The sequence below is a fragment of the Macrosteles quadrilineatus genome, unplaced genomic scaffold (assembly GCF_028750875.1).
Source record: "Macrosteles quadrilineatus isolate MER2022 unplaced genomic scaffold, UCM_ALF_1.0 Scaffold_6__1_contigs__length_79288215, whole genome shotgun sequence".
Lineage (NCBI taxonomy): Eukaryota > Metazoa > Arthropoda > Insecta > Hemiptera > Cicadellidae > Macrosteles > Macrosteles quadrilineatus.
In genome coordinates this window covers 13031623-13103711 of record NW_026542599.1, presented here as the reverse complement: position 1 = coordinate 13103711, position 72089 = coordinate 13031623, and the positions used below count along the sequence as shown (strand labels likewise).

At 31.1% G+C, this 72089-nt stretch overlaps 4 protein-coding genes across 9 annotated transcripts; all 4 read right to left on the bottom strand.

Annotated features, from left to right (window-relative positions):
• Positions 1 to 22797: 22797 nt before the first annotated feature.
• Positions 22798 to 27789, bottom strand: LOC128996868 (uncharacterized). Of its 2 annotated transcripts, XM_054422386.1 has the most exons (7): positions 27690 to 27734; positions 26634 to 26678; positions 26290 to 26460; positions 25759 to 25913; positions 24418 to 24506; positions 23432 to 23563; positions 22798 to 23025 (listed from the first exon to the last, which is right to left on the bottom strand). In XM_054422386.1, exons 3-7 carry the CDS (start codon positions 26437 to 26439, stop codon positions 22880 to 22882), a joined length of 672 nt encoding a protein of 223 aa, XP_054278361.1. In that variant the 5' UTR covers positions 26440 to 26460; positions 26634 to 26678; positions 27690 to 27734; the 3' UTR covers positions 22798 to 22879. The 2 variants fall into 2 exon arrangements, with proteins under 2 accessions (XP_054278361.1, XP_054278362.1); XM_054422387.1 differs by lacking the exon at positions 26634 to 26678 and having other exon boundaries at positions 27690 to 27789.
• Positions 27790 to 33068: 5279 nt separating this feature from the next.
• On the bottom strand, positions 33069 to 38084 carry LOC128996870 (uncharacterized). Its single transcript, XM_054422389.1, has 6 exons — positions 37996 to 38084; positions 36624 to 36776; positions 35459 to 35595; positions 34880 to 34974; positions 33689 to 33820; positions 33069 to 33289 (listed from the first exon to the last, which is right to left on the bottom strand). The coding sequence occupies exons 2-6, from the start codon at positions 36753 to 36755 to the stop codon at positions 33144 to 33146; spliced, it is 642 nt and encodes a 213-aa protein (XP_054278364.1). The 5' UTR covers positions 36756 to 36776; positions 37996 to 38084; the 3' UTR covers positions 33069 to 33143.
• A 3017-nt stretch (positions 38085 to 41101) lies between these two features.
• Positions 41102 to 45998, bottom strand: LOC128996869 (uncharacterized). The gene is made up of 6 exons (XM_054422388.1): positions 45926 to 45998; positions 44656 to 44808; positions 43467 to 43603; positions 42883 to 42986; positions 41729 to 41860; positions 41102 to 41322 (listed from the first exon to the last, which is right to left on the bottom strand). The coding sequence occupies exons 2-6, from the start codon at positions 44785 to 44787 to the stop codon at positions 41177 to 41179; spliced, it is 651 nt and encodes a 216-aa protein (XP_054278363.1). The 5' UTR covers positions 44788 to 44808; positions 45926 to 45998; the 3' UTR covers positions 41102 to 41176.
• A 3088-nt stretch (positions 45999 to 49086) lies between these two features.
• Positions 49087 to 66263, bottom strand: LOC128996867 (uncharacterized). 5 transcript variants are annotated; one of them, XM_054422380.1, is made up of 7 exons: positions 54952 to 55030; positions 53901 to 54053; positions 52924 to 53076; positions 51754 to 51890; positions 51176 to 51270; positions 50310 to 50423; positions 49087 to 49307 (listed from the first exon to the last, which is right to left on the bottom strand). In XM_054422380.1, the coding sequence occupies exons 2-7, from the start codon at positions 54030 to 54032 to the stop codon at positions 49162 to 49164; spliced, it is 777 nt and encodes a 258-aa protein (XP_054278355.1). In that variant the 5' UTR covers positions 54033 to 54053; positions 54952 to 55030; the 3' UTR covers positions 49087 to 49161. The 5 variants fall into 5 exon arrangements, with proteins under 5 accessions (XP_054278355.1, XP_054278359.1, XP_054278357.1 ...); XM_054422384.1 differs by lacking the exons at positions 53901 to 54053; positions 54952 to 55030 and adding an exon at positions 66187 to 66263; XM_054422382.1 differs by lacking the exon at positions 50310 to 50423.
• Between the last annotated feature and the right edge of the window lie 5826 nt (positions 66264 to 72089).

Below are 72089 nucleotides of genomic sequence, written 5' to 3'. Positions count from 1 at the left end.
GAGTAATAAATACATTTTATTTTGTATTTCATACTATACAGAGTGGAAAAAAAGTTCCAATTATTGCGTATAAACACTATACCATACTTTATTCGTGTTTTGCCTCATGGATTGATAAAGATTACTTACTATTAATACGTTAAATTTAAAGTTTCGATGGATAGGAGTTTTGTTCAACCTGTATTAGAGGATGATAAGCTCAATTTGCTTTTGTAAATAAATGGTAAGCTAAATTTGTATATATTATTTTGTAAGTGTAACCTAAGATGAGTTGTACTTTTTTTCTGACTTAGCTAATGCAATTGTTTTGTTAATTTTTAGCTGAATAAACTAATTTGAATTTGAATTTTGTACCGGTCCACACGATGTAAGTAATTTATTTAGGCTGGCCAAAAGTATAAAATGTTAAATTGTTTCGTGTAAATGTAAATGTTTCGTGTGACAGTAATGCTTTTAACAGTAATTAACAAGACAGAAGATTTGAGAATGAGACAGACTGCCCCGAAACTATACTCATGATAAAAATACGACTATGATTGAAGACGCAAAAAGATTTAACCTCTTATTAGTCCGTACATACAGTTAATAGATTTTGTTAGTAAAAAGTCAATCTTCATTAAAATTGCTAAAACACATCCCTCTCATGCTGTTCTTTAGACACATGTTTTTTACAGTTATTTGCATTGACTATGCGGCAAAGTAATAATATTACAACTGTCAAATTCAACGATGAAAAATACAACGTCAAATAAATAAGTAAAACGTATAGAATCGTAAAATAAATGGAAGACATGTATCAAGTGTGCAATAATAACAGTGAAGACTGAAGTACTGCATTGTTATAGAATATATTGCCTCATTTTGTGCGTGTATTCTCTTTTGAAATTTATGTTAAAGCATTATAAGGAATTTATAACATTCCTTTATATGCTTACGTAAAATTTACATTACACTGTAAATATGTAGCAGACGGTAAAAAGACTATGGAATTAAAAGATAAATATTATTCGTACTTTGTATAGTTTATGGTTTATTTGTTTGTGTGTTTACAATATATTATTTTACAGAATATATTTGTCAAGTAAGTTTAATGTTATAAAAAAAAAAAACTATTGACTGTTGAACTATTTGATAACACATATAGTTCATGTGACAGGCAGACAAAATAATTGTAGTGATTTTTGATGGATTACGTCTTTTAACAAATGTTTTAATTATGCTTTGTTTACCTAAATAAGATATGTGCCTGTATTATGTTAAATAGCTTCTTAAACAGCATCGTATGTGTCATTAAATACTTAAAAGAAAAAAAATACGCCAAGTAACGCTTTTAATATATTTACACTTATACTGTTTACTCACAAGACAGTAAATACATATAAAAGATGGTAGCTGATCATTGATTTTGATTGGACACTACAATCATAATCACACCCAATAGACGAAAGACAAGAATCTCAAAATGGCGTCCCTTATATACTATTGGCTACCCAATAATATGTACTATGGTAGCCAATAATATACAAGAGAAGCCATATTGATATTTTTGCCATTTACCTATTGGGTCTGATGATGACTGAAGTGTCCAATCAAAATCGATCACTACTTACCATCTTTTATATGTATTTACCATTTTGTAAGTAAACAATAAGTGTTATTTGACGTATTTTGTACTTTTATGTAAATGTTAGTCATTTGCCCAATATAATTTTTTAAATATCTTTTTGCAATAAATAAAAATTAAGTTTCGTAATAAATTACAACGATTATTTTTGTAATATATCTAAACCTGCCAACTCTAGCTTTAGCAAAACCTTATAAATATTTGCTCTTTGATATATTTAGACCATCAGAAAGAAATGGACGTTGCCTTTTTGATGAGCTTCTATGTTATTACAGCCTACTCTTCCCCAAGTTCTGGGGTTTAAATGATTGAGATATATCATTTCAAGATTCCCCATCCTTTCATCTCTCCCTCTAAGGATGTCCTTTGAGAAGTTCAACCGCAAGTTCAAATATTCAAAATATTGGCAACACGCTACATAAATTAGTCAGTGCAAATGTACAACTGAACCAACCCGACTTGACCTTATTTTTTCTGCCAATCACTTATGAAAAAAAAATTTTCATAGTATTGCAAACATAACCATCAGTTACTTAAACGTGAAAATGTATTCTAAATTGTTTAAACCAATGAGGGACTGTTTATAAACTATGTACCCATGCCACTTCAAATTACCATAATTAAATGTAACTGATTCTTTATGTACAAACTAAAGTCATAAGTTCTTTATTCTATAATTACAAAATTACATTGTATTGGAATAGTCAAATTACAATGAAACTACCTCATGACAATGTCATAAAAAACGCAGAAGAAGAAAAGAAAGTATGCCATTTACCATTTACCATTTACCACGTAGTCCTCGCCGCAATCTTCGGATCGGGGAATCGTCAGATTTCTTCCCTCTTGGAGGGGTCTTGAAGAAGTTGCTAATTTGAGGTGTTGGTATGTGTGCTATTCTATGTAGTCTGTGGTTTTGTAATATGGCCTGTTTATTAAGTATTCTTTGAGCTTTTTAGCGAAGCTGTTGATTGTGGTTATTGATTTTAAATGTTCTGGTAATAAATTATAATAATATGTACCTGAGTTGATGGGTGTATTGCTGGTTTTTTTTAGTCGATGTTGCTTTGTGTTAATGTTGTGTTTGTTTCGGGTGTTGTAGGTGTGTATGTCTGTTCTTGGGGTGAGGGATGATTTTTTGGCTAGGAGTATTGTGTCAAATATATACTGGGAGGTTATTGTTAGGATTTTGAGTTTGATGAAGAGGGGTTTGCAGTGTTCAAGGTAGTGAAGTCTCAAGATTGCACGGATTGTACTCTTTTGTATGGTTAAGATCTTTTCAATGTTACCAGTGCTTGCTGATCCCCAGGCGGTGATACCATATTTTATGTGGGAATGAAAAAGCGAATGGTAGGCCATTATAGCTACGTCTTCATTCGTGAGTGTGCGGATTCTTTTTATCACATGCCTTGCAGTTGACAGTTTTTTTGATAGGTAATTTATGTGATCTTCCCAGTTTAGGTGTTTATCGACAATTATGCCAAGGAATTTTGTGGAGTTGGTCGTTGGAATGTCTAGGTTGGTCCAGTCCTCTTCTAATCTGTTGTTGTTGTTGAGTGTGAATTTTATGTGGGTCGTCTTGTTTTTATTTATACTCAGGTTTATTGTGTTGCAGTATGCGGTGGCCTTATTAAGAGTTTCATTGATGAAATCGGTGTTATCTGTTGTTCGGTCAGTGGGAAGTATGATTGTCGTGTCATCTGCGAAGAGTATGTATCTGAGTTGTTGTCCAATTTGTTGTCCAATTTCTTCCGGGAGGTTATTTATATATACTGTAAAAAATAGTGGTCCTAAGATTGATCCTTGAGGCACGCCTCTGGTGGTTGTTCTTAATGAAGATTTTGTTTTGATTAAGTTGTTATTAATCTGTTGTTCCAATTCTACATATTGTTGTCTATTGCTGAGATAACTTTTTATCAAATCAAGCGCTTTGTCATTGATATTGTATTGTTGAAGTTTTAGTAGCAGTGTATTCCAGTTGATTGTGTCAAATGCTTTTTGTAAGTCTAAAAAGATGCCTGATGCACACTCTTTTCCCTCCCAGATGTTGGTTATATCCTCGCAGAGTTGTGATATAGCTGTTGTTGTGTTACGCCCCTTTCTGAATCCGTGTTGAAATGGTGTTAGTATATTGTTTTTTTCAAAATGTTCAATGAGTTGATTGTAGATTGCACGTTCAAGTAGCTTGGAGATGGTGGGGAGATTGGAGATGGGTCTGTAGTTAGATGGATCTTGTTTGCTGCCTTTTTTGTGTTTAGGGAAGATTTTGGCTATTTTTAGTTTACTGGGTATAATTGATTGTCGCAGTGATGAGTTAATGATGTGTTGAATGGGTTCTATTAGTTCTTCTTGGCAGTGAGTAACCATTTTTCCTGTAATTTCATCGAATCCCGATGAGTTTTTTGGGTTTAGACGTTTAAACAAATCTTCGAGTTCTCGCCTGGTTATGGGTTTAAATGCTGTAAAGGTTGGAATATGGTGTTTCTTGCAGTTGCTTTCCTCCATAAGTTCTATTACGGGTAGGTCTGAGTGTAGGAATATTTTGTTGAATATGTTGCTGATATGATACGTGTTAGTTATTGAATTTTCGTTATGCAAGAGGCTTATGTTATCATACTGATTGCTATGTTTGTTTCTCTCATCATTGATTACCTTCCAGATTTCTTTATTTTTGTCGCTGGCTTCCTTTATTCTGTCTGCTGTGTGTTTTGAGCGTTTTGTTTTTATGTCCCTGTCATAAGTTTGTTTTATTTCCAAGTAGGTTTTTTTATCTTCATCTTTTCCGGTTAGGTTGTATTTCTGTTGCGCCGCTTGAAGATTTGCTCTTAGGCTTAGTGTTTCATCGTCCCAGAATATCCTTTTACTTGAGATTGTGTGTCGTTTCTGAACTTTTGGCATTGTTTCATTCATTTTTGTAGTTATAATGTCAATAAAATTTGCATATTTTGCTTCTACTGAGGTTGGTTTATATACATTGGTCCAATCAGTTGTTCTTAGTTGCATTTTGAGATGATCAAGGTTTTCCTTTGAGAAGTTTCTTGCATTTTTGTAGATAAATTTTTGGTGGATAGGTTTATTGTTGATTTTACATAACAGATAGTGGTGGTCGGAGATGGTATTTTCAAGTGCTTGTACTTCCAGATCATTTGTTTTTATATTAGTGTAGCACCCATCTATGCTTGTGACTGTGGTGGGGGTTTTGCGAGTAACCGGTATTTGTCTGATATGGCATCCATGTTGGGTTAGTAGGTTCTCTAGGTTTATTATGCTACGGTCTTCTGGTTTTAGGATGTTGAAATTTGCATCGCCAAGGATAATTATTTTATTTGATGCTGTGTTTTGACGTTCGAGTAGATGGCCTAATTTGTCAAGAAATGTGCCTTCTATATTGGGGGTTGGTGATCTGTAGGTTCCAATTAGTATTATATTTTGTTTTTTAATTTTTATTTTAACTGCAATAGTTTCAAAATCAAGTTCTGTAGGATGATATGGTTCATGTAGTGTTAGTTCTTCTATTACAGTTTTTAGGCTCGCTTTCTTGTATAGAGCTATACCTCCCCACATATGAACCGTTCTACAGAAGTTAGTTTGAAGTGTATATCCTTGTATGTTGGTGTTTAATAAGTCTTCATGCTTAAGGCCATGCTCTGAGAGTATTAGTAAGTCGGGGTTAAGTTTATCTATTTCAACGTGAAGTCTGTCTATCTTGTTCTGTAGTCCTCGTTGAATGTTTAAGTGGAAAATTTGGAGTGATTTATTTGTTTTTGCTGTATGTTTATCTTTGCTGTTAGGCCTATTTGTTTTGTTGGAACTACCTTGTTGTTTCTGTTCTGGTTGGTTGGTTATGCTATTTGCGGTTGTGAGGCTAGGTTGCAGTTTGGGTTGTTTCGGTTCTCTTCGCTAGGTTTGGGTTGATTGTCGATGATTTGGATTTTTAACGCAGTAGCGATTTGAGAGGCGAGTATTTTTGTTCCTTCTTGGCTGAGATGTACCCCATCCCAACATAGATGGTTATGGTTTAGTATTTGAGTGTTATCTATGTATTTTATTTTGAGCTGAGTGCACATAAATTCAAGTGCTTTGTTGGTTTCATCAATGAAGCGCCTACTGCAGTCTTCCCTGTATGGGATTGAAGTTACATGCCAATTTGTGCCTGGAAATGTTTTTTTGTTCGCCTCAATAGTCAGCCATAGGGGTCTCATGACATGGTTGGGTGTTTTGGACGTTGAGACATTATTTGAGCCTATGTTAAGAATGACGTCTTTGGGCCATCTTGTGAACGCCAGAATGTCTCTTTCACTCCCCTGATAACATCAGTTTGCGGAATCTTAGGCTTCGAATTTCAAGCACTGATATGATCACTGGCTGAGAGATTGCCAAACAAAACAAGCATTACAGTCTAGTTGTAAATTGAATTAGAGTGAGATTGAATTGCTAAATTTTAAGGGCGACGAGCATGTTCTTAAGGAGGCCAAGAAAAAATTGAGATCTGCTGAAGAATTTGAAGTTGGAGCAGGCATTCAAAATATATTTTGAAAGAATCCTAATTTTAAGTGACATTTTTAAATCTAGATTTTGTAATCTTGTCATTATTAATTAAAATAAAACATCTTTCCTTAAAAAAAATTAAATTCCAATACGTAAGAAATATTTGTTGCACGTTTGCGTAAAAGAAATATTGACAAAATCTTATGCACTGAGTTAAGTATTATGATATTTATTTCTAGTAATAATTAAATCTACAACTATACCGACTTCTCATAAGAACGCTGCTGTTTACTCCATTACATGTCTCATAAGCTTTGTAGTCTAAAGCCATTAGTTTAATTAACTACGCTCAGTGAGGGTTCGTACTAATATACATTAGGTTCGTCACTCATTAGAGGTATACATTTCCAATACATTGTTGGCTCAGCTCAATATGACTTGGCTGAACCTCTTCTGAATACTGCAAAAAATACTTACTATATAAAATAGTACAAGCACTTTTTGTTTATTGTAACAGTACATCTTACTGCGTATAAGAAATATATTTCCACGAAAAAAAATGTTTTAGTTTTTTTTAAAGCCAAGCATACTTCCCAACTACTTAGCACAACTACTCTAGAGCTTGTTACTTCTAGAAGAAATTTGATATGCTGCATAGCGTAAGATATTGGCAAAATAAACTTTGATACTCGCCAAGAATACAAGTTTGTATTTGTAGAAGATATTAGGAAACTTAATTTCGCACGTTTTGGTCTACTTATAAACTATAGTTAAATACATTTTGAAGTAACTTCTTACTTTTAAAAATCTATACAACTGGTTTTGCAATCGTATATGATTTCTAGAGAATTCTGAGTTCAGAGTTTCTAGATTTTAGTACAACAACTTTTTATCAAAAGAAAAAAAAACTACTTATCTCTAGACCTAAATTTAAAACCCCTTTAAAAAACTTTTGCAAATAATATTAATTCTGTGCATCAATAATGTATAATCAAATATTTTGTTGTCACAAATTACTAAATATGATTTGAAAACGTTATAAATTTATAAGTGCATACAATTTAAAAACTAATTAATTTAACTCAATAACGACGCTTTGTAAATTTTGCGTCCTGATCAAAAGTGCAAAATTTCAAGGAAATGCTAGAAATTCTATTTCAATACATTAATCTTGAAAAAAAAGAAAAAACTGTTTACATATTTGGATCACAAAACCAAAGCTGTTTGAATATTTAGTATTGTATTCAGTTAATTGATTTCGTTCATGTTTTACATACAGTGGAATATTATTCCAAGCTCACTAATTATTCTATCACCAAACATCGGCTGAGGCCCAAAGTAGCTGACTACAAGTTCTATACATGGCTTGCAAGGTTTGCCAAATTGTAAGATCGACACAAGATGATAAACCACATAGAGTAGCGGCTGGGCATTTAAAAGTAAAATTGTACCAAAAAACATTAGACATTTCTTATTGGGCACTAGCACATCGGTTAACATTTGCCCAATGAAAATAAACGTTTGTGTATGTTAAATATGCAATAAATAACTAGCTTCGGAATCAAACAGAGTTATAGTCAAATTTCAATTCAAGACCGTAGTTAACAAAAAAACAAAAACGTGTAAACCTTTAGTTTTCATTCGAGTTTGGGAACTAGCATCATCAGACTAAGATAATAGGCTTTTAAGGTGTACCAGTATATTGGGGTTTCCTGAACCAAAATACTCTAAAAACCTAAAAATTACAGTTTCCTACGATTAGGGCTTAAAACCAGTAATTAATTTTATACTAAATTGATGTGTTGAGTATCACAACAAAAAACCTCGAGAAAAAACCTAAAAGATTATAAAAAATGTTAATTGAACTGTTAAATGTTAATTAATACTATAGTGAGGATATCTAAATACTTAACTTTGTATCAATATCTAAACAAAAATATTACCTTGTATTTCACGAAACTGTGAAATATATGAACAAATATCTACAAATAATTAATTTACACGACCATTCCGAGTGTAATCATATGCTTCAAAAGATATTCAATCATAGGGTTCGGTGGCATAATGAATTAAATGTATGATTTATTAAAACACCAATGATTACCTCTAAACTCATGACAGTGTTCGGCAATCTTGTAATACTTATTGATTGCCAGCATTGGGCTGAAAACAAACCACATGTGTGTACCAATAAATATTTATTTCTATTTTTTTTTACAAGTGAAGTATTTTTTTGTGTTCATATAACTAATTTGGTAATTACATTTCGAGAAAAAAATAAACTAATATTAAAACAATCAATTATTACTCTAAGATTTTAGAAAATGGTGGATTAAAGCTGATATAAATCCAATAAATCTGTTTAGTTGTATATTATCAAAGTATTTTAAAATAAAAATAAATATACTTTTATCTAATTGTTTAAGATGGTAATAATGGTAATTATACGATTTAGTTAATTGGTTTCTATTGTGGTTAGGATGTGAAAGGTATTCCATTGATATACTCGACGCAATTATAAGGCTTCTAGCTTACCAAATATCGATAATAATAGGAAATAAAAGTAAACATGTCTTTTAAATTTCTTCTGCATACAAAATTTTTCCTCTGGGAACGTAGGCTGTGGAATGTAGCCTAACACATAGAAACAACATTACACACTATGAACATAATCACAAACCAACAAAACACCTTCGAAATAAATAAAATAAAATAAACCAAAACAACGCACAGTGACCTTTTAAAGCTGGTTTGTTAAAGTGACAGCTTCCTCCTTACCTGAAAATTAAAAAAAATTATAAAAAAAGAACAGAGGTGTATATACAATATTTAGTTTTATGTTTACTTGTGATATATTTAGAATTCAATATATTTCTGTTAGTGGAATGTTACAATAAACTAATTATACACCTACTGCATGTGAATTAATACTATTGTATTTGATCCATACAAGTTATTTTACGAAATTATTACTGTGAATTATTAAGGTCTAATATGTTAAGTTCACATCAATTCTAGTTTTCTTAACACATACGAACTATTAATTGTATTCATACAATTTACGGGCTCGATTCCTATGCCCAAACTAATATGTGGAAAGACAAATCGGTTTAATATGGTTAAGTATTAATTTTAATATTAATTAATTAAGTATTAAGTATACAATATTTTTTGAATGACTGGGACGGGTGGCGTCGTCCTGTAATCCAGCTACTAGTAGGTCACGAATTGTGGATATTTATAGGCATGCACTGTGGATGCGATACTCCCTGGTGTGGATTAACGTCCGCACGAGTGAGTACTACGACTATCCGCAGTACTATCCTGATAATTAGACCGATTCGTATATACCAAGGAAAAATGTGGTTCGGATTCCACTATAAACTGTAGGTCCCTTAGTTTCCATTAGCTGTGTGGGCTATTAATTAACAGCTGTGTCTAAGGAATGTGTCGGCCTTAGTCACTAACAAGACTACAAGATCGCGCCACTCATCCTACACTTATCTCCATTCATATTTGGCTTAAAATACCTACTATGTATGGTCGCCATTTCATTGAACAGCATCTAAGTAAACGATATATCCCAGGTTTAATACTGGCCACAATATAACTTGAAAATATATTAACATATTTAATATTTAAAATGCAGAAAGTGTTCTATCGACGACTTTCGAAAAGTTTTGCAACTAAACGCTCTTAAAGCTTCGTTCTAACTCCTTAAGTCCTGGAATCAACAAAGTGAACTTTAGGAAAGTCAAAAAATAGTAATTTTGCACTTGTATCAATGCTGTTGAATCTAGATATATTATAGCTAACTTTATTTAGCAATACACATTCTAAAGGACAAGACAAAAGAGGATGTGTGTTGTTGACCAGTAAAAAGAACATTCATTCTTATCTTTTTTAACAGTAAAATATTTTCAATACATGATTATCATTGTTTTAGACTTATGTGTCTTTTTTACCAATGGTAAAAAAGTTAGTATAAAAATTTACATTATTTTTAAATGGTCTTTGTAAGTTGATCTTTTAAAATCTTTTTCCTCCTGTCGTGTATTTTGTAAGGTTTGAATAGGTTTTAGACCTCGAAATACTGGTACTGTACATGTAAAACATGGTCTTGATATTAACTGAAAACCGATAAGAGTTAAAAATGGAGATCACTCATGTAGTACAGTTGTTTTGATATAATACATTTCTTTATGGTTTTATATTTCATTTCTCCCAATAGCTTTTCAACAACCCTTGAATGGATGGTTGGTGGAGATACCACAAAACATCAATAAATCTATAATAGTTTTTTACGGAAACCGGAAATAACAACTGAAGATAACATTGATTAGTAGTTAAATACCAAATTTCATGAAATTCGGACCATAATGAGAAGCATGTAGCCTGCAGAAGATCTTTTAACTTGGATCGAATGAAAAACTTTTTTTAACAATCGAGTTTTACAACCACGTGCTTTAACTGCTTAATCAACAACAATAAGTTACTGTTTACATCTTGTTTAGACATTAACGCCAATTGTCATTTTGAGTACCTTATCTGCCAGAGATAGCTTTTACGTTCCAACAAATTTGACCAAACTTTACAGTCTGCACATAGATGGGATTTTTACGGACCGTATTAAAACCACAAGGTTTATTTTTGCGAACATATTTTGTTGAAATGGACTTTCAATGGGTGGATTATTAAGGAAAATCAGATGGGATTTCATTAAGTACTAATTACGTTAAAAAGTTTTTTTTCCAAGCACCAGCTAAATTAATTATATTTAAGGTATTAAAACCCTCAATTATTTCGCTGTTTAACTAATGATTTACCTGACAAAATGTATGCTAAGAAACAAAATTCTACTTATAAGAATTTAAACATTTAAAATTTTACTTAGTAATCAAATAATACGATGGCGGTAAGTGGTTCTAAACAAAATCATAGTCTCTCAGAAAGGTTATAATTAGTAGGCCTATTTGTCAAGTCCTTAAGATTTTGAAATCGTTGTTACTATTAGGGATGTTTAGGTTAGTACATGTTTAATGAAAAAAATCACACCTCTTTCGTCCAAACCTTTTTACTGTACTCCTATGGTAATCCTGTACAATAAAAAAAACTACTTTGTCTGGCACGAGAACAAATATAGTTGTCTGGCAAACAGCTATTTTCCAGACTAGGATGGTAATAAAGCTTACCATATTTGTACTACTTAATACAGTTTAGCTTAAAACATTCATTTTTTTAAATTATACTTCTGCATAATATAATAAAAAACTATGTTGGTAGCGTTATGTTATAAATATCCCTAAGAGCTTACTAACTGTTATACCTAAACTATGCAATAAATTGAAAGTAGAAAGGTTATACCCTGGAGATATTAATAACCTTTTTAGTTGAAATAAGACGTTCCTCGCAAAGTCTCCTTAATGAACATTTGTTATCACAACAAACTTACTTAATGCCCTGAGTGAATTATGGTATCTTAGAGAGTAGGATCTAGTCATTATAATGTTACACATTTTGAACATTCCAAATTTAATTCGCAATACTCATTTAATTATTTGTATCAATAGTACTTTCATAGTACTATAATATTTCCTGGGCTCAGTCTTAGAAGCAATTTAGTTCTTGTTTTTTTTTTATTTATTAAATTGTAATTTCCTTACAGTATCATTTTGGTATGAAAGTGTAGTTATAATAAGAAAAGAATCCTGTAGAGAGCAGTTCAGTTTTATTAATCGATTAATATTATAATCATTACTAAATAATAAACCTGTAATAAAATACCATTAATTAAAAACACGTGTTGTTGTGTATATCACTTTTGGAAAATTCCTCGTTTCTTTCTTTGGTAGTTAAATCATTTTGATAATAATAAAGTATCACTTCCATTACTTACGTTTTGATTTCCATTATTCTTTTTCCCAACCTCTGCATCTTTATACAAAGTTTCGTGAAACATTTGATAATCTCAGTAATCATTGATTGTGTCTCGAGGACTACAATTTAAAATAGTTTGTTGTATGTTAGGGGATCTATTTTACAAGGGACAGCTTTATCCTACGTGTAAAATCATTATACATGTCAAACTAAACTTGCTTTCAACAATGTTTTAAGCTCAAAATTCAAAATACCATATATTTATTCATTGTGTGTTATGAATCCAATATACAAGGTAAAAAAAGCTAAAATATCGAAATATATCTAATATATCCAAAGCTGATTCAACATTTAGCTTAGAGCACACATTACATATAATAAACCTACCATCCATTACAGCTAGGCTACATTATAGTGTATCTGTGTCATGTTAATAGTTAACGCAAACTACTGCAATATAGAGGTTATTTGGTATGCAATTAATGTACATTCCTGCTGTATTGATACACAATGTAGCTGTGTGTTTGCCATTTTCATCGTAAGGTTTGAAAGTTAGAAAGCCCGTTCAGGTGTCGGTTAAATTGCTTGAAATGGTGATACCATGTGAGAAAATAAATTAGCTTATTTGTAAAAATATATGATTGAAAAACATTTGTAAATGTTCTAAGAACGTGGATCTAAGTCCATAATAAAATGCAATAGGAGTATGAAGTTTCCCAGTAATATCCCATGAAACATAATCATTTACTAGTAAACAATAACAATTAATTGATTTCAACACCTAAAATAAATACGATACACCTCCTTACCAGTGTTTAGGCGTGTTATGCCACCTCTATTTACTCAACTTTATACCTAAAGTGAAGTAAAAATTATCATGAAAAATGTGTATAAATAAGTAAATGGTGATATTAATTACTTCAATACCTCGCCTATTTGTATATTTATGCATTGTGTGGTCGTTTATACTGATTTATTTGTAAACGAGTATAAACTACTTACGTTGTAGCATATGTTTTTCAGCTATTCTTTTTATAAATCGAATAGTATATTTGCACAAGGAAAATCCGACGAAATCATTCATTGAAAACCAGATAACCGTTTAATTTGATTATAGCAGACAGCGGGAAAATACGAGAGCCCGTGACAAAAACTGACTCTTGAACCAGCTCGAGAGGCTGTCTTTCACAGTTTTAATTAAAATATTATCAATAAAATCTTTTTATTGTAATCACATTGACGAAAGGTTTTCGGTTATAGAAAATATTAGATTTACTCCGGAGATTCTGTATACATACTCGTAATTATTAAATTAATAAGGGTTAACAAAACATTAAATTGATTAAACTAGACATACACTTCAGTATTATACATCGAAAAAAGTCATAAAAATCATATTTAATACTTTACCACATTAATAATAAAATTATGTAAACACTTTTAATTAAACTATAATTCTGTTTGTATACCATCGATCCTTTAACTAAGAAGTGCTACGAGTATGAAAAACATATTATTTGGATCATAACATTTAAAAATTGAATTAAAAAAAAAATACGTAAAATAGTATCATTAATTGTTTTAAATCAGTATTGCTTGATAATAAAACATAACCCTTCCACCATTACAAATTAACTAAACCATACCTCAACTACATCAAACCATCAAGCATCTACCTCTATTCTGAAGTCTCTCAAGAGTCTCTCAAGTTTAACAAGCCTTGTCACGTGACAAGTAGGTCACGTGACTATCATGGCGGGAAACTTATCTCATTAAACTTGGTTGAACAATCAATTCCGTCTTGTTGTGAGATCAGCTGTGGCAATAGTCACGCAATAAGTAAAAGTCTAAAATTGTGTGGTAAGACGGATTAAATAAACTTGTGTAAATATGTGTTAAAAAGTTGTTGTAGACCTAATATTTCAATTGTTTTATTTTTGAAATGCATTTTAAAAGACCTTTTTTTAGCAATAGAAACCCACAATTCGGTTTTTGTGATAGATTTTTTTATAAATTCATTTAAATAGTAAGTAATAAATATATGAATGTGTGAAGAGTTTAGATATTCGTAGGGCCTAAATGGGTCCACATATTTTATATTTGTATAATTGTAAATTTGGACACATTTGAATTAAAGTTAGGCAACAAAAAAATTATGAAACACCAACTATCGTGTTGAACTTATTATAAATTACTAGCTGACCCGGCGAACTTCGTATCGCCTAAGTTATAGGTTTCCCCTAAGACAGACCGATGGAAAGAAAGTACCGTTACGTTTAATTTTCAAGATGATCTCGTTCGCATCGCTCAATCACGTCCTGGTTGAAGTTCGTTCGCTACGCTCACTCACCTTTGGGTTGGAGCTCGTTCGCTACACTCACTCACCTTTAGGTTGGAGCTCGTTCGCTGCGCTCACTTGCCTTCAGGTTAGCTCGTTCGCTACGCTCACTCGCCTCCAGGTTGAAGTTCGTTCGCTACGCTCACTCACCTTTTGGTTGCAAATTAGCTGTTGTCATAAATGTAAAAGAAATAATAGTGCTGCACCCTGTTGGTAATCCTTGTAACTTTAATGCTATTGAACATCATAGAACAGAACCAACTTGTTTAATTGAAACAGCTGTTAAGATTCATTAATTCCATTTCTCATAAGGTTAACATGGGAAACTCCAGAGCCACTGGGGCGGAGCCCTTTTAAGAATTTCGAAACGGGAAATAGTTTACGTCCGATTCGCATACCTACAGAATTTACACACCAAATTTCATAACGATCGGTGAAGTCGTTCCGGAGGAGTTTGCAGACAAACACTGTGACACGAGAATTTTATATATTAGATATTTTCCTCATAAGGATTTATTTTCATGTATTAGTGTGGTTCATAGAATAATAAAATATTTTATGTATAATCACGTTTATCCTTTTATTAACAAGTACGTTATAATTCTACCCTACAACCGTTATACTGGAAATTCTTTCACGACGGCTCATCTAATAAATTTATTAATTACAATTCGTAACCGTGCTAGCTTCGTAATATTGCCATAATCCAAAAATTCGTAGTCAAAATTTTAGAGTCCAAAATCTAAGTAAACATCTATCATTCCTTGGTCTAAAGAAACGGTTTTATGGATTTCCATTCACAAGAAATAAACTGCAATCCTAGAAAGTGAATCATTGAAACTAGTTTGATTAAGCATATCTATACAATGTTTAAAGACTTGGTAAATTAATACATCGACTAAGATGCATTGATTATTTCTTGATGGCCGTGTGTAACCATTAGGTCTAACGATGAAGGCCTAGGGTGCGCGTTAGTTTTAGCATATACTTTTAGAATTGGAAATATTTAAGATATTTATGCTACTTAAACAACTAGATTAAAACATATCTGTCTAATAATAATGTTTGTATAATGTGCGGATTACGTCCTATTTTCATACCTCGAGGAGTTATCTACTGTTACTTTAGAGTAAACTAGCTGTTACCCACGGGCTTCACCCCGTTTGACATCACAGGTATGTAATAACATACTACAACATGCATACAACATGATATAAACAAAATACAGTAAAGTAAACAAATAATCACACCTGATTTTAATAAGGTAATAAATTGAAAGAATAACAAACAAATAAGTACAGCTGAGGTATTTTTAACATTAGGTATATGAAAAGTTCCCTTTAGAAAGGAATTACAACCTTAAAGGGCAATTTATGAAATAATGGATAGTTTGCACAAGGTTTATCGTCATGACGAACATTTTAAGTATATGGTTTATGGGGGTAGTTTTCTCAAAAGTTCATGGGTACTTTTGGCTTTATATATAGATTATGTTTTCAGGTATAATACTAAAAATAATTAACCTAAAGACAAAAAGTTTCTAAATTTAAATTTCAGTGATTGTTAATAAAATATAATATTACGTAACTTTATATAATTCCTTTTAAATAGCAAAATCAAATACAAGTGGAATAGATAGTATAAAAGTATATTGAATTGCATGCTTATGATGATCTGGGATAATAAAGTTTTAAATGCAAGCACACAAATCTCAGCGAAATGATAAAAGCATGTTGGCCTTTCTAACTGAGTTAGAAGACATCACACAACTGCATTCCACTTGTTAGAAACACCTTCTGTTCAAACTTTTGTGTTTCGACTAAGTAACGAACAGTTGTTGTGTAGAAGTTTCGTAACTATCCATGACTCTGTTTCTATTTCTCTTTGTGCAATTGCTTCAAACGAACTAGGTTGGCTTAAATTATGAGTATATGCACCATCAATGTAGACATTCCTTTTGTGTCTTCTTTGTTTGATATAAATAGTTTTCGATGAAAAATACAAAAATATATACGTCTAATAACTATTGCAATAATATATTTACACTTATACTGTTCACGTATAAGACGGTAAATACATAAAAAAGTTGGTAAGTGGTGATCGATTTCGATTGGATACTCCAACCATCATCAGACCCAATAGGCGAATGAATAGTTTTAGGAAAAATGCTATAAAACCATTATATATTAACTATAAATAACTTTAAGATTTTATCAGATCAGTAATGTCCCTTAGTAGCCTGCTATGGAACTCCCGTATAGCTAAACATTGTATGCAATAAAGAGTGAAGTTAGATATCATACAATATATGTATATTTAATTTATCATATATATATTTAATTTTGTGGTTAATACTGTGAATTAACAGACTGACAGGACAATGAAAACAGTGAAAGTACACATGTTCAACTAAACACCGATAACCAAAAAAGAGTATGTATTACTTTTTTGTCTCTTTAGGTTATCAATGTTTAGTTAAGCATCTCCTCTCGTCATCTATTAGAGGGAGGATTTGGTAAAAAGTCTGAGACTATAACCCAGGTCTTAGTAACTAATAGTCTTAGTAACCTTAAACATCAGCATCCGTTTCTAAATTTGGTTTCTATGCTTAATTGTCAGTACAGTAAAGACAATCGTGCTGATAGATCTTTCCACAAGACCAACTGATAACTAAACTAAGTTTAACGAGATAAGTTACCCAGCAAGAGGCACTTGATTGCTGAGTGATTCACTTACGATGTTAATTTAGCCTCGGTTCAGCTGATGGGTAAATTAAAACGTTAAACTTGGTTTGTCAAGTGCAAATTGATTAAAAGTATTTTAACATGCTGTCTGAAAAGCAGCCACTTTAGTTCTATAAATCGTCTACAAAATAATAGTTTTCGAGTAGCTTCAAATAGGGAACTAAAAAAAAATATATGTTAAATTTGTTTTACCTCAAAAGTTGTTTGAAAACGCTGCTAATTACAATATATTCTAGGTTATGTTTGTTAACAGCAGAATGAAAACATCGAAGGGGACTTTGTGATTTAATTTTGTAGTGATTAGAAGGTTTTTTTCCACAGTATGATGAAAATAGTTGTTCATTAGACGGAGCGAAAGTGTCTTTTTGGTACTTCGCCTCGCTTGTAAAACACGATTGCGTACTAAAATGAGCTACTTTTGCCTGTAGTGATGAAAACTACTACACCGATATTGAATGAGTTAAAGCGAGTGAACAAATAGAGTGGATGGGTAGGATTATTTAAAAAAATATTATTAAATGTGGTACATGTACCAAATTTAGAAATAAATTGTCTACACATCACCCTTGTAGTGTGTATTTCCTATATAAAACCTACAGCTGGTCCCCTTAATAGTCACTTGTTTATTTAAGTTTTTTGTAAACTAATTCAAGTGATGGTATATAGTCAATGAGCCAACGCTTCACTTCCAGTGCAATATAATTTTTGTTATTGCTATTGCCCGTTTTTATGAATTTGTAAATTGCTTGGGTCACACTTGGTGTATATATTTTTAAATCAATCCCACATTGTAAATGTTCATGATATTAGTATAATTCGACAATTATTGTTCTAAAACCTGGTATGTAGAATAATATTAAAATAATATTAATATAGAATTATTTTTAAAGTTGCTATGTTTAACTATGAATAAAATTCAGGTCAGAATGTATTTCAGGTGTAGATTATTTTTATCTATCGAATACTAAGCACACTGATCAGTAATGGAACATTCCAAATACTTTATCGGATGAGCGTTATGTAGTATATTGATTGGGTGGAATATATTGGAAATACCTTCGATAGTGATCTCGGTATTATAGTATCAATTATCAATTATTTAACATGGGGACGCCACTATGAGCGTATTTTAACCCAAAAACAATTTTAGAGGTAACTAAGGCTGATATATTCCATATCATTTTCTTGTATTTACCATGACAATTTTAATAATTATTACAAATAATCTATTTAATTCCCGTTATAAATAAAATTAGTCTCCGGATAAGGAGTGTAAAGTAATATAAGATCGCCTGTTTAAATTTTCATTTATAAAGTAAATACACACTAATTTACGTGTCTTATTACACTTTTAAATAAAAATCCGACTACAATTATTGTATTCCGAAATTGTATGATTCAATTACTTTTTGGCGTGGTGAACATTTTATGCTAGTAAAATTTGGTTTCCGTTATTTTCTTCCAATACGTGTTCAAGCTAGAAAATAAATATATTGCTAAGTTTAGCTTTCTTGTGCAATACCATTCATAATCGAAAACATTAACTTTAACCCACCTTTCAAAAATTTGGGATATTTTACTTACGCTTATAAAGCTCTAACCCTACAACATCTTGTTTCATAGTGTTGTTGTACTTGTTAGACTTAATTGCTGCCTAATTAAATGTAAACAGGCTACTTCGTTGAAGGGAAAACACAATGTTGATCCTTGTTGCTAACTTTTATAAGTAGTTAATTGACTTTTATATTAGACAAAAGTTAACAATTAGGACAATTATTAGGTTAATTTGGACAAAAATAAACAATTCAGATAAGGCAAAATAATGAATACGCCCTCTCAACGTTCAAGGAGTTACTGCAGGTGAAATACTAGTGAACTTATCAAATGGCATGAAAGTGAACATTTTGGTTGTTAAAATTTCACTCGGGGTCCAAAAATGGGCTATTTCAGGAAAAGCTTACAATTTTCGAAAAAACACAATCGCGTGACAGCTAATTTCAAAAAAGGTCCTTACAAAAAAAGATGGGCAAAAAATTGTTATCTCAATCCATTGGTGGCGAGTATAGCTAAATGTATCAAAAATACATCTACATGGCTTCTTTTGCACTGAAGTATAATGTAAAAGGTGTGCATTCTCTCTCTTAACATTTTAATGGGGTGCGCCAGATAAACTAAACTCACTAAACAGTTTTATATTTTTACATAATACAACGCAGCTTGTATTTAGCTTCAAAATCATTTGGTGGGACCCCAACATGGGCAGCTAAGGTATTCTAAAAGTAAAACCCCATCAAGTGGCCCCTCATTTCAAGGTATTTATTAAAGAAGAATGGAAGTGAAAACAGTATAAACTCAACGTAATAAAAATGGTACTTATTTGGAATTTTTTATCAGCCTTTCTTAGAAAAGCCTTTTAATCATTTCTCAGCCTTTTAATCCACAAAACTCTCCTCTCTGAAATTTCCCAACAATCTTCTATTGAAACGGTCGTTGAAATCATGTGTAATTTTACGGGGACTTACATCTCAAAACACTTTATTTCAGGGTACCGGGAACAATTTCCACAAGTTCAAATATGTATAGTTATATATGTATAGTTTCATGCCATAGAAAGGAGTGCATAGTTATGTTTTCACAGTAATAAGATATTAAATGGATACTAATTTTATTCTTGTTTAGGTATTCCTTTATTAACTTTCGTATATTTGTTGTTTCACCCAAACAAATATGTTTTTTGCATAAAATCATAATAATTTTTATAAATAATATCATGTCAGTTTTAGGTTTGGCTTCAAAACAAGTGAAGTAATTAAATTATTTTAGCTCTTTTTAGTAATTACATTAAAGTAAAACTAATTAATTATTTCAGGCGAATACATCATGTATATAAATACTATTTATTTATTGTTTTACCTTGGAAAATTCAGTTAGACGATTCAGCATAAAACATAAGTAAGTGTAGAAATATTGTGCATCAATTTACTAGCAACAGGTAAAACAACTATCTGTTTATACCATGTAAACTCTAGCACCAACTTTGGATATCTTATCACATGAATAAGAGATATAATGCTTTATCTCGCAATATCGTTATAGCTTTAAGGACCACAACTAGTTTATATGCATATCTAGGGAGGGATCTTAAATGGAAATGTCTCCTTTGAGATCCTTAATTTACAGATTGTTGTAATATTATTTTGGAAATAAAGGGAATAATTTGATCATTTCAAATTTTTGCTTCCTATTATAAAATGTACAGACAGTGGTAAAATGGATTTGTATACTTTAATTATTTTCTTTCAATCAAAAAATATTTATCACCAAAATATTATTAATGCCTTCTCGATATGCTTCTTTAATACTTGAATAATCGAAACAAAATATAAATTTTGTTAATTGATATAAAACGCTAAAAGTTTATACACCTAATGAAAATAATTGTCCTTAAAATAAACCTATACAACCTGAGAAAACTTTAGTAAATTTGTCACCTGACCAGCATTGATGATAAACTGTATGTCAGTTGAAATAGCATATAGCGTAAAAAAATAAAGATCAATGTAGTAAATTCATGAGTTATACACTTAAGCACTATTTTTTACTTTTGTAGCTAATGATAATGATAGGTCTTTTTAGTATGGATGAAATGGAATTATATTTGTGGTAGAACTAAAAACGTACTGCACGGATCACACCCTAAATATACGACGTATTGATTACATTTCATTTAGAAGTGTGGTTTACAATATTTAATGTATTGTAGGTCATTATAATATTTCTTTGTGGATGTTTCTAATAATATATACAATATGAGTCTACACTATACTATATGTTGCAAGCAGTGGCCGAGAGATCCAACTAAAATCCTATTAAACATTTTAAAATTAAAACTACTAATTTAAAAACCATTTTGAATGTCTGCTTGCAACATTATTTTACAGACAAGTTGAAATTACCCTAATGCAAACATGAAGGGTGCATATTAAATGTAAATTGATAAAGCATGTGCAATTACGCCAGATAAAAACACAAATGTGAGCCTGTCAGTTTATCAAAGTCTGATGCATTACATACAACGCGGTGTATTTCAATTTAGGTCTCTGAGGCCCGCAGGTCTCTATCATGAATTGCAAATTTCAATCACGTGAGGTATTCCCTGAATCCTCACTTGTATAAACTACCAAAAGTATATTAGTTTTAGAGACAAACATAATCGATGAAATGCTAGATTTCCCCTGAAAGTAGTAACCTGAGCTGTATGGCATATTTTAATTCTGGTAATTTATATTTTCATAACATTAAATTCAAGCAAGTTTGAATAATCTAGTCTAACAAATCTGATGTTTCATTGATGACATCTAGAAAACATTCTACAACAATCAAAATCAAACGTAAATAAACTTTAATCTCTAGGCTAAGGGTTTCCAATTAACAAGACATGTACCTTGCTATTGCTAAAATAAAATATAAATGTAAGCTCAAATATAGTTACAAAGAATTTGTAGTTTTAAAAATGGCATTTAGCATGTAACCTATAAAACTACATGGGCTGGAAGCATGTGAGTAGGCTCAATCACTACTAGTGACTTACTAAATAATTAATGTATATGATAAAAAACAAAAATTTATAAAAATGTTTCAGTAAAACAAAAGAAAATTAATGAAAATATTTATGAAATGATGATTCTGAAGCTAAACTGGTCAATCGCCAATTACAGGGAATGAAGCGAAACGGAGAACATGACCAATACACTTTTTTACATAAAAATCCGTTTAAAATTCGGTTTAAATTGAACTGTCCTAAAGACGATAAAAAGAATTTTGCCATTTAAACTTTCGTGGATGAATTTACATATGTATAGAGCTTCGTTGTGTTAAATTTGCAAGTAAAGCAAATAAAAGGAAGATTGTGGTTCTTACATATGGACGTCATGGGGCAAAACTTGAAGAGTGATGTCTCCTTAGGGAGACCTTATTTGCACTATGTTGTGCTGTGGTTTATTTGTACTCCTTAAACCCTTGGAAAATAAAAATTAATAAAACCCAACTTAAATTTTCTAATTTCTTTTTCACATATGTTTTTTTATGTATACCGTACCTATGTCACTATTGTAAAAAAAATAAAAACATATAGCTAAAAGAAAAAAAATCAAGGTCATAATTTACAAAAATAAAATAAAAACTATTAAAGATATTTAATTACATGATTAGGAAATAAATATTTTATGAAGCTCATAAAAATGTTTTAATAAGGCGTATATTATGTTTCATTAGGCTACGTGAAAAACGTGCTATTATATAACACAAGTATGAGCAAAACAGTGGATAACCTTAAGAGATGTTTTAAAAATGTTTTCTTATATTTACTAAAAAACAAGTGTTCATATGTTTACTATATAACACAGAAAATACTTTTACAAGCTGAAAAAAATAATGTTTGGTTGTGTTTTAAACCAAAAAAAGATTTAATTGTATGCCAAATCTTTCTAAAACGCATTGCTATAGTAAAAAAAAGAAAAAAATTCTATAACAATAATATTTAAAATACTTAACCGGTAAAGTTTCAATAATAAAACAATCGTTATAAGAATTTCAATAGAATGTGTTTTGGAAAAAAACAAGTGTAAATAACCATCACTTTATGATTTAGTTCGTGAAAGATACCGTAAATGGAAGAAATTTGTTATTGAAAACAAAGAAAATTATGTATAACAATTACCACCATATTTCAAACAATTATTTATTTTTCAACAAAATTTTTACACAAAATATGAGTCATTTACGTTGGGGTATGTACAATGTACAAGCTTATATTACAAACACCAATTTGTTGGAGAATCCAAATGTTTGCATTAATTCTTCATCCAGTTTGGCCACGTCTTTAACCTCTTCTGTATTTAGATCGCCTTCGCTAAAGATGACATATCGAGCGTCGATGTTAGGTTTTGCAACACCTTAAAATTAAACAGCTTTTAGCAATACATCAGAAACGTGGGTAAAATATTTATCCTAACCTTAAAAAGTGTTGTACAGTGTGTAAAATATTAATTATTTATATGATTTATAGTATCTTTAGGAAAAATATAACGTGTAACACGAGTGCAAACTGCCATTGCTGCACTCGAGAAACATTCCACACTCGTCTACGGTTCGTGCGTAAACATTTCTCTCGTGTACTGCAAAGTGCCACTTCGCATACTAGTTACACAAATAACTATTTGAGTTGGGTGAAGACACTTCAATTATACATTAAATTATCTTTTGTGTAAGAAATAAAACATATGGCGTTGATATGTGTAGTAGGAAGCGACATGTCTGGCATTCAAACAACTCTTTTTGAAAATCTTTTCATAGACTTACGATCATCATTGGTGCATTTGTAGATGTATATGTATTCGTATTTCTTTGGGCTTCCATGTCTCTGGAGAGTAAGTGTATCCTTTTTCAGAAAATAATACTTCATCTCGATTTTGGCATCTTTACCATTTGGGTCTAAAAATAAAATGTACGGGTAAGGTATAATAATTCAATTCGAGAATTCTTAAAAAGACTTTAAAATTTTATAGTATTTTCAGCTTGTTGCTAACTTCGAGTTTCATAGTACATAAATATTTATTTGTGTAGATTGTTCAGCACCTTTTGTCAGTTAAATGCATAGATATTTCCCATTCAGAAATTAAAACACCAGACAACATTCATTCACTCAGCAGTATTAGCAATCAATTCACCATGTTCAGTTCTTAGTGTTTGAAATGATATATTTAGGAAGTTAGTTAAATTAGTATAAACCAAAGCTGGCTAGGCAAGTGTGTGATCTGGGCAAAAGATCTCCGTAGGCTTACCTCTGGTCCCCAGCAATCTTCCTATAATTATTGGCAGCAGATTCAGCACGCTTAACTTAAGTTTGGTCCAGATATAGCGATTCCCAACTTATCAGCATTACCCCATTATTCCCTCAACAATTCCCGAATTCCCTCCAATATCCCCTCCATAAATCCCGAATTCCCACCAATATCCCCCCAAGTATTAATGTCTCCATTTCCTTCTCCCCCCCGCTACAAACTGGGTCCAAAATTTACGAAATGATTAAGTCGAACGAAATTAATGACAAACTAAGGCATAACTGTAATACTCGTTATATAACCTCAAACACAATGTTGAAAATATAATTGGACAGTTATAGACACATTTTATGTTTGTTAATAAGTCTTTGCGCACATATGTAGACTGTTACGATGGTATTCGATTTGATAACCATTTGAATTATAATAAAAATCCTCTAACACAAAAGTAAAATAGGTTGACCCAAGTTTGGCCTTTCTACATATTTTATAATCTTAGTTTACCTGCGTAAGGTAAGGCTGATTTCAAAAAATCTTGTGAAAATGCTGTCACTTTCTCTTGTTGGGACTTTTCACCACTTTTACCACCTAATCTAAAATAATAAAAGTAAAATTATTAATGCTATTAATAAATTGTAACCAATTTACCTCTAACTAACTCTAAAAATAACAATGTTTACTTGGCTATAAAAAAAATATAAATTTGAATTAGTGTTGAAAAAGGAAAGAACCCTCTTATTTAAGATTTTTTTTATTAAACAAGTTTTTCTTTAGAACATTTAAAAATATACCCAAAAGCTTGTGTTGTAGGTAAGCACTGAATGATGTTGAAAATTGTATAGTAAATGTTCTCATACATTAAATTTTTTTAAATAAGTCTTATAAAGTCATTTGTATAAAGTCTTACGAATTTTACTTTGTGTTTTCCACAGCAATGGGATTTTTAAGTTTAAAATACGGTCCATTCCCTATATTGTTACTATCTACCATCAACCTTTTTGCTAGAGAGCATCATTAGTTCATAGGCCAATGACAATGAATCTGGATCTGGAAAAGATTTCGCTTGGAATTGAACCAGAAATCTTCAGATTTTAAGGCAAGCACTATATAACCAGACAATAATCATTTGCATTTCCATGTATTACAGATGATTATTCTCTTATCGCGGTCTTATTAAAAACAAATTAACACTATTATGTAACACAAAATGTACTTTCTAGGCGAAGTTCTTTGACATACAAATTAAAAATCAACTAAGACATTTTAACATCTGCTTTTGAAATGTGGTTGTTGAATACTAACAATAATTTATCAAGACTGGCAATAAAAAACAAAAATCAGTGGCAATATTCAAATTAGAATTCCCAAATCCTTAAATATACTAACGAATGTTACTTGTGTTTAATACATACAAAAGTGCAAAACTGTTTTATTTAAGTCATTTGGGTTCCTGGTAAGACATATATTGACATAACAACAAAAATAATACAACAGGTGCATATGCTCAACAGGAGGCTAAAAAATACCTATGAGTAAAAAAAAGCTAAATAGATAATTTACCTTTTTCGTTAATTTACTACTACTAGATTATAGAACAATATATAATTAATAATAATATACAGTATAATTAATTAATAATATAATTAATAATATAAGTGGTAGTGAATTTAACTTTGGTAAGGTTAGGTAAGTATAGAGTTGGAAAAACCTAACCTAACCACATTTCACTAGTGTTAGTGAATTAACGGAAAAGGTCCAAAATAAAGTAGTGTACATGCTATTTGACAACAATAGGGATTTACATAGTCATTTATATTTTCATTACGTAAATTCCACATTACTTACAACTGCCATGCGAATTTTAGGTGAGTTATTTTCTGAATAAATCCAGCAGTCTTCTTTTCAACTTCAACATTGAACACCATTGAATTGAGACGCATTCTGCTTTCTTCGGTAATAGCAGCAAACTTGACTGCCCACGTACTTGGTTCAGCAATTAGCTAAACAGGTAAAATTGTTAATTTCTAAATAGCTACAGAACATAGGTAGAGTGATTTAACATGTTTCTACAACGACTTAAGTGCTTTGAACCATAGCTGGACAATATATTGTAACAGTCATTTAACTGCATGCAATCTCGTCAGATGCTGGAAAGATATAAATATTGTTTCCTTGTATAACTACTTCAGTAAAAAATATGCAACAAATTATACAAAAATTTATAAACAATGTAGATTTAATATAACTAAACTCCTGAAAAACCCAAAACCTATTTCAAGTTTTAGCATTGGCATTTAGAATACAGGGTGAATATCCGTGAAGTATTAAACCTTATGGTGTGACTAACGGCTTAGTAAAATTGTTATGAAACATTACCTTAGCAATCATATTAACTTCATTGTCCTTCAGCTGTTGGTAATCGATATATTTACATTTTCCTACATCCATGATTTGTTGTTGTTGTTTATCTTCATCATCAGCCAAGACTGCTGTGATTCCAGCAAAGAATAACGCAAGTAATAACATTCTTTTTGTAGCTCGGTGTATCTGTTAAACACACATTACTATCTATGATAATTATATTTATTAATTTTTTACAAACCTAATAGTTCATCGTTTAATAGTCAGTTGTCAAGGCTCAAAACTCATTATGACTTTATTGTTCAGTCAAAGCTAAGGGAGAATGCTTAATCTATGGTTGAAGGTTCTCGTTAGCTTACCTCAGTAATTCGTGAATTTTATTCCATGTTCAGCCACCACGAAATCTATATAATTCAATCCAGGTTTTAAAAACACCACATAATTGAATGAATCCATTGTCTACTTTAAAACATTGTTTTGATTACGTCTATTACACACGTTTTCTACTTTATAGTGAGTGATTTCTCAAATGTTTTTGTAATAGACTCAGTGCTGAATGAAGCTAAATGTAAGTAATTAAGCAGAAGTTAAAATGTAACATATTAAAATGCTTGATTGAAATGTGGATTTGTTTTACCACCATTAATGGCATTTAAAATTATTTTATGCCCACTAAAAAAAAAATATCTTTATATAATTTAGAGATGTTTTATGGTATTCCTACCGTTTCTTTTCCATTGCTTATTCCAATTGTAGGATTATAGCCTTGCAAATGTAGTAAATAGTCTGCAGAGGAAGACTTAAACGGGTTCTCACTCACCTCTCTTATTATATAGCGCTATAAAATAGTTTTCATGAAAATAAAAGAATAGTGTAAAATCTCATTATCTTATTATTATCAGCTTTGATATGTTATAAAATTGCTATGTAACAAACAGATTTCAAGTGCTTGAACTCCTGGCTGTAATAATAAACCTGAAAAATACAGAAAATATATACGTCTAATAACACTTGCAATAATATATTTACACTTATACTGTTGACTTACAAGACGGTAAATACATGTAAAAGTTGGTAAGTGGTGATCGATTTCGATTGGACACTCCAATCATCATCAGACCCAATAGGCAAATCAACAGTCTAACGTCTTGCAAGCGTCTAGCGTCTTATAAGTCAACAGTATAAGTGTAAATATATTATTGCAAGTGTTATTAGACGTATATATTTTCTGTATTTTTCAGGTAATTTAATGACACGTACGATGCTAATCAAGAAGTTATTCATTGTAATAATAAACAAACTTTTAAACGCACAATCGTACAGCTACAAGGTCTAGCAGTTAAATAAATTTTATAAAAGGTTTTTGAGAATTTATATGAAATAGATTTTTTAAACTAGAGAAATATATTATTTACCTGTGTTAGTTGCTTCGTTAGCTAAAATGATCAAACTGACTAACACTGTACGATATCGTTACCATAGATAATATGGCACATGTGGAGTTGCACAAGTTTGTTGACACAGGTGATATAATTATGGGTATTATGGGTATTGACGTTATTAAAAGTCTCGAACTCCAACAAAATAATATTTTCGAAACCAACATCACGTATAATATGTAAAATATCACAACTATACAAGAAATAGTCCTAATTACTATAAGAACACGAATAACTAATAAGACCTAATAACATACAAATTTCACATAAGTAATTTTTACAATTTAATCTCATAAATATAACTTGATATTAACAAACTTCCCATAAAGGGAATGTGCTATTACAATAGATCTCATGTGGTATCTAGACCCAGGATTGAAATACTTTTTCGTTTTGTTGTCCAAAGAGGCCAAAAACATAATCAGTTTGAAATCTTAGCATGTAAGTAAAAATCTGCAGAATAATTGGACTATAACTCAAATATATCAGTAGCCTAAAATAAATAATTGAAATAAAAAAATCTACTTTTCCTTTAAACTCTTCAGTCATAATTGCGTAAAATAATGAGCCAAGATGGAATTTATATTAAGAAATTATCAGCTAAATTTTGTTTTAGTAATATAACAAAATGTAATAGCTGGACTCTCTGAATGTTAAATAAGACATAAAAACCGTAATTTTTTATTTCGATTTGCTTCGAGTTTTATAACATAAGTCCATAATCTAAGGTCAGTTTGCAAATATCCAAACCAAGGTGCTTGTTTTAATGCATAATAGTTGCTTGTAACTCTTAAGCCATATTTAGAACAAACTGTCCAGGGATCGTATTTAGCATATAGATTACGGTGTTTTAAAAAACCCATGAAACTAATACTTGTGAACCACAATTCATAATGATTATAGTAGATTGAAATAATTAAAACTCACAGAATTGCAATGGTTATGGCATAGATAAAACATGCTCTTAGTCTATGGTTATGGCTATTTCATATTATATTAAGTAACCCTATATTACACACGAAATGTGGATATTTATAGGAATGACTAATTCGTTAATTTCAAGGCAAAGTGTGGTTCGGATTCCACTATAAACTGTAGGTCCCTTAGTTGTCATTGGCTGTATGGGCTATTAATTAACAGCTGTGTCTAAGGAACGTGTCAGCCTTAGTCACTAACAAGACTACAAGATCGTGCCACTCATCCTACACTAATCCCCATTCAGACTTGGTTAAAATACCTACCTTCGTATGGTTGCCATTTCAAAGTAAAGTTTTATAGTATTACTACTTTTATAACAGTAACATGCTATGGTTATTTATTGGCCCATCAACATTTACTACAACCTAAGACGCCCAATAAGGTTAATCCTATTTGGGTAAAATGGATTGCTGCTTCTACCTAAAACACTATGAAATCAATATAATATAGTTAATTTAATGCTTATCGTTAATAATCACTGTGTTAACTTTTCATAAAAAATGTTCTAAGTCATATTTTTAAAAATTATAACAACATTTTCTCCATAATTTCTCATACACATAATACTATATATATATTCTACCCGAATTGGAATTTCATCACTACAACTATAGAAATCATTTTCATCGACCAACTCATTTTATATTGCACACGTTCTATTTCGTAACTTGCAAAACAATTTTCAAAGCATTAACATCTCTTTGACTCCCCCACTTTAAACATATTAAAACGCCGTGTCAATGAGTGGTTACTTGGGTCTAGGCATGGACGAGGCTGAGCTTATCATCACAGCTGATTACAGACACAGACGCTCCTAAGGCCCCGTTTATGCACCAAGTGCGGTAGCGGTAGCGACAGCGGGAGCGATTTCTAACACCATTGAGTTAAATGGGGCTGTTTATGCACCAAGAGCGATAGCGATAGCGGTTGACCTCCCGCTGCGATTTCTAATTCGCCCGCTGTGTAGTTAGGAATCGCAGCGGTTGCTTGGGCTGAAGCCAGGGTTGCCAACTTGACCCACGCGCACGTGCACTTAGGACAAATAGTTGTGTTAATTATTTGGCAGAGTTTGAGTTGGCAAGACTGTGTCCCCCTTCCATTCTCCTTTAACCAACCGCTACCGCTATCGCTCTTCGTGCATAAACAGACTCATTTACAGCGGGAGCGGGCCCGCTATCGCACCGCTCCCGCACTTGGTGCATAAACGGGGCCTAACACGACATGCGACCTGACCATTGTACTCTGACGACTCGTTCTCCACCACCCGCCCCACCCCCCTCTAGACACACTTTGAAAACCGTGGTACCTCTGGCACTATTACAGTTATATTATTTTTTATTTAAACTTAATTATGCCACTAGAATTTTTTCACATGGTTTGCTCTTGTAACTCCTCATCATATCTTCTGTTATTTATTTATTTACATTTTGTTTTTGATAAATAATGTTATGTTTGGATGCAACTACAGTTGACGCACAGGCTCGCTGCCCATGTCGGCTTATTCTTTATAAACATGTACGCTTTGTAAACATAGATGTAATGCAAAGGTTAATTTTATGTTATTTTTTTTTAATTCACTTATCTTTTTCTCCTTTAAATAGGAGTTGTGTACAAATTTCTGTAAATAATTTGTTGGAATATAGATATAATTCATTCATTCACATAATTCATTCATTCATTCATTCAATCTGATTGGTAATATTCTTAGACAATTTATTGTGCTGTATGTACGTATATCTTTCTACAAGTGCATGCAATTATATAAAAACCATGAAATTTTATGATTTATATGTTTATAAATACTCCTTAGCTACAAAAAAAGATTTTTTTTTCTTCTAAGTAATAAGCAAATTTAAACTCTTATCAATATCTTATAATTATTTGATAATGTACTCAACAAAATCGCTTGTAAGGTTAACATATTTATCAATTTTATTGATTTGACACACCAGCTCTGCAAAGCTCACGGAAGTCTTTACAGTCACTAAAACATTCAGGGGAGAATTCTATAGAGGTTCGCATTGCACCTGACATATTTCTTAAGGGATTTGTGTTTTAAAATTATTCTTCGTTTCTTTTTAGCGAATTTTCCATATAGGGAATAAGCTATTACCGTAGTACTCATGGTAAGACCTGGACCCGGGACCGATTTACTTTTTCATTTTGAGGTCCCTAGAGACCAAAAACAAAAATTCATATATATGTATCCGTTAGCGCGATAACTAGAGCAAAAGTCGTCTGTTTTTGATGAAATTTGATACAAACGTGTATACCTACGTTTATTCGAACGAGTTCGCGAACCAGCATGATCGGACGATAGGAACGGGGGTTTATGGGGGGTTTTATGGGGTAAAAATAGGTTTTTCCCTTTTTGACCCTAAAAACACAAATTTTCACAATTTCTTTTGAAACCATTTTGTAGAGCTTAAAAAAAATAATTTAGTATATTCAACCTTTATTATGCGCCTAATGGTTACGGAGAAAATTCCAAAAACTGTAAATTTGAAATTCCCATGTTATTCTTATGGAGTATAAATAAACTGTTGTCATTTGCTTGTTTATGAATATATTTTGATCAAATTTGGAAAATGCATTCATTTCATACTAAACTATTACCATTTTACAAAAAAAACTTTTTACCCTCCCTGTTGCAGCCAACCTAAGTAATCGTTAAACTAATACTATTTAAATAGGGAATAAATGTGATATTTTTAAGGAGACATTTTAGTGTAAATCCAATCAGTCAAATGGAAATTCGCTTAGAATGAAGGTTTGCTGCGGCGGGGGTATTAATGAATAATGCAAGTGTCGAATGGTTATATAAATTTAGTAAAATAATTAAAATGTTGTAAAGAAAGGCAGCGTGACATTTTAACCGGATTTCACCACTCGCCGTTAGCGCTAGTTTAGACTAAACCGTCGTAAGATAATTAACTGCCCAATTTTGACCGGTTAACTTCTTTAATCCTTCGTTAAGTAAATATCAGCTGGCTTTAAGTTTAAAGTTTATTAATTGTAGAAGAGAATACGATACGAATTAGCTTTTGAAAGTGATAGTGATGAAGAGTAGCCTATGTTGATTTCCGAACTAGGTGGATAAGAGAAAGGTATAATGGTTTTAATACGAAATTGATTTATTATTTGACATGAACTATCAAAACGTTTTGTCTTTTTCTTTAGGCAATGAATACAAATCCCTTTAGTAGTTTGTATTCAGGCTATCCCACATAGTGCATTGCTTTAGGTTTTATCCCACAAGGATTTTAGTAAAGGCGCATCTCTGTGATCAACGATCGCGTTGGACTGATTGGCGATAAAGAGCCACTCTTTTATCTCGGTAGAAAAGAGTGTTTTCCACCAACATTATCAAATTTATTTTTTCATTGTTAAAAAATAGACTCCCTTTTCCTTTTCCCGGTTTTAACTAACCCTAACCCAACGTTCAAACAATTGTTTGGCGTTCGGTCAGACGTAAAAGTTACATTTTGAGTCGTGACTCTACCGCAATAGTCAATCAATTTGTTCCTCAATTGAATATGTTTGATCAACATTGCTTTGCCTTTATTTACTTATATTAATTATTTTGCTATATATTCATGCTTTCTGTTGTTATTTTGTCCTTTTTGCTCAGAATCTATTGTATTCCTGTAAGCTTGTTGTCTCCAGTTTTGTTTTCACTACCTCATTAACACGGATTTATTTTCTAGGTTATGTTTACTGTTTACTTGGTCCCATAGCAGCCCGGTATTATGACAGATCACTTCCACCGCCACCTGGATTTTACTCTAAACTCTCGTTTATAAAACCAGCGTTAGTTTTGATATGTTTTCATTGGTGAAACCAGCTTTCCTTAACTGTGGTTTAAATCATCAGTTAGTTTTAACCAATGATTAACTAAACCATCGTTAGCCAGGATTTGGTGAAATCGGGCCTAAGAGGTGTTTTACAAATAAGTCCGTACATTTACTAAAGAAACAACTGTTCATATTTTAACTATATAAAAAAGAAACTACTTTTAAAAGTTGAAAATGATTTTTGGTTGTGTTTTAAACCAAGAAAATATCTAAATGTATGCCAAATATATCTAAAACGCATTGCTATCGTTGAAAATAGAATAAATGTTCCATAAAAATTTATCAAAAATAATTAACCGGTAAAGTTTTAGGATTCGCAAACCTTCATATTAATTCTCACTAAACTTTCAATGATAAAACTATCGTTATAAGAATTCCAATAGAACGTGTTTTGGAATGTGTATTAAATAACTGTGAGTGTAAATAACCAACGCTTTATGATTTAGTTCGCAAAACATACCGTAAATGGAAGAAATTTGATAACGAAAACAAAGAAAATTATCTATAAAAAAATAACACCATATTTCATACAATTATTTATTTTACAACCATATTTTTACACAAAATATGAGTAATTTGCTTTGGGATATGTACGAGCCTATGTTACAAACACCAGTTTCTTGGAGAATCCAAATCTTTGCATTAAATCTTCATCCACCTTGGCCACGTCTTTAACCTCTTCTGTACTTACATCGCCTTCGCTAAAGATGACATATCGAGCGTCGATGTTAGGTTTTCCAACACCTTAAAATTAAACAGCTTTTATCAATACATCAGACACGTGGGTAAAATATTTATCCTTACCTTAAAAAGTGTTGTACTGTGTGTAAAAGATTAATTATTTATATGATTTATAGTATCTGTAGGAAAAATATAACGTGTAACCCGAGTGCAAACTGCCATTGCTGCACTCGAGAAACATTCCACACTCGTCTACGGTTCGTGCGTAGACATTTCTCTCGTGTACAGCAAAGTGCCACTTCGCATACACAAATAACTATTTGAGATTGGTGAAGACAGTTCAATTATGCATTAAATTATATTTTGTTTAAGAAATAAAACACATGACTTTGATATGTGTAGTAGGAAGTGACATATTTACCATTCAAACAACTTCTTTTGAAAATCTGTTCACAGACTTACGATCATCTTCGGTGCATTTGTAGATGTAAACGTATTCGTATTCCTTTGGATTTCCATGTCTCTGGAGATTTAGTGTACCCGTTTTCAGGAAATAATACCTCATTTTGATTGTGGCAACCTGACCATCTGGACCTAAACATAAAATGTACGAGTAAGATATAATAATTTAAATCGAGAATTCGTAAAAAGACTTTAAACTTTTACAGTATTTTCAGCTTGTTGCTAATTTCAAGATTCATAGTACATAACCATTTATTTGTGTAAATAAATGCCAATCCTGTTGCATTGTAATATTGTTTATACATAACGTATCTAGTTTAATTCCAACCTATTGCCATCAACACCATACATCCCATGAACATTACCATGCACATTATACAGTTTTAACATAGCCTATTCCGTATCAAAAGACATAAACCTGTTTTGAGTTGAAAGCTATATTTCGACTTTACTGTTCAATAAAAAGAGTATTTTTTTATTTTAAATCTCATCTGAAATAAAAAATAAAAATACAATTCATAAGAACTATTTTACATTTACATCTGGTAATGCTACTATTCAGCGTATTGAATAGTGAATACTATTGTTCAAAAAATACTATAATATAAACCTTTCAATTGGGGGCCAGGCTATATTAGTTAACCATTTACCATCTTATTAAATAAATAAGATCTTCATTTCATAATAACTGGGTTCAACAGTTTACGAAATGATTAAGGTTATTTGAAAGTCATAACTGAATACTCGTTACCTAACCTCAAACTCAAAGTTGAGAATATAATTGAACAATTATAGACACATTTTGTTAATGAATCACTAAGCACGTATGTTTTTTATTTTATTTTTAAGAGGTTGGCGGCCTCTTTTAAGCTTGCATTTGCCCGTCCACATAGACTACAGATCTGTGCGTGGAACGTATCCAGCAAAGCAAGGGGTGAGCCGGTACAGTACAAAGGTGAACTGTACTGATAACATGTTTGCGGCAGTGACTAGGATCCGAACCCAGGACATCGCTGTCTTGGGCCCGAAGTCTGTGACGCTACCAACGGAGCCACCGACTCACCGTACACTGTTACAATGGTATACTATATGAAAACCATTTGAACCATTTGAATAAAAATCCTCTAACACAATAGAAGTGGAATAGGTTGACCCAAGTTTAGCCTTTCTTATTTTATAATCTTAGCTTACCTGCGTAAGATAAGGCTGTCCTAAGATAATGTAGATAATGTTCTGTCTCTAACTCTTGCTGGGAATTTTGACCAGGCCCACCTTTCCCACCTAATCTAAAATAATAACAGTAAAATTATTAATGTTATCAATTTAAACCAATTTGCCTATGACTAATCTTTAAAATAACGATGTTTACTTAGACTATTTAAAAAACCTTAATTTGAATCAGTGTTAAAAAATGACCTAATCCTCCTATTTACGACTTTTTTTATCAAAAAAAGTATTTCTGTACGTATTTTTTTTTTAATATAACCAAACTAAAGGCTTAATGTAAGTAAGCACTGTATGTTGTTGAAAATAGGTTAGTAAATGTTCTGTCACAAAATTGTAATTACGTCTTACGAATACGTTATTTTTGTGTTTTCTTCAGCAATGCAACTTTTACGTTTTCTAATATCCCTAATTTATTCTAATATTCTCATTTTTCTTATCTAAACACATTATAACTGAAGAAATAATATTAGTATAAAACTCAGCTGTAAATAGGGATTAACATAGTCAGTTATATTTTCCTTACGTAAATTCAATATTACTTACAACTGCCACTCGAATTTTAGGTAAGTTTTTATCTCATCTTCCCTTTCAACTTTGAACACCATTGAATTGAGACCCATTGATCTTTCTTTGGTGATAGTGGTAAACTTGACTGCCCACGTACTTGGTTTCGAAAGGAACTAAAAAACATTGTAGTTAATTTATTGAGTAGTTTCAGAGCATAGGTAATAGTATATTTCACTACTAGTCCCGAAAGTGACCCATTTCGGGGCTCGATAGTGTTTCCCATGCATGTCGAAAACTATCTACTAATATTAACACTATCGAGATTAGTGACGAGTATTAAACGATACTTTTTATCTAAAAACTACTTCATCAAACTTAAAAAAATCTATTTGATATTTTGTTATCCATTCATTTTTCTAATCTAAAAACAATTTGGCTGAAGAATTAACAATATGTTGTATAAAATTCAGCTGATCACTATGGGTTTCTGGTGTATGGAATTTGAAGGTTTTCGAAGATCTCAGCTGTATGGAAATGGGCTATTTTTGAAGACAGAGTGATGAAAAGTGATTTAACATGATTAAGTGAGTTGGACAATAACTAACTGAACGATAAATTGTATTAGTTATTTAACTGCCAGTAATCTCGTCAGATGCGGGAAAGATTTCAACACTGTTCTCTTAATGACTACTTTAATAATAAAAATATACAACAAATTATACTAAACTTTATAAATAATTCATTTTGAATATAATTAACTCGTGTTAGTGCCACCAATCCTTTCAAGTTTAGCATTACGAATCAAGCGTAATTAATAGGTATCCTATGATTCTTCAAATAACCATCTCACAGGTTCTAAAGAGTCTACTAATTAAATTGTAATTACATTCTTAGTTTTTGTTAACAGTAATACTTAAATATCCAAATAATTCTATAGCACACTCGATGAATTGTATTTCAGTTTTTAGTTTAAAGTCATCAAGAAGCGACAGGAGCTGACCTGATCAGATGCTTAAGGTATTGCATATTTATATTTGTATAGAACTATCTGAAATCACAACCCTGGACTTTTACATGTTTAGTTTATAATATGTTTAGGAGTATAACTGAAAATGTGCTATAATTCATGCACAATTTTTTAAGAAGTGTTAAATGTCTTTTGGTGTGTATAACGGTAAGTAAAATTATTATGAAACCTTACCGCAGCAGCATAAGGATCAATATCCATCAGCTCTTGGTCATCAATATCTTTACATTTTCCTACATCCATGATTTTTTCATCATCATTCAAGACTGCTGTGATTCCAGCAAAGAATATCACCAGTAATAACATTCTTTTTGTGGCTCGGTGTATCTGTTAAACACACATTACTATCTATGATAATGATATTCATTAACTTTTGGCTAACCTAATAATTTATGATTTAATAATCAGTTGTCTTATGATTAAAAACTCATTATTTTTGACTTTATTGATAAGTTAAAGTTTTTTGTTAGCTAAATTCAATAATTGGTGAATTGTGTTCTATGTTTAGCCACAACGAAATCTATGGTATTCGATCAAGGTTTTAAAAACACTACATAATTGAATGAATCCATCGTGAACTTTAAAACATCCATTACATCTAAGTGTCCAAACATACATATTGTTCAAAGTTTCCACTTTATAGTGAATGTACTTTAAAATGTTTTCGTAATACTGTAAAATCAGTGCCGGATTATGCAAAATATAATCAATTAAGCGGAAATACTACCTAAAACTAATACAAGACTTAAATATAGATTTGTTTTAACATCATCAATGGCATTTAAAATCATTTTATGACCATGAAAAAAACATATATTTATATAATTTAGAGATTTTTAATGGTATTCCTACAGTTTATTTTCTATTGCTTATTCCAATTGTTAGCAAATGTTGAAATCGTCTGTGGATTCTCATTTACCTCTCTTATTATAAAGCGAGCGCTATAAAATAGTTTTTATGAAAAAATGTTAAAATCTTATTATCAGCTTCGATATTATGTCATAATGATAATGGTTATGAACAAACAGATTACAATTGTTACAACTCCTGGCTGTAATAATAAACAAACTTTTAAGCACACAATCGTAAAGCTACGAGGACAAGCAGTTAAAGACATTTTCTAACAGGTTTTTGAGAATTTATATGAAATAGATTTCTAACTTTTAAACACACAAACGTACAGCTACAAGGACTAGCAGTTAAAGAAATTTTCTAACAGGTTTTTGAGATTTTATATGAAATAGATTTCCAACTTTTAAACACACAAACGTACAGCTACAAGGACAAGCAGTTAAAGAAATTTTCTAAAAGATTTTTGAGAATTTATATGAAATAGATTTCCAACTTTTAAACACACAAACGTACAGCTACAAGGATAGCAGTTAATGAAATTTTCTAAAAGGTTTTTGAGAATTTATATGAAATAGATTTCCAACTTTTAAACCTACAAACCTATAGCTACAAGGACAAGCAGTTAAAGAAATTTCCTAAAAGGTTTGTGAGAATTTATATGAAATATATTTTAAAACTAAAGAAATATCTTTACCTGCGTTAGTTGGTTCGTTAGCTAAAATGATCAAACCGACTAACACTGTACGATAGCGTTGCCTTACATAATACACGGCACATGTGGAGTTGCACAAGTTTGTTAACACAGGTGATATAAGTATGGTTATATTAACGGTATTAAAATGCTCGAACTCCAACAAAATATTATTTTCGAATCCAACATCATGTATCATTTGTAAAATATCTCAACTATACAAGAAATAGTCCTAATTATTATAAAAACACGAATAGTAATAGGACCTAATAATATAAAAATTTCACATAAGTAATTTTTACAATTTAATCTCATAAATATAACTTGATATTAACAAACTTCTCATAAGGGGAATGTGCTATTTTACATTAGATCTCAGGTGGTACCTAGACCCAGGATTGATTTACTTTTTTCGTTTTGTCTAAAGAGTCCAAAAACATCATCTGTTTGAAATCATAACATGTAAGTAAAAACCTGCAGATTAATCGAGTTTTAATTTCTCTGGTTGGACTATAACTCAAATATATCAGTAGCGTAAAATAAATAACTTATTCCCCATTAAACTAAAATTGTATTTAAAGATCCCTTGGTCTTAGTCCAACGAGGCAAGAAAGACGTATTACAAAAATATTTTATAGCATAGGATGAAATTAAAAAATCTACTTTTACTTTAATCTCTTCAGTCATAACTGCGTAAAATGATGAGCCAAGATGGAATTTATATTTGGAAATTATCAGCTAGATTTTGTTTAGGCAAAATGGTAAAATGAAATAGCTGGACTCTCTGAATGTTACATAAGACATAAATACCCTAAGTTTTTATTTCGATTTGCTTCGAGTTTTATGGCATAGGTCCATAATCTAAGGCCAGTTTGCAAATATCCAAACCAAGGTGCTTGTTTTAATGCATAATATTTGCTTGTAACCCTTATGGCATATTTAGAACAAACTGTCCAGGGATCGTATTAAGCATATAGATTACGGTGTTTTAAAAAGCCCATGAAACTAATTTTTGTGAATCACATCTCATAAAAATTAAAGTATATTGAAATAAAACGCACGCAATGAAGGTATGGCTATTTCATTTCAAGCCGGTTATGGCTATTTCATATAATATTAAGTAACCTTATATTACACACGAAATGTGGATATTTATAGGAATGAACTGTGGATATGATACCTCCTTGTGTGGATTAACGTCCGCACTATTGAGTACTACTACTATCCGCAGAACTATCCTGATAATTAGACTAATTCGTCAATTAAAAGGCAAAGTGTGGTTCGGATTCCACAATAAACTGTAAGTTCCTTAGTTGTCATTGGCTGTATGGGCTATAAATTAACTGCTGTGTCTAAGGAACGTGTCAGCCTTAGTCACTAACAAGACTACAGGATCGCGCCACTCATCCTACACTAATCCCCATTCATACTTGGCTTAAAATACCCACGTTCGTATGGTCGCCATTTCAAAGTAAAATATTACTACTTTTATAGCATTAACATGTTATTAACATTTACTACAACCTAAGACGACCAATAAGGTTAATCCTATTTGGGTAAAAGGATCGCTGCTTCAACCTAAAACACTATGAAATCAATATAATATAGTTAATTTAATGCTTATCGTTAATAATCTGATTGGTAATATTCTTAGACAATTCATTGTACTGTATGCCCTATGTACGTATATTTTTCTACAAGTGCATTCAATTAAATAAAAACCATGATCTTTTACGATTTATTTATATGTTTAGAAATACTCCTTATCTACAAAAAAGTATTTTTTTTCTAAGTAATAAGCAAATTTAAACTCTTATCAATATCTTATAATTATTTGATAATGTACTCAACAAAATCGCTTGTAAGGATAATATATTTATCAATTTTATTGATTTGACACCCCAACTCTGCAAAGCTGAATTAAGTCTTTACAGTCACTAATCAGGGGAGCATTCTATAGAGGTTCGCATTTCCCCTGACATATTTCTTAAGGGATTTGTGCTCTAAAATTATTCTTCGTTTTTTTTAATGAATAATGCAAGCGTCAAATGGTCATATAAATTGAGTCTCTGTGATCAACGATCGCGTTGGACTGATTGGCGATAAAGAGCCACAATTTTTTTTTTTGTTAAAAAATAGACTCCCTTTTCCTATTCCTGGTTTTGACCAACCCAAACCCAACGTTCAAACAATTGTTTGGCGTTCGGTCAGACGTAAAAGCTACATTTTGAGTCGTGACTCGACCGCAAAACTCAATCAATTTGTTCCTCAATTAAATATGTTTGATCAAAATTGCTTTTCCTTTATTTACTCATATTCATTATTTTGCTATTTATTCTCGCTTTCTGTTGTTATTTTGTACTTTTTGCTCAGAATCTATTGTATTCCTGTAAGCTTATTGTCTCCAGTTTTGTTTTCACTGCCTCATTTACACGGATTTATTTTCTAGGTTATGTTTACTGTGTACTTGCTACGGTATTGTGACGGATCACTTCCACCGCCACCTGGATTTTACTCTAAACTCTCGTTTATAAAACCAGAGTTAGTTTTGATATGTTTTCATTGGTGAAACCAGATTTCCTTAACTGTGGTTTAAATCAGCAGTTAGTTTTAACCAATGATTAACTAAACCATCGTTAGCCAGGATTTGGTGAAATCGGGCCTAAGAGGTGTTTTACAAATGTTTTCGTACATTTACTAAAAAAACAACTGTTCACATGTTAACTACATAAAACAGAAACTACTTTTACAAGTTGAAAATGATGTTTGGTTGTGTTTTAAACCAAGAAAATATCTAAATGTATTCCAAATATATCTAAAACGCATTGCTATAGTTGACAAATTGAAAAAATGTTCCATAAAAATATTATTAAAAATACTTAACTGGTAAAGTTTTAGGATTCGCAAACCATCATATTAATACTCACTAAACATTCAATGATAAAACTATCGTTATAAGAATTCCAATAAATTATATTTTGGAATGTGTACTAAATAACTTTGAGTGTAAATAACCAACGCTTTATGATTTAGTTCGCAAAACATACCGTAAATGGAAGAAATTTGATAACGAAAACAAAGAAAATTATCTATAAAAAATACCACCATATTTCATACAATTATTTATTTTGCAACCATATTTTTACACAAAGTATGAGTAATTTACGTTGGAGTATGTACAAGCCTATGCTACAAACACCAGTTTATTGGAGAATCCAAATCTTTGCATTAATTCTTCATCTAGTTTGGCCACGTCTTTAACCTCTTCTGTACTTACATCGCCTTCACTGAAGATGACATATCGAGCGTCGATGTTAGGTTTTGCAACACCTTATAATTAAACAGCTTTTAACAATACATCAGACACGTTTGTAAAATATTTATCCTAACCTTAAAAAGTATTGTACAGTGTGTACAATATTAATTATTTATATGATTTATAGTATCTGTAGGAAAAATATAATGTGTAACATGAGTGCAAACTGTCATTGCTGCACTCGAGAAACATTCCACACTCGTCTACGGTTCTTGCGTAAACATATCTCTCGTGCACAGCAAAGTACCACTTCGCATACTAGTTACACAAATAACTATTTGAGTTGGGGGAAGACACTTCAATTATACATTGAATTATCTTTTGTGTAAGAAATAAAACATATGGCGTTGATATGTGTAGTAGGAAGCGACATGTTTACCATTCAAACAACTCTTTTTGAAAATCTGTTCACAGACTTACGATCATCTTCGGTGCATTTGTAGACGTAAATGTATACGTATTCCTTTGGATTTCCATTTCTCTGGAGATTTAAGAAACCAGTTTTCAGGAAATAATACTTCATGTTGATTGTGGCAACCTGACCATCTGGACCTAAACATAAAATGTACGAGTAAGATATAATAATTCAAATCGAGAATTCGTAAAAAGACTTTAAACTTTTACAGTATTTTCAGCTTGTAGCTAATTTCAAGTTTCATAGTACATAACCATTTATTTGTGTAAATAAATGACAATCCTGTTGCATTGCAATATTGTTTATACATAAAGTACCTGGTTTAATTCCAACCTATTAATTAAACCATGAACATTATAATGTTGTAACATATTACGTAGGCCTATCTAAAGACATAAACCTGTTTTGAGTTGAAAGTTACTACTTTGAGTTTACTGTTCAGTAAAAATAGTATTTTTTATTTTAAACCTCACCTGAAATAAAAAAAAAATAAAGTACAATTCATAAGAACTATTTTACATTTACATCTGGTAATGATACTATTCAGCGTATTGGATATTTAACACTATTGTTAAAAAATTACTATCGTATAAACCTTTCAATTGAGGGCCATGCTATATTAGTTCACCGTTTGCCGTCTTATTAAATAAATAAAATCTCCATTTCATATCAACTGGGTCCAACAATTTACGAAATGATTAAGGTTATTTGAAAGTCATAACTGAATACTCGTTACCTAACCTCAAACACAATGTTGAGAATATAATTGAACAATTATAGACACATTTTGTTAATGAGTCACTAAGCACGTATGTTTTTTATTTTATTTTTTAGAGGTTGGCGGCCTCTCTTAAGCTTGCAGTTGCCCGTCTGTGCGTGGAACGTATCCAGCAAAGCAAGGGGTGAGACGCTACAGTACAAAGGTGAACTGTGCTGATAACATGTTTGCGGCAGTGACCAGGATCCGAACCCACGACATCGCTGCCTTGGGCCCGAAGTCCGTGACGCTACCAACGGAGCCATCGACTCACCGTACACTGTTAAAATGGTATACGATATGAAAACCATTTGAACCATTTGGTTAAAAATCCTCTAACACAATAGAAGTGAAATAGGTTGACCCAAGTTTAGCCTTCCTTATTTTATAATCTTAGTTTACCTGCGTAAGATAAGGCTGTCCTAAGATGTAGAACGTAATGTCGAAAATATTCTGTCTGTAACTCTTGCTGGGAGTTTTGACCAGGTCCACCTTTCCCACCTAATCTAAAATAATAACAGTAAAATTATTAATGTTATCAATTGAAACTAATTTGCCTGTGACTAATCTTTAAAATAACGATGTTTACTTAGACGATTTAAAAACCTTAATTTGAATCAGTGTTAAAAAAGGACCTAATCCTCCTATTTACGACTTTTTTTTAATAAAAAGTATTTCTGTAAGTCTTTTTTTTAATATAACCAAACTAATGGCTGTAATGTAGGTAAGCACTGTATGTTGTTGAAAATAGGTTAGTAAATGTTCTGGCAAAAAATTGTAATTACGTCTTACGAATACGTTTTTTTTGTGTTTTCTAAAGCAATGCAACTTTTACGTTATCTAATATCCCTAATGTATACTAATATTCTCATTTTTTAATCTAAACACATTATAGCTGAAGAATTAATATTGGTATAAAATTCAGCTGTAAATAGGGATTTACATAGTCAGTTATATTTTCCTTACGTAAATTCAACATTACTTACAACTGCCACTCGAATTTTAGGTAAGTTTTTATCTCATCTTCCCTTTCAACTTTGAACACCATTGAATTGAGACCCATTGATCTTTCTTTGGTGATAGTGGTAAACTTGACTGCCCACGTACTTGGTTTCGAAAGGAACTAAAAAACATTGTAGTTAATTTATTGAGTAGTTTTAGAGCATAGTATGTATATATATTGGTATATATATATTTCACTACTAGTCCCGAAAGTGACCCATTTCGGGGCTCGATAGTGTTTCCCATGCGAGTCGAAAACTATTTACTAATATTAACACTATCGAGATTAGTGACGAGTATTGAACGATACTTTTTATCTAAAAACTACTCCATCAAACTTAAAAAAATGTATTTGATATTTTGTTATCCATTCATTTTTCTAATCTAAAAACAATTTGGCTAAAGAATTAACAATATGTTGTATAAAATTCAGCTGATCACTATGGGTTTCTGGTGTATGGAATTTGAAGATTTTCGAAGATCTCAGCTGTATGGAAATGGGCTATTTTTGAATACAGAGTGATGAAAAGTGATTCTACAATGACTTAAGTGTTTTGGACAATAACTAACTGAACTATATATTGTATTAGTTATTTAACTGTCAGTAATCTCGTCAGATGCTGGAAAGATTTCAATATCAATACTGTTCTCTTAAATGTCTACTTTAATAATAAAAATATACAATAAATTATACTTAAATTTATAAATAGTTCATTTTGAATATAAATTAACTCGTATAAGTGCCACCAACCCTTTCAAGTTTAGCATTGCGAATCAAGCGTATTAATTAGGTATCCTATGATACTTTAAATAACCATCTCACAGGTTCTAAAGAGACTACTAATTAAATTCTATTTGCATTCTTAGTTTTTGTTAACAGTAATACTCAATTATCTAAATAATTCTATAGCATACTCGATGAATTGTATTTCAGTTTTAGTTTAAAGTCATCAAGAAGCGACAGGAGCTGACCTGATCAGATTCTTAAGGTACTGCATATTTATTTTTGTATAGAACTATCTGAAATCACAACCCTGGACTTTTATATGTTTAGTTTGTAATGTGTTTAGGAGTATAACTCAAAATGTGCTATAATTCATGCACAATTTTTTAAGAAGTGTTAAATGTATTTTGGTGTGAATAACGGTAAGTAAAATTATTAAGAAACCTTACCGCAGGAGCATAAGGATCAATATCCATCAGCTCTTGGTCATCAATATCTTTACATTTTCCTACGTCCATGATTGTTTCATCATCAGCCAAGACTGCTGTGATTCCAGCAAAGAATAACACAAGTAATAACATTCTTTTTGTGGCTCGGTGTATCTGTTAAACACACATTACTATATATGATAATAATATTCATTAATTTTTGACTAACCTAATAATTTATGATTAAATAATCAGTTGTCTTATGGTTAAAAACTCATTATTTTTTACTTTATTGTTAAGTTGAAGTTTGTTGTTAGCTAAATTCAATAATTTGTGAATTGTGTTCTATGTTTAGCCACCACGAAATCTATGGTATTCGATCAAGGTTTTAAAAACACTACATAATTGAATGAATCCATCGTGAACTTTAAAACATCCATTGCATCAATCCTTCAAGTTTTCTACTTGAATGTTCTTTAAAATATTTTCATAATACTGTAGAATCAGTGCTGGATTATGCAAAATGTAATCAATTAAGCGGAAATACTACCTAAAACTAATACAAGATTTAAATATAGATTTGTTTTAACATCATCAATGGCATTTAAAATTATTTTATGCCCACTAAAAAAAAATTATCTTTATATAATTTAGAGATTTTTTATGGTATTCCTACACTTTATTTTCTATTGCTTATTCCAATTGTAGGCTTATATCCTAGCAAATGTTTAAATCGGCTGCGGATTCTCATTCACCTCTCTTATTATATAGCGAGTGCTATAAAATAGTTTTTATGAGAAAAAGTGTTAAAATCTTATTATCAGCTTTGATATTATATCATAATGATAATGGTTATGAACAAACAGATTTCAAGTGTTACAACTCCGTGCTGTAATAATAAACAAACTTTTAAACACACAATCGTACAGCTACATGACTAGAAGTTAAAAAAAGTTTCTAACAGGTTTTTGAGAATTTATATGAAATAGATTTCCAACTTTTAAACACACAAACGTACAGCTACAAGGACAAGCAGTTAAAGAAATTTTCTAAAAGATTTTTGAGAATTTATATGAAATAGATTTCCAACTTTTAAACACACAAACGTACAGCTACAAGGATAGCAGTTAATGAAATTTTCTAAAAGGTTTTTGAGAATTTATATGAAATAGATTTCCAACTTTTAAACCTACAAACCTATAGCTACAAGGACAAGCAGTTAAAGAAATTTCCTAAAAGGTTTGTGAGAATTTATATGAAATATATTTTAAAACTAAAGAAATATCTGTACCTGCGTTAGTTGGTTCGTTAGCTAAAATGATCAAACCGACTAACACTGTACGATATCGTTGCCTTACATAATACACGGCACATGTGGAGTTGCACAAGTTTGTTGACACAGGTGATATAATTATGGTTATATTGACGGTATTAAAATGCTCGAACACTAACAAAATAATATTTTCGAAACCAACATCACGTATCATTTGTAAAATATCCCAACTATACGAGTAATAGTCATAATTATTGTAAGAAAACGAACAACTAATAAGACCTAATAATATAAAAATTTCACATAAGTAATTTTTACAATTTGATCTCATAAATATAACTTGATATTAACAAACTTCCCATAAAGGGAATGTGCTATTACAATAGATCTCATGTGGTATCTAGACCCAGGATTGATATACTTTTTCGTTTTGTTGTCCAAAGAGGCCAAAAACAAAATCAGTTTTAAATATTAGCATGTAAGTAAAATCTGCAGAATAATCGAGTTTTAATTTTTCTAGTTGGACTATAACTCAAATATATCAGTAGCCTAAAATAAATAATTAAAATAAAAAATTCACTTTTACTTTAAACTCTTCAGTCATAATTGCGTAAAATGTTGAGCCAAGATGGAAATTATATTAAGAAATTATCAGCTAGATTTTGTTTTAGTAAAATAACAAAATGAAATAGCTGGACTCTCTGAATGTTAAATAATACATGAAACACATGATTTTTTATTTCGGTTTGTTTCGAGTTTTATGTCATAAGTCCATAATCTAAGGCCAGTTTGCAAATATTCAAACCAAGGTGCTTGTTTTAATGCATAATATTTGCTTGTAAGTCTTAAGCCATATTTAGAACAAACTGTCCAGGGACCGTATTAAGCATATAGATTACGGTGTTTTAAAAAACTCATGAAACTAATCCTTCTGAACCACAATTCATAATGATTATAGTAGATTGAAATAAGTAAAACTAACAGAATAACAATGGTTATGGCATAGATAAAACATACTCCTAGTCTATGGTTATGGCTATTTCATATTATATTAAGTAACCCTATATTACACAAGAAATGTGGTTATTTATAGGAATAAACTCTGGATATGATACTTCTTGGTGTGGATATGATACTTTATGGTGTGGATTAACGTCCACACTATTGAGTACTACTACTATCCGCAGAACTATCCTGATAATTAGACTAATGCATTAATTACAAGGCAAAGTGTGGTTCGGGTTCCACAATAAACTGTAGGTCCCTTAGTTGTCATTAGCTGCATGAGCTATTAATTAACACTTGTGTCTAAGGAACGTGTCAGCCTTAGTCACTAACAAGACTACAGGATCGCGCCACTCATCCTACACTAATCCCCATTCATACTTGGTTTAAAATACCTACGTTCGTATGGTCGCCATTTCAAAGTAAAGTATTACTACTTTTATAGCATTAACATGTTATTAACATTTACTACAACCTAAGACGACCAATAAGGTTAATCCTATTTGGGTCAAATGGATCGCTGCTTCTATCTAAAACACTATGAAATCAATATAATATAGTTAATTTAATGCTTATCGTTAATAATCTGATTGGTAATATTCTTAGACGATTTATTGTACTGCATGCCCTATGTATGTATATTTTTCTACAAGTGCATTCAGTTAAATAAAAACCATGATCTTTTACGATTTGTTTATGTGTTTAGAAACTCCTTACCTACAAATAAAGTATTTTCTTCTGAGTAATGGGCAAATTTAAACTCTTATCAATATCTTATAGCTATTTGATAATGTACTCAACACTCTAATGATAATGTACTCTATGTTTGTAAGGTAAAACAACACCTTACATACAATAGTAACTGTGTAGTAGTAGTGGCTGTTGTTTTTTTTCCTGTTGGTGGTGTATAAAGTATTTATCAATTTCATTGATTTGACACCCCAGCTCTGCAAAGCTCACAGAAGTCTTTACAGTCACTAAAACATTCAGGGAAGAATTCTATAGAGGTTCGCATTTCCCCTGACAGTGTGACATTTTTCTTAAGGTATTTGTGTTTTAAAATTATTCTTCGTTTCTTTTTAATGAATGATGCAAGTGTCAAATGGTTATATAAATTTAGTCTCTGTGATCAACGATCGCGTTGGACCGATTGGCGATAAAAAGCCACAATTTTTTTTTATTGTTAAAAAATAGACTCCATTTTCCTTTTCCCGGTTTTGACTAACCCTAACCCAACGTTCAAACAATTGTTTGGCGTTCGGTCAGACGTAAAAGTTACATTTTGAGTCGTGACTCGATCGCAAAACTCAATCAATTTGTTTCTCAATTGAATATGTTTGATCAACATTGCTTTGCCTTTATTTACTCATATTAATTATTTTGCAATTTGTTCTTGCTTTCTGTTGTTATTGTGTACTTTTTGCTCAGAATCTATTGTATTCCTGTAACCTTGTTGTCTCCAGTTTTGTTTTCACTACCTCATTAACACGGATTTATTTTCTAGGTTATGTTTACTGTTTATTTGCTCCCACAGCAGCCCGGTATTATGACAGATCACTTCCACCGCCACCTGGATTTTACTCTAAACTCTCGTTTATAAAACCAGCGTTAGTTTTGATACGTTTTCGTTGGTGAAACCAGATTTCCTTAACTGTGGTTTAAACGGTTAGTTTTAACCGATGATTAACAAAACCATCATTAGCCAGGATTTTGTGAAATCGGGCCTAAGAGGTGTTTTCCAAATGTTTTCGTACATTTACTAAAAAACAACTGTTCATATGTGAACTATATAAAACAGAAACTACTTTTACAAGTTGAAAATGATGTTTGGTTGTGTTTTAAACCAAGAAAATATCTAAATGTATTCGAAATATTTCTAAAACGCATTGCTATAGTTGAAAAATTGAATAAATGTTCCATAAAAATATTATCAAAAATACTTAACCGGTAAAGTCTTAGGATTCGCAAACCCTTATATTATTTATTCTCACTAAACATTCAATGATAAAACTATCGTTATAAGAATTCCAATAAATTATGTTTTGGAATGTGTACTAAATAATTTTGAGTGTAAATAACCAACGCTTTATGATTTAGTTCGAAAAACATACCGTAAATGGAAGAAATTTGATAACGAAAACAAAGAAAATTATCTATAAAAAAATAACACCATATTTCATACAATTATTTATTTTGCAACCATATTTTTACACAAAGTATGAGTAATTTACGTTGGGATATGTACGAGCCTATGTTACAAACACCAGTTTCTTGGAGAATCCAAATCTTTGCATTAAATCTTCATCCACCTTGGCCACGTCTTTAACCTCTTCTGTACTTACATCGCCTTCGCTAAAGATGACATATCGAGCGTCGATGTTAGGTTTTGCAACACCTTAAAATTAAACAGCTTTTAGCAATACATCAGACACGTGGGTAAAATATTTATCCTAACCTTAAAAAGTGTTGTACAGTGTGTAAAAGATTAATTATTTATATGATTTATAGTATCTGTAGGAAAAATATAACGTGTAACACGAGTGCAAACTGCCATTGTTGCACTCGAGAAACATTCCACACTCGTCTACGGTTCGTGCGTAGACATTTCTCTCGTGTACAGCAAAGTGCCACTTCGCATACTATAGTGTGATTGTTGACGGAAAGCGGCTGGCTGAAGGGTCGACCGTACTCACACACACGCAGGCCTCACACACACAGACGCAAGGGATTAGGACGGACGTGGTACCACAGAAAACATGTTTTCTGTGGTGGGACGGACCATTGTCCTGCCACTTGAGTCATCGGTGGCTCACGGAAATTAAACTATCAATTTTTTTTAATTTTACGTTTGTTATAAAATCTGGTAATGCTTTTGACTTCAGCTCAAAATGCTTAGTAAAATGATACCAAACAATATATATTTTGCTTACAAAATGTAAAAGCTACGAATATTTTAACACGTTTTTATTAGCTAGCTACTTGTCATAATTATTTCGTGTTTGGACTCATTTTTCATCGAATTAAACAACAAATTTATTAACACTAACCATTTTACTGTATATCTAACATCAAATGAATTGCAATTTTGAGGTATCATTAACAGATGTTATGTTTCTACTTAGTGAATAGGGGATCGGGGCTTTTAGGCAATTAGGACGGTGGTGAGTGTGCGTGCGTGAGTCGGGTCCCTCGCAGGTGTGGCTGAGCTCCAGCCGCACTCCGGTAAAAATCAGACATAGTTACACAAATAACTATTTGAGATTGGTGAAGACAGTTCAATTATGCATTAAATTATATTTTGTGTGAGAAATAAAACACATGACTTTGATATGTGTAGTAGAAAGTGACATGTTTACCATTCAAACAACTCTTTTTGAAAATCTGTTCATAGACTTACGATCATCTTCGGTGCATTTGTAGATGTAAACATATTCGTTCTGAAGATTATTTAAGATACCCGTTTTCAGGAAATAATACCTCATGTTGATTGTGGCACTCTGACCATCTGGACCTAAACATAAAATGTACGAGTAAGATATAATAATTCAAATTGAGAATTCGTAAAAAAGACCTTAAACTTTTACAGTATTTTCAGCTTTTTGCTAATTTCAAGTTTCATAGTACATAACCATTTATTTGTGTAAATAAATTCCAATCTTGTTGCATTGTAATACTGTTTATACATAACGTATCTGGTATAATTCCAATATATTGATTAAACCACGAAGTTGGTAATACAATGCCGTTTAGAGCTTGTTTCTATCGTGTCTAGTTCACGAGATATGAGCGATTTTCTAGAACGCGTCTCAGAGCACCTTCCCCCCCTCCCTTCTAAGTTGTGCACCTGTTGGGAGGGCTACAACATCGGTTTTTGTCATCTCCAAGATGCCCCCAACAACAATCAAAAGTCAAAAAGAGTTACACTTTCAGTGCATACTCAACCCCCTATAGATGGACTACATAGACTACAGATCTGTGCGTGGAACGTATCCAGCAAAGCAAGGGGTGAGCCGGTACAGTACGAAGGTGAACAGTGCTGATACATGTTTGCGGCAGTGACCAGGATCCGAACCCACGACATCGCTGTCTAGGGCCCGAAGTCCGCGACGCTACCAACGGAGCCACCGACTCACCGTACACTGTTACAATGGTATACGATATAATAACCATTTGAACATTTGGATAAAAATCCTCTAACACAATAGAAGTGAAATAGGTTGACCCAAGTTTAGCCTTTCTTATTTTATAATCTTAGTACTTTACCTGCGTAAGATAAGGCTGTTCTAAGATAATGTAGAAAAAATTCTGTCTGTAACTCTTGCTGGGAATTTTGACCAGGTCCACCTTTCCCACCTAATCTAAAATAATAACAGTAAAATTATTAATGTTATCAATTAAAATCAATTTGCCTATGACTAATCTTTAAAATAACGATGTTTACCTAGACAATTTAAAAAACCTTAATTTGAATCAGTGTTAAAAAAGGACCTAATCCTCCTATTTACGACATTTTGATTAAAAAAAGTATTTCTGTACGTCTTTTTATAAATATAACCAAACTAAAGGCTGTAATGTAGGTAAGCACTGTATGTTGTTGAAAATAGGTTAGTAAATGTTCTGTCAAAAAATTGTAATTACGTCTTACGAATACGTTTTGTTTTGTGTTTTCTTCATCAATGCAACTTTTACGTTATCTAATATCCCGAATTTATTCTAATATTTTAATTTTTCTTATCTAAACACATTATGGCTGTAGAATTAATATTAGTATAAAATTCAGCTGTAAATGGGGATTAAGATAGTCAGTTATATTTTCCTTACTTAAATTCAACATTACTTACAACTGCCATTCGAATTTTAGGTAAGTTTTTATCTCATTTTTCCTTTCAACTTTGAACACCATTGAATTGAGACCCATTGATCTTTCTTTGGTGATAGTGGTAAACTTGACTGCCCACGTACTTGGTTTCGAAAGGAACTAAAAAATATTGTAGTTAATTTATTGAGTAGTTTCAGAGCATAGGTAATAGTATATTTCACTACTAGTCCCGAAAGTGACCCATTTTGGGGCTCCATAGTGTTTCCCATGCGAGTCGAAATCTATCTACTAATATTAAAACTATCGAGATTAGTGACGAGTATTGAACGATACTTTTTATCTAAAAACTACTACATCAAACTTAAAAAAACTATTTGATATTTTGTTATCTATTCATTTTTCTAATCTAAAAACAATTTGGCTGAAGAATTAACAATATGTTGTATAAAATTCAGCTGATCACTATGGGTTTCTGGTGTATGGAAATTGAAGATTTTCGAAGATCTCAGTTGTATGGAAATGGGCTATTTTTGAATACAGAGTGATGAAAAGTGATTTAACATGATTCTACAATGACTTAAGTGTTTTGGACAATAACTAATTGAACGATATATTGTATTAGTTATTTAACTGCCAGTTATCTCGTCAGATGCTGGAAAGATTTCAATATAGTTCTCGTAAATGACTACTTTAATAATAAAAAAATATACAACAAATTCGAAAATACAAAGATTTATAAATAATTCTTTTTGAATATAAATTAACTCGTATAAGTGCCACCAACCCTTTCATGTTTAGCATTACGAATCAAGCGTAATTAATAGGTATCCTATGATACTTTAAATAACCATCTCACAGGTTCTAAAGAGACTACTAATTAAATTCATTTACATTCTTAGTTTTTGTTAACAGTAATACTTAAATATCCAAATAATTGTATAGCATACTCAATGAATTGTATTTCAGTTTTTAGTTTAAAGTCATCAAGAAGCGACAGGAGCTGACCTGATCAGATGCTTAAGGTACTGCATATTTATTTTTGTATAGAACTATCTGAAATCACAACCCTGGACTTTTACGTGTTTAGTTTGTAATAACTGAAAATGTGCTATAATTCATGCACAACTTTTTAAGAAGTGATAAATGTATTTTGGTGTGAATAACGGTAAGTAAAATTATTATGAAACCTTACCGCAGCAGCATAAGGATCAATATCCATCAGCTCTTGGTCATCGATATCTTTACACTTTCCTACATCCATGAGTTTTTCATCATCAGCCAAGACTGCTGTGATTCCAGCAAAGAATAACACAAGTAATAACATTCTTTTTGTGGCTCGGTGTATCTGTTAAACACACATTACTATCTATGATAATTATATTCATCAATTTTTGGCTAACCTAATAATTTATGATTTAATAATCAGTTGTCATATGGTTAAATACTCATTATTTTTTACTTTATTAATAAGTTGAAGTTTTTTGTTAGCTAAATTCTATAATTCGTGAATTGCGTTCTATGTTTAGCCACCACGAAATCTATGGTATTCGATTAAGGTTTTAAAAACACTACATATTTGAATGAATCCATCGTGAACTTTAAAACATCCATTACAAATATCCTTCAAGTTTTCTACTTTATAGTGTATGTTCTTTAACAAGTTTTCGTAATACTGTAAAATCAGTGCTGGATTATGCAAAATGTAATCAATTAAGCGGAAATACTACCTAAAACTAATACAAGATTTAAATATAGATTTGTTTTAACATCATCAATGGCATTTAAAATTATTTTATGTCCATGAAAAAATAAAAATAAAATATAATTTAGAGATTTTTAATGTTATTCCTACAGTTTATTTTCTATTGCTTATTCCAATTGTAGGCTTATATCCTAGCAAATGTTTAAATCGGCTGCGGATTCTCATTCACCTCTCTTATTATATAGCGCTATAAAATAGTTTGTTATGAAAAAAAGTGTTAAAATCTTACTATCAGCTTTGATATGTTATAATGATAATGGTTATGAACAAACAGATTTCGATTGTTACAACTCCTGGCTGTAATAATAAACAAACTTTTAAACGCACAATCGTAAAGCTACCAGCAGTCAAAGAAAAAATGTATTTTGGTGTGGATAACCTTAAGTAAAATCATTATAAAACCTTACCGTAGCAGCATAAGGATCAATATCCATCAGCTCTTGGTCATCAATATCTTTACATTTTCCTACATCCATGATTTTTTCATCATCAGCCAAGACTGCTGTGATTCCAGCAAAGAATAACGCAAGTAATAACATTCTTTTTGTAGATCGGTTTATCTGTTAAACACACATTACTATCTATGATAATGATATTAATTAATTTTTGGCTAGCATAATAATTTATGATTTAATAATCAGTTCTCTTATGGTTAAAAACTCATTATTTTTTACTTTATTGTTAAGTTGAAGGTTTTTGTTAGCTAAATTCAATGATTCGTGAATTGTGTTCTATGTTTAGCCACCCGATCAAGGTTTTAAAAACACTACATAATTGAATGAATCCATCGTGAACTTTAAAACATCCATTGCATCATTCCTTCAAGTTTTCTACTTAAATGTTCTTTAAAATATTTTCATAATACTGTAGAATCAGTGCTGGATTATGCAAAATATAAGCAGTTAATCGGAAATACTACATAAAACTAATACAAGATTTAAATATAGATTTGTTTTAACATCATCAATGGCATTTAAAATTATTTTAACTCCATGAAAAAAAATGTATATAATACAGAGATCTTTGATAGTATTCCTACACTTTATTTTCTATTGCTTATTCCAATTGTAGGCTTATATCCTGGCAAATGTTTAAATTGGCTGCGGATTCACCTCTCTTATTAAAGAGCGCTATAAAATTGTTTTTATGAAAAAAGTGTTAAAATCTTATTATCAGCTTTAATATGTTATAATGATAATGGTTATGAACAAACAGATTTCAAATGTTACAACTCCTGGCTGTATTAATAAACAAACTTTTAAACACACAATCGTAAAGCTACAAGGACTAGCAGTTAAAGACATTTTCTAAAAGGTTTTTAAAAATTTATATGAAATAGATTTACAACTTTTAAACACACAATCGTACAGCTACAAGGACTAGCAGTTAAATACATTTTATGAAAGGTTTTTGAGAATTTATATGAAATATATTTCAAAACTAGAGACATATCTTTACCTGCGTTAGTTAATGATCAAACTCACAACCACAGTACGATATCGTTACCATAGATAATATGGCACATGTGGAGTTGCACAAGTCTGTTGACACAGGTGATATAATTATGGTTATATCGACGGTATTAAAATGCTCGAACTCCAACAAAATAATATTTTTGAAACCAACATCACGTATAATTTTAAAATATCCCAACTATACAAGAAATGGTCCTAATTATTATAAGAACACGAATAAATAATAAGATCTAATAATATACAAATTTCACTTAAGTAATTTTTACAATTTAATCTCATAAATATAACTTGATATTAACAAACTTCACATCAAGGGAATGTGCTATTACAATAGATCTCATGTGGTATCTAGACCCAGGATTGATATACTTTTTCGTTCTGTTGTCCAAAGAGGCCAAAAACATAATCAGTTTGAAATCTTAGCATGTAAGTAAAAATCTGCAGAATAATTGATTTTTAATTACTCTGTTTGGACTATAACTCAAATATATCAATAGCCTAAAATAAATAATTGAAATAAAAAAATCTACTTTTCCTTTAAACTCTTCAGTCATAATTGAGTAAAATGATGAGCCAAGATGGAATTTATATTAAGAAATTATCAGCTAGATTTTGTTTTAGTAAAATAACAAAATGAAATAGCATTGCTTCGAGTTTTATAACATAAGTCCATAATCTAAGGTCAGTTTGCAAATATCCAAACCAAGGTGCTTGTTTTAATGCATAATATTTGCTTGTAACTCTTAAGCCATATTTAGAACAAACTGTCCTGATCGTATAAAGCATATAGATTACGGTGTTTTAAAAAACCCATGAAACTAATCCTTGTGAACCACAATTCATAATGATTATAGTAGATTGAAATAATTAAAACTCAAAGAATAACAACGGTTATGGCATAGATAAAACATGCTCTTAGTCTATGGTTATGGCTATTTCATATTATATTAAGTAACCCTATATTACACACGAAATGTGGATATTTATAGGAATGAACTCTGGATATGATACTTCCTGGTGTGGATTAACGTCCACACTATTGAGTACTACTACAATCCGCAGAACTGTCCTGATAATTAGACTAATTCGTTAATTACAAGGCAAAGTGTGGTTCGGGTTCCACAATAAACTGTAGGTTCCTTAGTTGTCATTAGCTGTATGGGCTATTAATTAACAGTTGTGTCTAAGGAACATGTCGGCCATAGTCAGTAACAAGACTACAAGATCACGCCACTCATCCTACACTAATCCCCATTCAGACTTGGTTAAAATACCTACCTTCGTTTGGTCGCCATTTCAAAGTAAAGTATTACTACTTTTATAGCATTAACATGTTATTAACATTTACTACAACCTAAGACGGCCAATAAGGTTAATCCTATTTGGGTAAAAGGGTTGCTGCTTCAACCTAAAACACTATGAAATCAATATACAGTATTATATAGTTAATTTAATGCTTATCGGTAATAATCACTGTGTTAACTTTTCATAAAAAATGTTCTAAGTCATATTTTTAAAAATTATAACAACATTTTCTCCATAATTTCCCATACACATAATACTAGATATTCTACCCGAATTGGAATTTCATCACTACAACTATAGAAATCATTTTCATCGACCAACTCATTTTATATTGCACACGTTCTATTTCGTAACTTGCAAAACAATTTTCAAAGCATTAATCTCTTTGACTCCCCCACTTTAAACATATTCAAACGCCGTGTCAATGAGTGGTTACTTGGTCTAGGCATGGACGAGGCTGAGCTTATCATCACAGCTGATTACAGACACAGACGCTCCTGACACGACATGCGACCTGACCATTGTACCCTGACGACTCGTTCTCCACCGCCCGCCCCACCACCCTCTAGACACACTTTGAAAACCGTAGTACCTCTGTCACTATTACAGTTATATTATTTTTTATTTAAACTTAATTATGCTACTAGCATTTTTTCACATGGTTTGCTCTTGAAACTCCATTTAGACCATATCTTCACCTCATCATATCTTCTGTTATTTATTTATTTAGATTTTGTTTTTGATAAATAATGTTATGTTTGGATGCAACTACAGTTGACTCACAGGCTCGCTGTCCATTTGGATTATTCTTTATAAACATGTACGCTTTGTAAACATAGATGTAATGCAAAGGTTAATTTTATGTTATTTTTTTTAATTCACTTCAGTATATATGTTTTTCTCCTTTATATAGGAGTTGTGTACAAATTTCTGTAAATAATTTGTTGGAATAAAGATATAATTCATTCATTCATATAATTCATTCATTCATTCATTCAATCTGATTGGTAATATTCTCAGACAATTTATTGTACTGTATGTACGTATATTTTTCTACAAGTGCATGCAATTATATAAAAACCATGATATTTTATGATTTATATGTTTAGAAATACTCCTTAGCTACAAAAAAAGATTTTTTTTCTTCTAAGTAATAAGCAAATTTAAACTCTTATCAATATCTTATAATTATTTGATAATGTACTCAACAAAATTTTATTGATTTGACACACCAGCTCTGCAAAGCTCACGGAAGTCTTTACAGTCACTAAAACATTCAGGGGAGAATTCTATAGAGGTTCGCATTGCGCCTGACATATTTCTTAAGGGATTTGTGTTTTAAAATTATTCTTCGTTTCTTTTTAGCGAATTTTCCATTTAGGGAATAAGCTATTACCGTAGTACTCATGGTAAGACCTGGACCCGGGACCGATTTACTTTTTCATTTTGAGGTCCCTAGAGACCAAAAACAAAAATTCATATATATGTATCCGTTAGCGCGATAACTAGAGCAAAAGTCGTCTGTTTTTGATGAAATTTGATACAAACGTGTATACCTACGTTTATTCGAACGAGTTCGCGAACCAGCATGATCGGACGATAGGAACGGGGGTTTATGGGGGGTTTTATGGGGTAAAAATAGGTTTTCCCTTTTTGACCCTAATAACACAAATTTTCACAATTTCTTTTGAAACCATTTTGTAGAGCTTAAAAAAAATAATTTAGTATATTCAACCTTTATTATGCGCCTAATGGTTACGGAGAAAATTCCAAAAACTGTAAATTTGAATTTCCCATGTTATTCTTATGAAGTATAAATAAACTGTTGTCGTTTGCTTGTTTATGAATATATTTTGATCAAATTTGGAAAATGCATTCATTTCATACTAAACTATTACCATTTTACAAAAAAAACTTTTTACCCTCCCTGTTGCAGCCAACCTAAGTAATCGTTAAACTAATACTATTTAAATAGGGAATAAATGTGATATTTTTAAGGAGACATTTTAGTGTAAATCCAATCAGTCAAATGGAAATTCGCTTAGAATGAAGGTTTGCTGCGGCGGGGGTATTAATGAATAATGCAAGTGCCAAATGGTTATATAAATTTAGTAAAATAATTAAAATGTTGTAAAGAAAGGCAGCGAGACATTTTAACCGGATTTCACCACTCGCCGTTAGCGCTAGTTTAGACTAAACCGTCGTAAGATAATTAACTGCCCAATTTTGACCGGTTAACTTCTTTAATCCTTCGTTAAGTAAATATCAGCTGGCTTTAAGTTTAAAGTTTATTAATTGTAGAAGAGAATACGATACGAATTAGCTTTTGAAAGTGATAGTGATGAAGAGTAGCCTATGTTGATTTCCGAACTTGGTGGATAAGAGAAAGGGATAATGGTTTTAATACGAAATTGATTTATTATTTGACATGAACTATCAAAACGTTTTGCCTTTTTCTTTAGGCAATGAATACAAATCACTTTAGTGGTTTGTATTTAGGCTATCCCACATAGTGCATTGCTTTAGGTTTTATCCCACAAGGATTTTAGTAAAGGCGCATCTCTGTGATCAACGATCGCGTTGGACTGATTGGCGATAAAGAGCCACTCTTTTATCTCGGCAGAAAAGAGTGTTTTCCACCAACATTATCAAATTTATTTTTTCATTGTTAAAAAATAGACTCCCTTTTCCTTTTCCAGGTTTTGACTAACCCTAACCCAACGTTCAAACAATTGTTTGGCGTTCGGTCAGACGAAAAGTTACATTTTGAGTCGTGACTCGACCGCAAAACTCAATCAATTTGTTCCTCAATTGAATATGTTTGATCAACATTGCTTTGCCTTTATTTACTCATATTAATTATTTTGCTATTTTTTCTTGCTTTCTTTTGTTATTTTGTCCTTTTTGCACAGAATCTATTGCATTCCTGTAAGCTTGTTGTCTCCAGTTTTGTTTTCATTACCTCATTAACACGGATTTATTTTCTAGGTTATGTTTACTGTTTACTTGCTCCCATAGCAGCCCGGTATTATGACAGATAACATCCACCGCCACCTGGGTTTTACTCTAAACTCTCGTTTATAAAACCAGCGTTAGTTTTGATACGTTTTCGTTGGTGAAACCAGATTTCCTTAACTGTGGTTTAAATCATCAGTTACTTTTAACCGAAGATTAACAAAACCATCGTTAGCCAGGATTTGGTGAAATTGGGCATAAGAGGTGTTTTCCAAATGTTTTCGTACATTTACTAAAAAAACAACTGTTCACATTTTAACAATATATAACAGAAACTACTTTTACAAGTTGAAAATGATGTTTGGTTGTGTTTTAAACCAAGAAAATATCTAAATGTATGCCAAATATATCTAAAACGCATTGCTATCGTTGAAAAATTGAATAAATGTTCCATAAAAATATCATCAAAAATACTTAACCGGTAAAGTTTTAGGATTCGCAAACCTTTATATTTATTCTCACTAAACTTTCAATGATAAAACTATCGTTATAAGAATTCCAATAGAATGTGTTTTGGAATGTGTATTAAATAACTTTGAGTGTAAATAACCAACGCTTTATGATTTAGTTCGAAAAACATACCGTAAATGGAAGAAATTTGATAACGAAAACAAAGAAAATTATCTATAAAAAATACCACCATATTTCTTACAATTATTTATTTTGCAAACATATTTTTACACAAAATATGAGTAATTTACTTTGGGGTATGTACAAGCCTATGCTACAAACACCAGTTTCTTGGAGAATCCAAATCTTTGCATTAATTCTTCATCCACCTTGGCCACGTCTTTAACCTCTTCTGTACTTACATCGCCTTCGCTAAAGATGACATATCGAGCGTCGATGTTAGGTTTTGCAGCACCTTAAAATTAAACAGCTTTTAACAATACATAGGACACGTGGGTAAAATATGTGAACTACAGTCACCCGACATAGTGGACCTCCTTGCACAGATTATAATACAGAAAGCCTTATTTTGGCACACAGTTTTTACTTCGTCGCACACCAGTATTCCAACCAAACAACACAAAACAGCGTAATCTGCGTTACAGCGTAATATAATGCACGTTATCTGTGTACGCTTGAAAAAAAAGTTGGCAACACCTAAAGATATTATGACTACGATCAGCTGGTGCAGCGTTTCCCATCTCGTTCAATGTGTGTATTTAACCTAACTTAAAAGATGTTGTACAGTGTTTGAAAGACTAATTATTTATATGATTTATAGTATCTTTAGGAATAATATAATGTGTAACATGAGTGCAAACTGCCATTGCTGCACTCGAGAAACATTCCACACTCGCCTACGGTTCGTGCGTAAACATTTCTCTCGTGTACAGTAAAAGGCCACTTCGCCCACTAGTTACACAAATAACTATTTGAGTTGGGTCAAGCCACTTCAATTATGCATTAAATTATATTTTGTTTAAGAAATAAAACACTTGACTTTGATATGTGTAGTAGGAAGTGACATATTTACCATTCAAACAACTTCTTTTGAAAATCTGTTCACAGACTTACGATCATCTTCGGTGCATTTGTAGATGTAAACGTATTCGTATTCCTTTGGTTTTCCATGTCTCTGGAGATTTAAAGTACTCGTTTTCAGGAAATAATACCTCATTTTGATTGTGGCAACCTGACCATCTGGACCTAAACATAAAATGTACGAGTAAGATATAATAATTTAAATCGAGAATTCGTAAAAAGACTTTAAACTTTTACAGTATTTTCAGCTTGTTGCTAATTTCAAGATTCATAGTACATAACCATTTATTTGTGTAAATAAATGGCAATCCTGTTGCATTGTAATATTGTTTATACATAACGTATCTAGTTTAATTCCAACATATTGCCATCAACACCATACATCCCATGAACATTACCATGCACATTATACAGTTTTAACATAGCCTATTCCGTATCAAAAGACATAAACCTGTTTTGAGTTGAAAGCTATATTTCGACTTTACTGTTCAATAAAAAGAGTATTTTTTTTATTTTAAATCTCACCTGAAAAAAAAAATAAAAATACAATTCATAAGAACTATTTTACATTTACATCTGGTAATGCTAGTATTCAGCGTATTGAATAGTGAATACTATTGTTCAAAAAATACTATAATATAAACCTTTCAATTGAGGGCCAGGCTATATTAGTTAACCGTTTACCATCTCATTAAATAAATAAAATCTTCATTTCATATTAACTGGGTTCAACAGTTTACGAAATGATTAAGGTTATTTGAAAGTCATAACTGAATACTCGTTACCTAACCTCAAACTCAAAGTTGAGAATATAATTGAACAATTATAGACACATTTTGTTAATGAGTCACTAAGCACGTATGTTTTTTATTTTATTTTTAAGAGGTTGGCGGCCTCTCTTAAGCTTGCAGTTGCCCGTCTGTGCGTGGAACGTATCCAGCAAAGCAAGGTGTGAGACGCTACAGAACAAAGGTGAACTGTACTGATAACATGTTTGCGGCAGTGACTAGGATCCGAACCCACGACATCGCTGTCTAGGGCCCGAAGTCTGTGACGCTACCAACGGAGCCACCGACTTACCGTACACTGTTACAATGGTATACTATATGAAAACCATTTGAACCATTTGAATAAAAATCCTCTAACACAATAGAAGTGAAATAGGTTGACCCAAGTTTAGCCTTTCTTATTTTATAATCTTAGCTTACCTGCGTAAGATAAGGATGTCCTAAGATAATGTAGATAATGTTCTGTCTCTAACTCTTGCTGGGAATTTTGACCAGGCCCACCTTTTCCACCTAATCTAAAATAATAACAGTAAAATTATTAATGTTATCAATTGAAACCAATTTGCCTATGACTAATCTTTAAAATAACGATGTTTACTTAGACTATTTAAAAAACCTTAATTTGAATCAATGTTAAAAAAGGACCTAATCCTCCTATTTACGACTTTTTTTTATCAAAAAAAGTTTTTCTGTACGTCTTTTTTTTAATATAACCAAACTAAAGGCTTAATGTAAGTAAGCACTGTATGTTGTTGAAAATAGGTTAGTAAATGTTCTGTCAAAAAATTGTAATTACGTCTTACGAATACGTTTTTTTTGTGTTTTCTTCAGCAATGCAACTTTTACGTTATCTAATATCCCTAATTTATACTAATATTCTCATTTGTCTTATCTAAACACATAATAGCTGAAGAAATAATATTTGTATAAAATTCAGCTGTAAATAGGGATTTACATACGTAAATTCAACATTACTTACAACTGCCACACGAATTTTAGGTAAGTTTTTATCCTATCTTCCCTTTCAACTTTGAACACCATTGAGTTGAGACCCATTGATCTTTCTTTGGTGATAGTGGTAAACTTGACTGCCCACGTACTTGGTTTCGAAAGGAACTAAAAAATATTGTAGTTAATTTATTGAGTAGTTTCAGAGCATAGGTAATAGTATATTTCACTACTTGTCCCGAAAGTGACCCATTTCAGGGCTCGATAGTGTTTCCCATGTTTGCAGAAGACTATCTACTAATATTAACACTATCGAGATTAGTGACGAGTATTGAACGATACTTTTTATCTAAAAATTACTTAATCAAACTAAAAAAAAATACTATTTGATATTTTGTTATCTATTCATTTTTCTAATCTAAAAACAATTTGGCTGATGAATTAACAATGTGTTGTATAAAATTCAGCTGATCACTATGGGTTTCTGGTGTATGGAATTTGAAGATTTTCGAAGATCTCAGCTGTATGGAAATGGGCTACTTTTGAAGACTGAGTGATGAAAAGTGATTCAAAATGATTCTACAATGACTTAAGTGTTTTGGACAATAACTAACTGAACTATATATTGTATCAGTTATTTAACTGCCAGTAATCTCGTCAGATGCTGGAAAGATTTCAATACTGTTCTCTTAAATGACTACCGTAGAATGGGGTGAATAGAAACAACAGGGTGAATAGAAACAAAACTTCAATGAATGATTCACATTTTTGTAACTGTGTTATACATTGACTTTATATAAGGGAATTATTTTCCCCCATTATAACCATATCCTATCTACCTGGGAAAAATTATTTCAGCATATTGGTATCACTGCTTCGGATGTTGGATGATGCAAAACATCATTTGAAAATTTTGGCAAAAAACATTCTTTTCAAAACTTTCTCTCTAAGTATGAACCTATTACATGTATTTATGTTAATAACCATTTTTTATATTGTCTTAGGTATCTTAAAACCAAGTGTGTTAATAGATTAGCCTTAGAATAAACTATATTTTTTTACTTTATTTTTAATTTAGGTTATGTCATGATTTTGCAAAACCAGGGTGAATAGAAACACTTTTTTTAACCAGTGGTGCAAATAAAGGTTGACCTGAAAACCCCCCAAAAAAGAAAAAAATTACCAGAAATGAAGATGATTCCACATCAGTCACACTTCTCACTGGAAGAAAGTGACAAAGACGAACAATTTGATAAAGAAGTACCAGCATACCTAGCTCAAGACATCAGTGAGTCTTCAAAGTTGTCCCTTCATGATCATGTAATTGTCAACATAATGGGGAAAAACAAAACTTGCTATCGTTTATATGTTGCAAAAGTTATTGAATTTGACGAGGAAGGATATATAGGAAGATTCATCAAGAAAATTGCGCAAACCAACAAGTTCTGAGAGACAGGCCCTCTTCAAAGTCGATGACGTAGTACGTTGGCTTCCAACTCCCAAGCCGTGCACAACTTGTAGATTTAAGGGAGTGTTGTATTTTGAGGAAGATTTGTCTGATTTTACTCTTCAGTTAGTTGGTTTCTATGTAAGATTTTGTAACTCTGATTTCACCCATTGTCATTTATGTTCACCGATTTGTTTGGATAAGGGTTTATGAAAACAATGTTTTTATACTTCGTACTTATAAATAAATGTGTTAATTAACTTTAAATATTTTTATTTACAACAACATAAGCTAACAAGCATAAATTTCATGTTTCTATTGCCCCTGGTAAGTGGGGAAAAGCAACAATCATCAATTTAACACAGTGTTTCTATTCACCCCAAAGTGCGGGGTGAATAGAAACAGCCATATTTTATTTTTTTTCTGCTTAATGATTAAAAATGGAAAAAAAATGATAACTGGTTTGAGTAGAGGAGTCCAAGACCGAAAATATGAGCTAGTGTTGAAAATTTAAAAATTAAAAATATCGTTTTTACAGTAGCTTAAAAGTCAAAAAGTGTTTCTATCCACCCCATTTTACGGTACTTTAATAATAAAAATGTACAACAAATTATACTAAAATTTATAAATAATTCATTTTGATTATAAATTAACTCGTATAAGTGCCACCAACCCATGTTTAGCATTACGAATCAAGCGTAATTAATAGGTATCCTATGATACTTTAAATAACCATTACATTCTTAGTTTTTGTTAACAGTAATACTTAAATATCCAAATAATTCTATAGCTTACTCGATTAATTGTATTTCAGTTTTTAGTTTAAAGTCATCAAGAAGCGACAGGAGCTGACCTGATCAGATGCTTAAGGTACTGCATATTTATTTTTGTATAGAACTATCTAAAATCACAACCCTGGACTTTTACGTGTTTAGTTTGTAATGTGTTTAGGAGTAACTGAAAATGTGCTATAATTCTTGCACAATTTTTTAAGAAGTGTTAAATGTCTTTTGGTGTGAATAACGGTAAGTAAAATTATTATGAAACCTTACCGCAGCAGCATAAGGATAAATATCCATCAGCTCTTGGTCATCAATATCTTTACATTTTCCTACATCCATGATTTTTTCATCATCAGCCAAGACGGCTGTGATTCCAGCAAAGAATAACACAAGTAACAACATTCTTTTTGTGGCTCGGTGCATCTGTTAAACACACATTACTATCTATGATAATGATATTCATTAATTTTTGGCTAACCTAATAATTTATCATTTAATAATCAGTTGTCTTATGGTTAAAAACTCATTATTTTTTACTTTATTGTTAAGTTATGTTTTTTGTTAGCTAAATTAAATAATTCGTGAATTGTCTTCTATGTTTAGCCACCACGAAATCTATGGTATTCAATCAAGGTTTTAAAAACACCACATAATTGAATGAATCCATCGTGAACTTTAAAACATCCATTACATCTATCCTTCAAAGTTTCTACTTTATAGTGAATGTTCTATAAAATGTTTTCGTAATACTGTAAAATCAGTGCTGGATTATGCAAAATGTAATCAATTAAGCGGAAATACTACCTAAAACTAATACAAGATTTAAATATAGATTTGTTTTAACATAATCAATGGCATTTAAAGTTATTTTATGTCCATGAAAAAATAAAAAATAAATATAATTTAGAGATTTTTAATGTTATTCCTACAGTTTATTTTCTATTGCTTATTCCAATTGTAGGCTTATACCCTAGCAAATGTTTAAATCGTTTGTGGATTCTCATTCACCTCTCTTATTATATAGCGCTATAAAATAGTTTTTTATGAAAAAAAGTGTTAAAATCTTACTATCAGCTTTGATATGTTATAATGATATTGGTTATGAACAAACAGATTTCGATTGTTACAACTCCTGGCTGTAATAATAAACAAACTTTTAAACGCACAATCGTAAAGCTACCAGCAGTCAAAGAAATTTTCTAAAAGGTTTTTGAGAATTTATATGAAATAGATTTCCAACTTTTAAACACACATTCGTACAGCTACATGGACTAGCAGTTAAAGACATTTTCTAAAAGGTTTTTGAGAAATTACATGAAATAGATTTCCAAATTTTAAACACACAATCGTACAGCTATAAGGACTAGCAGTTAAAGCAATTTTCTAAAAGGCTTTTGAGAATTTATATGAAATAGATTTTTAAACTAGAGAAATATCTTTACCTGTGTTAGTTGCTTCGTTAGCTAAAATGATCAAACTGACTAACACAGTACGATATCGTTGCCTTACATAATATGGCACATGTGGAGTTGCACAAGTTTGTTGACACAGGTGATATAATTATATTGACGGTATTAGAATGCCCGAACTCAAACAAAATAATATTTCTGAAACCAATATTAAAAATCATTTGTAAAATATCACAACCATACGAGTAATAATTTTTTATTTCGATTTGCTTCGAGTTTTATGCCATAAGTCCATAATCTAAGGCCAGTTTGCAAATATCCAAACCAAGGTGCTTGTTATAATGCATAATATGTGCTTGTAAGTCTTAAGCCATATTTAGAACAAACTGTCCAGGGATAGTATTAAGCATATAGATTACGGTGTTTTTAAAAACCCATAAAACTAATCCTTGTGCAACAACATAACAATTCAATTTTAACAATTCATAATGATAAAAGTATATTGAAATAATTAAAACGCATACGATAACAATGGCTATGGCTATTTCATATAATATTAAGTAACCTTATATTACACACGAAATGTGGATATTTATAGGAATGAACTGTGGATATGATACCTCCTTGTGTGGATTAACGTCCGTACTATTGAGTACTACTACTATCCGCAGAACTATCCTGATAATTAGATTAATTCGTCAATTACAAGGCAAAGTTTGGTTTGGATTCCACTATAAACTGTAGGTCCCTTAGTTGTCATTGGCTGTATGGGCTATTAATTAACACCTGTGTCTAAGGAATATGCCGGCCTTAGTCACTAACAAGACTACAAGATCGCGCCACTCATCCTACACTAATATCCATTCATACTTGGCTTAAAATACCTACCTTCGTATGGTCACCATTTCAAAGTAATGTATTACTACTTTTATAGCATTAACATGTTATTAACATTTACTACAACCTAAGACGGCCAATAAGGTTAATCCTATTTGGGTAAAATGATTGCTGCTTCAACCTAAAACACTATGGAATCAATATAATTTAGTTAATTTAATGCTTATCGTTAATAATCTGATTGGTAATATTCTTAGACAATTTATTGTACTGTATGCCCTATGTACGTATATTTTTCTACAAGTGCATTCAGTTAAATAAAAACCATGATCTTTTACGATTTATTTATATGTTTAGAAAAACTCCTTATCTAAAACAAAGTATTTTTTCTTCTAAGCAATGGGAAAATTTAAACTCTTATCAATATCTTATATTATTTGATAATGTACTCAACAAAATCGCTTGTAAGGTTAACATATTTATCAATTTTATTGATTTGACGCCCCAACTCTGCAAAGCTGACGGAAGTCTTTACAGTCACTAAAACATTCTGGGGAGAATTCTATAGAGGTTCGCATTTCGCCTGACATATTTCTTAAGGGATTTGTGTTCTAAAATTATTCTTCGTTTCTTTTTAATGAATAATGCAAGTGTCAAATGGTTAAATATAAATTTAGTAAAATAATCAAAATGTTGTAAAGAAAGGCAGCGTGACATTTTAAGAACAAAGTAAAAGTAAAAAGTAGTGCTGTTTAAAACTTAATCTTTTGCGTCTTTTATGGTTAAAGGACGTTTCCAATTTCTCCTCTGGTAAGTTATTTAATTTATTTTCTTCTTTATTTATCTTTTAGTACAATGCTCCTGGGGGAATTGTGAATGGCTGTTTGGTTCGAATTAAACTTGTACATGCTTCACTTAAGTACATAATCTAAAAGTCTCTTTTGAACTTTTATAAACAATTGAACGCAAAAAAATGTACTGTGTCAGCAGTATTACACATACTTTTCCCATTAGCTTGTCAAAAACTGCCATACAGGGTAAAGCGATGGAAGTAGCTAAATGTTTTAGGGGTATCACAAAAGCTGCATCGATTTTGGAATTTACAGCATTGAGGTTAACGCATTTTGTTTAGAGTTAAAAGGAGAACTTTTGTAAAAATCCGATTTCCCCCCTTATGTTATGGTTTCAAATAGAACAAACATCATTAAAATCAAAACTTCTATAACTTATAATATTAAAGATTAAAGTAGGTACTTCTATAGGAAACTTGTAGTATTACTGTTACATTTGTAGAATGGACTATTCAACTATGTTAATTTTTTCAAAAAATACGATTATTTACAACTCCATAAGCTTTTTAATTGTTTTTTTTTTACATCTTTAGTAATGGTCCAGGTAAAAGCTATATCATTGTAATCATTTTTTAGCTTATCCAAGCAAATAATATCTAAAAAGGGTCTAAAAAGTGTAAAATATAATTTTTGTATGTATTTAGGTGATAAAAATACCCCACTTTGCGGAAAACCCCGCAGAGGTAAAATAAAATGGGAATTCAACCGTAACCTTGTTAAACGAATTTCGGTCTCTGCGGAGCTCCCTTCGACCCTAATAAAGTGTAACGGATGTACAGCGCGGATACACCGACGTTAAACGTTTTATAAGGCAATATTGATCTGAGTTAACACGATATAAGTAGTCATAAACCGGGTTTGACTATTAATATACGCTGAGATTTATTTATGTTTTAAAAATATGAGAAAAGAAATTCGTTATGAAATAATAGGAACATTTCATATGTTTTGCGATGTAACCAAAGTAAGTTTACAATTTAAATAAAATTGGCAAAAGCACATTTCTAATTTTTTGTTATATCTAGTGCATTGAAGTTTTAAACCATAGTTACGTATTTCGGGGAGTTTAGTTGTCACTTGCTTGAAAACAAAAAAGTTTAATTAAAGACAAAACTCACCGACGTCGTCTAAAGTTGTTCAGAAGCTAAACATTTATTGAGGATTCAAAGGTAAAGTAACGGTGAAAGAAACTAATGTTAAAACTTTACTTCATTACTGGAAAATTTGTCTAAAAAAGCAACAATGTTTAACCTTAAAAAAAATACTTTTTATTTTGAGATAATTTTTTTTACATCGTGTCACGAAATGTATTCGGTTTGAATTCCTAGTAAATATGATATAATATAAAACATTGTACTCTTCTTTTCCTTTTGTTGAAAAGTATTACAATTTGTAATAGTGTATAGTGCTGTGTGTGTGTTTTTAAGATTAATAACTAGCTCACACAGATTATGCTCATAGTATAAGGAAACATGTTTTGAAAATAAACAGTTCTAAGCACGTTAAGGGTATATTGAAAATAGTAACCAAAATGTAATAAGGGGTTTTGTCTATGCCGATAAAAATATAAATTTACTATATTTTTTTATAAATTCTTTGAATCATAATATTTAAGTAAAAATCCATAAATTCATATATTTAAATAAACAGTTAAAAGGTCAAAACATTTCAAAATCAGAATAACTTATAAGAACTTTCTGGGAACAGAGAAGGGCTTGTGAACCAAGTTGTAATAAAATCCCATAAAAATATATCCATTCCTATGTTTACTGTAGAACTTAGACGAAAAATTATCAACTGAGTATAGTACAAACAGCCTGTCGAAATAAAAGAAAAAAATACATAACATTATTGACAAATTTAAACGATTTTCAAGGAAGAAAGATTCTTAGAATCGTTGCTGTGCAAATAATTAAAAATTTACAGATGTTTCATTGAAATTGTATGATATTTTGTTTCATTTTAAGAAATACAAGAATTACTATGAAGATTTCCAAATAGGACATTGCTTCATTATACTCTTATCACTTATATTCTTTCTGTATGGTCTGCTTTCTTTCTCAAATGAAATCATATATAAATGCAATAATATGTAAATTAAAGCATTTTTATACTTAAGGTTTTTGTAGTTAGGGTCTTTTCATGGTTAAGGTCTTGTTGAATATTTATTTATAATACATAACGCTATATTAAATTTGAAATAATTATATAGAATCGTTCAAAATGTTTAACACCGACGATTGTAAAAAAACTTTAAACTATGATCTTTTATACCTTTTACACGTTGTATGTACCCAATGTTAAATTAAAAATTACCTAAAATACTCCTCAGAATGAAAGTAAACAGTACAAATTAATAGTTATGGTTTGTAACTTGGTACCCTACGTCTCCACGTAAAATCTCCTCCTAAAATTAAATTTTTAAACATAAAATTTTCAAACCATACAACCATAAAACTAAATTTCAAACCATGTTAAACACAAGGCAAAATGGTTATGCTACTCAAAATTTATATTTACACATTTTTATATTAAAAGAAAAAAAAAGAATACTTTTTACTCTTAAATGTTGTATTTTATTTGGGAACTAAAAGGTGTAAATAACGAGAAAGAGTGAAAGTAATTATCCTTGTTAAACTCGGTGTTACAACAAGTCTTACTTGACACAAACGCAGCAATGTAATCTCAGAAAACAAGCCAAGTCTTTGTTTGTATGCAAATGCCGACACAGCTTTGCATTGTTTCGGTGTTATTAACAATAGTGTCACTTTGACCGTGGTTATACAGTATTTGGGCTTAATCAGTTTTGTCATTGATTTCAACGATTTTGGTTATCCTAACGCGAATGTGAATACATGATTTTAGTAACATGTCATACGTATTAAATTCAATAATAAACAGTAATATTTAAAAGAAGGTTTTTTCGTAGCTATAAAAGTAGGAAAATAATTTTTACTCATTACAAATTAATAGATTTTCTTAAAAACATGGTAAATAATATTTTTCCTCAAAATCACGCTTAAGACCACCAATCTTGAAGTCTCTATACAAGTATTATGCATTTTTGGTGGTCCTTAAATTATAGATTGTAAAAATATATATAAAAAAGTTTTAAATTGACATGTTTTTATAAAGTCCACCGAAACAAAAGAAAACCAATGATAAAAGATTAGCAACTTTACAAAACCTTAACGAAAAAGATGTAAATAAGAAGAAACGGTGTCACGTATTCATATTTGCTAAATGATAAATCTACTGATAATTGTATGTTAGAAATCGAAATATTTCACTAGAAGTATATTATATTACAATACTCAATACACTAGTTGTCTCATGAAGAAAATATTATGATTGAAAATATTTAATGTTCTGAGACTGATTAGTTATATGCTATGCTTATAAATAACATTTTTAAATAAAACAGACACCTTTACCCTATAAAGTGTAATTTATTTAGTAATTTGATTTAAATTTAGCAAAAAGAAACTAAAACTAAGATTTAGGGAAATTACTTTTGTCTGTACAAAATTACTAGCTATCTTAGTTATTGAATATATTTAAAGGAACCTTTATGTACGTCAAAAATGTCATTGCTTTTATTAAATAACTCCTACCAAAGCCATTATGTTAAAGACTTTCAAATTTTATCTTTCCAGTGGTTCTAGTTTGAACGACGTCTATCTTATCCTTTGTGACCATCATTCGCTAAATAAAGAACAAATAATAAAATACATTTTTGTGAAAAAATACGACCAAATTTATTTTAAGGTTAAGTCAATGTTCAAGGAATTCGTACTTAAGTATGAAACAAAGCAGAATAGATGTAATCATGATTAATAACGCTCTAAGATTCAGAGGTTTTAGTGGTTTAAATGCAAGTTTTGGGTTTTCAAATAACAACTTTATATGCGTCAAATTTTTAAATTATGAGATAATATTAACTGATAAATTTGATTTAGTACAGTCACTAGTATTAGGAAAACAATGTTTACATTGGAGAGTATTTAAACTCCAATTAAAAACGTGATTTAAAGCGTCATTTACATTTATTATGAAAATAAGTATTTTTACTATAACTAAAGCAATACATAAATCGTACAGTTGGCTTAATCCCTGGTGTTACAGCTAAGATCCAGATCATACCCTGACTGATGGAGGTCTCAGCTGCTGCAGTTCTACTGAACATTTATGTAGGATTATCCTGTATCCAAACATTTAAATTTTTAATCTAAAGTAAGATCACTTCTA

Bases quoted from the DNA above. Each gene is read 5' to 3' on its own strand.
- LOC128996868 (XM_054422387.1), bottom strand. From the start codon at position 26,439: ATGTTATTACTTGCGTTATTCTTTGCTGGAATCACAGCAGTCTTGGCT. The intron at 23,564-24,417 runs GTAAACTAAGAT...TTTTATTTTTAG, and splicing joins ATCAGCCTTACCTTACGCAG to ACCCAAATGGTAAAGATGCC. The intron at 23,026-23,431 runs GTAAGTCTATGA...TTTAATTTTAAG, and splicing joins CAAATGCACCAATGATGATC to GTGTTGCAAAACCTAACATC.
- LOC128996870 (XM_054422389.1), bottom strand. From the start codon at position 36,755: ATGTTATTACTGGTGATATTCTTTGCTGGAATCACAGCAGTCTTGAAT. The intron at 35,596-36,623 runs GTAAGGTTTCAT...AATGTTTTTTAG, and splicing joins TTGATCCTTATGCTGCTGCG to TTCCTTTCGAAACCAAGTAC. The intron at 33,290-33,688 runs GTAAGTCTGTGA...TTTAATTTTAAG, and splicing joins CAAATGCACCGAAGATGATC to GTGTTGGAAAACCTAACATC.
- LOC128996869 (XM_054422388.1), bottom strand. From the start codon at position 44,787: ATGTTATTACTTGTGTTATTCTTTGCTGGAATCACAGCAGTCTTGGCT. The intron at 41,861-42,882 runs GTAAACTAAGAT...TTTTATGTTTAG, and splicing joins GACAGCCTTATCTTACGCAG to GTCCAGATGGTCAGGTTGCC. The intron at 41,323-41,728 runs GTAAGTCTGTGA...TTTAATTATAAG, and splicing joins CAAATGCACCGAAGATGATC to GTGTTGCAAAACCTAACATC.
- LOC128996867 (XM_054422380.1), bottom strand. From the start codon at position 54,032: ATGTTATTACTTGCGTTATTCTTTGCTGGAATCACAGCAGTCTTGGCT. The intron at 51,271-51,753 runs GTAAGTAATGTT...TTATTATTTTAG, and splicing joins CTAAAATTCGAATGGCAGTT to ATTAGGTGGGAAAGGTGGAC. The intron at 49,308-50,309 runs GTAAGTCTATGA...TTTAATTTTAAG, and splicing joins CAAATGCACCGAAGATGATC to GTGTTGCAAAACCTAACATC.